At 36.1% G+C, this 72089-nt stretch overlaps 4 protein-coding genes across 7 annotated transcripts; 2 read left to right on the top strand and 2 right to left on the bottom strand.

Moving 5' to 3' along the window:
* The first annotated feature begins 13663 nt into the window (after positions 1-13663).
* On the top strand, positions 13664-24056 carry LOC131156465 (uncharacterized). Of its 4 annotated transcripts, XM_058110166.1 has the most exons (16): positions 13664-13683; positions 13769-13935; positions 14337-14462; positions 14546-15190; positions 15285-15449; positions 15544-15936; positions 16029-16286; positions 16400-16483; positions 16633-16800; positions 16910-17077; positions 17190-17357; positions 17469-18323; positions 20664-21158; positions 22183-22329; positions 23172-23279; positions 23585-24056. In XM_058110166.1, exons 2-16 carry the CDS (start codon positions 13933-13935, stop codon positions 23663-23665), a joined length of 3864 nt encoding a protein of 1287 aa, XP_057966149.1. In that variant the 5' UTR covers positions 13664-13683; positions 13769-13932; the 3' UTR covers positions 23666-24056. The 4 variants fall into 4 exon arrangements, 3 of the variants coding, with proteins under 3 accessions (XP_057966149.1, XP_057966148.1, XP_057966151.1); XM_058110165.1 differs by lacking the exon at positions 13664-13683 and having other exon boundaries at positions 13693-13935; XR_009137007.1 differs by lacking the exon at positions 13664-13683 and having other exon boundaries at positions 13724-13935; positions 22183-22249.
* Positions 24057-26536: 2480 nt separating this feature from the next.
* On the top strand, positions 26537-30278 carry LOC131156464 (cysteine protease RD19A). Its single transcript, XM_058110164.1, has 4 exons — positions 26537-27186; positions 27276-27395; positions 28961-29207; positions 29675-30278. The coding sequence occupies exons 1-4, from the start codon at positions 26737-26739 to the stop codon at positions 29947-29949; spliced, it is 1092 nt and encodes a 363-aa protein (XP_057966147.1). The 5' UTR covers positions 26537-26736; the 3' UTR covers positions 29950-30278.
* A 184-nt stretch (positions 30279-30462) lies between these two features.
* On the bottom strand, positions 30463-54642 carry LOC131156462 (V-type proton ATPase subunit a3). Its single transcript, XM_058110163.1, has 18 exons — positions 54309-54642; positions 53101-53145; positions 52811-52933; positions 52596-52703; positions 51689-51799; positions 51425-51598; positions 45356-45493; positions 34623-34730; positions 34374-34481; positions 34087-34235; positions 33744-33897; positions 32770-32930; positions 32475-32681; positions 32133-32316; positions 31943-32026; positions 31665-31858; positions 31239-31298; positions 30463-30943 (listed from the first exon to the last, which is right to left on the bottom strand). Exons 1-18 carry the CDS (start codon positions 54456-54458, stop codon positions 30739-30741), a joined length of 2463 nt encoding a protein of 820 aa, XP_057966146.1. The 5' UTR covers positions 54459-54642; the 3' UTR covers positions 30463-30738.
* Positions 54643-57159: 2517 nt separating this feature from the next.
* On the bottom strand, positions 57160-66586 carry LOC131156461 (DNA replication licensing factor MCM4). Its single transcript, XM_058110162.1, has 18 exons — positions 66448-66586; positions 65742-66380; positions 65362-65490; positions 65174-65255; positions 63749-63881; positions 63598-63669; positions 63391-63516; positions 63184-63297; positions 62846-63058; positions 62646-62744; positions 62097-62257; positions 61577-61673; positions 61327-61488; positions 58377-58457; positions 58216-58294; positions 57783-57919; positions 57641-57694; positions 57160-57511 (listed from the first exon to the last, which is right to left on the bottom strand). Exons 1-18 carry the CDS (start codon positions 66482-66484, stop codon positions 57437-57439), a joined length of 2490 nt encoding a protein of 829 aa, XP_057966145.1. The 5' UTR covers positions 66485-66586; the 3' UTR covers positions 57160-57436.
* Between the last annotated feature and the right edge of the window lie 5503 nt (positions 66587-72089).

The following is a 72089-nucleotide window of genomic DNA, read 5'->3' as shown; positions in this document are numbered from 1 at the left end:
GTAATACGCTAGAGACGAAAGGGGGAAAAGGGAGCCTAAGACCCAAATCTAGATAATATGTATAGAGGCAGAGCTCCTCGTAGCCTGGATCAAGAGCTGATTCGGAAGTAGATGGCAACCTAACAGTAATACTCGATGGTATGGAAAAAAAATAACGAACATTCTACAAGTTGGAGGAGGTGAGGTCACAACGAGCGCTCCGAACTGTAGTAGGAACCCTCAAGGCTGTGAGGAAGACTCCATAGGAAAAACAAGGCGTGAACAAAACAATACCTATACCTAAGGATCAAATAGGCAAACAACAGCAAAAACAAAGAGGAAGAGATGCCAAGATAGAAGACAATAAAATTCCACACACAAACAGCAAGGCTATCTTACAAGAAAAGATCAAACATACAAAGTTAACTCAAGAACAACGAAGAACGTGAAGAACAACAAAACAAAAATGCAGTAGAGAGGGAGAGCGTACCTAACACCACAAGGGGGACCCATGGAATGAAGAAGAGAAGAGAAGGAAGGAGTCCACTCAGACTGAAGATCAGTGCAGAATGAAGGAGTCCCTTGGCCTTTATAAAGAGAGGAGGGCACGAATCCCTGTGGCGGGAATCTCAAGAATTTCCATCTACAAAAAGGATTGCATCTCAAGGGAGAAAAATGACACAGAAAATCTCTGACGAATGCACAGCCGCGGCTTCCCAAGGACAAACGGTGCCTCGGAAAGACCACATTGCCTCGGACACAACATTAGACGGATGACCATAAATGAGAACGTTTCCTCCAACCCACTTCCCGAGGTAGAATGCATTTAAAACCTGCTTTTATTAATCTTTTGTAGGACAGAAGCGTGCGACGACACCTCGGAAAGGTGAAACAACCAAGAGACGAGTACGACTTGTGAGGCTAGAACAGCCCAGCAGATGAGCACGACTCATCAGGCGGATAGGCCAAACTAACAAGCACGACTTGTGAGGCCAGAACAGCTCAACAGATGAGCACGACTCATCAAGCAGATAGGCCAAACTGACGAGCACGACTCGTGAGGCTAGAACATCCCAACAGATGAGCACGACTTATGAGGCGGATAGGCCAAACTGACGAGCACGACTCGTGAGGCCAGAACAGCCTAACAGATGAGCACGACTCATTAGGCGGATAGGCCAAACTGACGAGCACGACTCGTGAGGCCAGAACATCCCAACAGATAAGCACGACTCATCAGGCGGATAGGCCAAATTGACGAGCACGACTCGTGTGGCCAGAACATCCCAACAGATGAGCACGACTCATCAGGCGGATAGGCCAAACTGACGAGCATGACTCGTGAGACCAGAACATCCTAACAGATGAGCACGACTCATGAGGCGGATAGGCCAAACTGACGAGCACAACTCGTAAGGCCAGAATAGCCCAATAGATGAGCACGACTCATTAGGCGGATAGGCCAAACTGACGAGCATGACTCGTGAGGCCAGAACATCCCAACAGATGAGCACGACTCATGAGGCGGATAGGCCAAACTGACGAGCACGACTCGTGAGGCCAGAACAGCCTAGCAGATGAGCACGACTCATCAGGCAGAGAGGCCAAACTGACGAGCACGACTCGTGAGGCCCGAACAGCCCAGAAGATGAGCATGCCTCAATAGACACAAAGGCTCAAATAAAGAGCATGACTGATAAGGCCAAAACAGCTGAGCAGATAAGCTTGGTGGCAAAATTTCCCTCCATTGGACAGGTCGACCAAATCCCCTCCAAGGAAAAGGTCGGACAGCTCGGTCAATTTCCCTCCATGCGATAGCTCAGCACGAGCAGCCCGGCGAAAAAGCTTGGCACGAGCAGCTCGGCTAAACAGCTCGGCACTATCAGCCCAGTGAAAAAGCTTGGCACGAGAAGCTCGGCAAAACAGCTTGGCACGAGTAGACCGGCGAAAAAGCTTGGCACGAGCAGCTCAGCATGAGGAGCTCGACTAAACAGCTCGGCACTAGGAGCTCAGCAAAACAGCTCGCCACGAGCAGCCTGGCGAAAAAGCTTGGCATGAGAAGCTCGGAAAAACAGCTCGGCACGAGGAGCTTGGCAAAACAGCTTGGCACGAGCAGCTCGGCGAAAAAGCTTGGCACAAGCAGCTCGGCAGATCGGCTTGGCAAAATAGCTCGGCACGAGCAGCTCGGCAAAACGGCTTGGCTAAACAGCTCGGCACGAGGAGCTCGGCTAAATAGCTGGGCACGAGGAACTCGGTAAAGCAGCTCGGCATGAGTAGCCCAGCGAAAAAGCTCGGCACGAGTAGCGCAGCAAAACAAACTTGGCACGAACAGCTTGACCCGAGTAGCTTGGCAAAACAGCTCGATACGAGCTGCTCAACTATTCTGTCAAAAAAAAAAAGAAAAATTAAAAAGAAAAAAAGAAAGAGAGGGAGGAACACGATGGAGCGTTAAACCCTCTAAGGGGAAAGATGCAAACAAAACCATTATTCAAAATTCTATCCAGAAATTTGAAACTGAGGGGAGGACAACTGATATGCCCATAATAATTTAGCTAATGAGGGCGGGTCAACGCCTATCTCGCACTTTCTCCAGGTCTAACATTTGGACGAGTGATTAGCTCCGACCCAATAAAGAGGAGGAGAGATCCACACCAACGCCCTTAATAACCAAGTAATAGACGCACACACTTATTGCGGGAGAGCGATTCATGCTCCTGTGCAATAAATCCGAGCCAACCGGTGGTCAACTCAAGTCCCTATAAGAAGGGATTTGGATAGAAGGCAAAGGTAAGTCATTCAACACAATTAAACTGTTGCATTCTGCCTCTCTAAAAGCATCCCTCTTACTTAGGCATCGGAGCGATCACCCGGAGTACACCCCGGGTCCTCCAAGCCTTTCTCCTCTTCCTCTTTCAGGTCAACGGGAGTCGAAGGAGCATCCCTGCCACTTTTACTCCGCAACAAAAACTTTTTTACTGTTTTTCAATTTTATTTTAAAATGTCATTAAATAAAAAATAAGTTAGATATTTTAATAATTTTTTTAGGAAACTGAAAAAAGAAATGAAAACAACCTCCTACAACTTAATAATTCCTCGGAATAAAAAATTCTCACAAAATATCGATGTCTCTTTCCTTGCTCTCTTATAGATAAGTTTTATAACCCTATATTTGGATAGCATTTGAATTTGTCCTAAACTTAAATACAATATAATATAAAATTATATTGAAATTTATCTAAATCAACTCAAATCCAAATCCAAATTCAATTTCTGAAATTTATACATTCAAACACAACATAAGACTCATTTTCATGAAAATCATAATTTTGAGACCAAATTCCCCTCACGGTTTTGGTCTATCAGACATCAAATATCTCATAACATATATACTATTATTATAATTAAAATAATAAATTAATAGTAAAACAACAATATAAATAATAGTTAAACAAATTTTGGAGATAATATTGCCCCCAACCATTACGGTTAATTAGATTATTAACTGTTAAGAATTTTAATTGCGAATTTGTCTCACACTGAAAAAAATAGAGTGGAAGATAACTGTTTAAATATATGGTTAGACCCAAAATCCGGTAAATTTAAGCTTTTGGTCAAAGTACTTGGTGTTCACCCATGTATATAAAACTAACTCATGAACTTCTTGGCACTAACACATACATTCTTATTAAAAATATTAATTTTCTTAATATATGTTATTTATACACATGGGAGAGTATATTGGTTATTTTCTTGATAACATTTTTATAGTAAACCAAACATTGATATCAATATTTTGCGTACACTTCTAAGAATCTTACGGTGCAAAAATAAAAATACTCCCATGAAGTGGGAAATGAAATTTTTGGGAATGTTTTTATTTGAAATTATTTTTGATGCTACAAATCGAACACACTTGAAACGGTGTAAAATTTCTAAGCAAGGCATACTAAATATTTTGCTTCCTTTAAAAGAATGTATTTATGTTTTTTTTTAATTGACCTGAGAACCCGAGACCTAAGTCAACTTTGACCTGGGTCAACTAGCCTAGTCTAGATTGCCCAATTAACCCAAACCCACTATTTAATTAATATTTAAGACAACTTGAAGGAAAGGTAGGCTGATTTTTTGAGTTGTTTAGTGTGACTAGTCAATGGTACAAACGATGTGGCATTTAAAGCGCAACCACCTTAGGGCACCAATATCCTTCGAAAAAAAAAAAAAAGTATTACACTATTTTCAATTTAATTTTTATTTATTTTGACTAATTTTGTAATACCCTGACTCGCCATGTGGGCTCGGGGTGCTACTTTAGTGACGTCTGTGTACCTGATACCATAATCAATAGTATAAATGCAGCAGAAATAAATAAAATAGTCTCCATAATTTATTACCAGAGTTCTATGTTACTAATATACATCAGAGTCTCTCGATGCTCATAATACAGACAATAATACAATACCAAAACTAAGTCAGTTTATACACCCATAATACACACTCAAGGCTTCAAATCAACTTAGATACATAAGAATTCTTACTAACACTCACAAAAACTAACTAACTATCAACCTGCCCTGGAGTTCTCTAAACTTGACCTCGAGATGGTCCTGAAAAGATAATTTGTATATTGGGGTGAGACACTTCTCAGTAAGGAAGATTAAGTTAACATCAATGTGTGGTCAGCATGCATTTAGTATTTACAGAAAACATTCATCCTCTATTTAACCGAAAATAGATATTTTACATTGTACTCACTTTATACAGTTGAAAATATTCGTCTCGTTTCCATGGTATAAACAATTCAGTAAATAAGTAACATCATTTACATAAATCTAAAGATGTGCATAAAAGACATTCCCTGGGACTAAACGCCATTTATTTCCCCCATGGTACGGGTTGTGCGGCCCGAAAGTTGGACTTAGCCCTGGGGGATCAACCCAGACTAAGTTAAAACATACATCTGCATCTTACCTCGACTACGCAGGCATCCGCAACTTGCTTGCGGGTCTGATTACCTTACCACTTCCTGGTCCGAACTTCTAGGGAAGGTACACCCTCTACTGAGGCTAATCGGCTGAGACCACCCTACACTTCTATCCAGAACAGTGTGGGTACACATGGCCAAATACTGAATCTCTAGCAACGGTACCGTTCTCATAACATAACTAGTCCTCAAGGTTCCTAAAGCATATCATGCAATATAAGTAACAAAAATTGTATTTCAATCTCACTTCATATAAAGACTGCCATTTAATTACTCTCGGTGTAACAACCCCAAATTTCTGCTATATATTTTTTTTTCCATTTACTAATAATACTCTGATACCATAAAACGTAGTCAAAGTCAAAATCAACCCATACCCACAGGTACCGTGGATTTACCTGTTTATACATACATGTCATCTAAGCAGCGGAACTATAACATACTTAATTTATATACAATACCAGAGTTTCACTATTTCTACATATACACATATATCAAAAAAATTCATCCTGTCTTCGACACGATTACTTACCCTGCAATTGGGGTAATACTAACAAACTCCTCTATCATGGAACTCGCTCCACTCGTCTGTCGAGATTTCCTGAAATATTTGTAATGCTGGGGCGATACACTTCTCAGTAAGGGAAATAGACTAATATCAATGTATGACAACGTGAATTTTATCATATTATAAACATATACTGCAAATAATATAACTGTAATATATATATATATATATATATATATATATATATCTATCTTAAGTTGTAACAGATAACACATGGAAAACTATACCTTTAAACATAATCTTACTATATCATAATGAATTTTCATATAATTTAAATCATCCGTTAAATCTGTATATTACTGAAATATTATACCCTGGATGTATAACTGCATATCATGAGTTCACCCCCCATGATTCGGGTTGTGCGGCCCGTAGACTAGACTTAACACTAGCTGGCCTACCAGGTTAAGTCAAACACGACACATCTGCGCACGATTGCCCACCCAACTTGGTCTACCCATCCTACTCACCGTCAAAACCTCTAACTAGTTAGTACACAGAGGGTATCCTACACACCGCCTACACTTCGGGGCTAATCGGCTTTTGACCCACACTTCCTGAATAGTGTGGTTGCATTGTCGGTTATACACTAATCTGGTCCGCTCATTCTACTCACCGTCAAACCTCTAACGAGTCAGCACACAGTGGGTATCCTCTCTCCGATCTGGCTAGCTAGCATCGGTACCGCACTCATAACATATGTAACTATCCAAATTCTGTTACTATATAATACATTTCACATAATATATTTCTGTTTATAAATAACATTTTCATATTTTAGAAATAAAATCTGGCTTTTACATATTTCTGAATAAAAGTTGTCATTTCATAATTTCTGAATAAACTATCATATTAAAACTATCACGACATCTGCATCGGCTATCATTACACGGCATCTGCGCCGGTTGAATTCTCACGACATCTACGCCGGTTGTATTATCATAATATACTGAAAAATATCTTAATTTATGTACTAATCATCATCTTTCTAAATCTATTGCCAAATCATGCCTTTTATGTGAGAACAAAATCTAACATGTTATAAGTCTGCAGTATAATCATTTATACTCACGCCACACAAGTGAGTACTACTATATCATATTATTTGACCTGGAAAACATATTTTACTAACAAAATAATATTAAATATGAAATCAAGGTTTCTTCAGTTCAACATCAGTATTCCCAAAACTAATTATTTCAAACATATAATTTCTGAACAAATACTGTATAATAAATATTAAATTTTCTAAAAATACCTTACTTAATCTATTCCCTTACTTGTTTCCTATGAAGCCTATTAAAAATCTCAAATCATGCCTGCAGCGTTCCAAATTTCAAATCCTGAAATTACATTCACCCCAGTTCAATCAACTCAAACCCCTGTATATTAACATCTAACACATTTTTTGGGTTCAGAAATTTCAAATAACGGCATAAATCCTAAAATAACTTACTCACCCTGATTTTTGGATGGTGCTCAAGAATCCCAAATTAGCAATATGTTCCAGTTTAAGTTGTAGAGAATCTCCCCAAGATCAATGTGATAACTTCCAATCGTCGAAACGGGGAAGAATGAAGCTGGATCGGAGGAGAGAAGGAGTAGAAACCGAAAGTAAAGAGAGAAAATAAAAGAGAGGGTGATCTTCACGCTGAATTTTTTATAGATTACTGGCCACGTGGCCTCGTTGACAAGACACGTATACTCATCGACAAGTCGTAGAAAGGTGTTCGTTGACGAAGATAATGAGTTCGTCGACAAACCCTTAATGACCTGAATTCTTTACTCTCGGTATCTTCTCATCGACAAGATACGTGTCCTTCGTCGACGAGATCTAGAACAACCAATGAATCTGCTAAAACTACTAATTAAATTAACACTTAAAATCTCAATTTTTTGTAAAATAATTATGTTAAATATGATTTAAAAAAAATGTTTAACCATGAATTAACTGTGAATCTCATTGTAATTTGTTTTGGAAAGAAAAATCAACTATAGATTTTTTTTTGTACTTAATTTTTATTTGAAGGAAAATTAATTATGAATTTTTTTTTTAAAAGAAAGTCAAATATTTTTTACTTATGTGGTATTGTATGTGTTGTCATTACTTTATTAGATTAGTCTATGAGTAACATGATAAACTCGATCTACCTAATAATTTTTCCTCCACGTGTCTATGTGCTTGTATGTTAAATGTTATATATGTGGCAAATTTGTTCTATATTTATTAACATCAAATATGTAAAAAGGAAAATCAATTTTCAATAGATGTATAATTTAGGAAATAGACACACGTAGACGAGGAGGTCTCCTATATAATTTCTCAATGAGACCTCTCTCGTTGAATTTTTTTTTTTCAAATCGTAGGTTCCATATAAATTCCACTTAATAAGGGTCCACATATAATAAGTAGGGTCCACTATTTGGAGCGATTTTATTAACCGTTGAAAGCATAAAAACTATCCCATGTGTTTAGAGTTTAGAATGATAGATAAAAAGATAGGTTAATCTATAGATCTAAGATATGCATAACATTAGTGGGAATAGTATAAGTTATTTTGTGGTTCAAAATATTTTGTTTTTTTTAATTGATATAAAGTATTATCAACTAGAGTAAATTCAAGTAAAATTGAATAAAATTGTATTTAAAAAATTTATTTTAAATAGGTTAGGATTTAAGTGGCACTCATGTTTGACCCCATTATTTATTGCCCTGAAGTTGAAACAAGCATGTTCATTTGTCTGCCCCACTAGCCTCTTTCTTTTTTTGTTTTTTTTTTTGTCTTTTGCATTTGGTAATATAAGCTGACTTATGGACCTTGGTATTGCAATCTAAATGAGAAATTTGTTTTTATCCTTAGTACCTTAGCATAAGAATTCTTTCAATTTAATTATTTTTTTAAATATAAAAAGAAGGGAGAAAGAGTTGAATTAAAAAAAAATTGGTATAAGCAGTACATAATATGATATTAGTATTGGTATCTATGAAATATATTGGTATACATGAGTATGATAATTGATACTTGAGCATGACAGCATATTTGTATCCATGAGAATATTTTGATATTGATATGATAATTGGTGTTATTCTTGATATTGATATCCATAAGCACTTATGTAGAATAAATTAATATTTGAAACATGGCATGATAAATTTAAAAGGTCAATTGGTATCACAATTAAAAAACACAATTGGTATCTTCCTGAATACATAAGTTTACAAATTCATGAATGGAAGTCTGAATTTATTGAATATAAAATACTTCATTAAGGGGGAATTAGACTTGATATCATGATTTATGTTCATAATTGAAAATCATTCAAAATTTCTATTTTAAACCTTCACAAGATCTATACTTTTGCTTATGGTTGCTCATTGCCTTTGTATTTATATGTTTTTCTTGATATCTTACTCTTTTTTGATTGATGTCAAAAGGGGGAGAAGTTTTAGGTAAAAATTGAACATGATATTGCATACCTAAACATGAATATTGGTTCAACTATGAAAGTATTTGATCTTGAATGATGCTTATTGATGGATGAGCATAATAGTAAATGAGTTTTTGAAATTGATTTTGATATTGTTAAGTTTGTTAAGATGATGCTTATTGTAAGAGAGAGTTTTTTTTAAAGCTCACTCAAATTTTTACTCCTTATTTGTCATCAACAAAAAGGGGGAGATTGTTGACCTTATAAGACTTAACATCTTATTTTGATAACAACAAATAAGAGGAACTTACCATATTTGGTTAAATAATAACATTTTAGGACTCAACTATAAAACAGTAAGGTCAAGTGTTCACAAGGATCCATTGAAAGCTTAAAATCCAAAAAAAAATATGATCAAAAGAAGCTTAAAGGGATAAATTCCAAGATGATATATTAAAGCTTGAAAATTATGAGAGTATGGATATTAAAGAGAAAGCTTAAAGTATATTAAAGTTTGAAGACAAACCAAGCATGAAGACTTAAGTGTTTAGAATGTCAAAGTCTTAAGAAGTCTTTATATAAGTACTGTGATAAAAGCCACAATAAATAACTAAATAAAACATATTTTTTAACACAGTTAATTTTCAAAATACTTGACACAATTTATTGCTCCTACCTTATCCCAGGAGTGGTATCTACGACGACCCAACGACGAATCCACCTCGATTAAAATGCTCAGGAGTGAAGATAGGACACGGATATGGTGTTCGTTTTTCAATTCGGTCGAGGAATGAAGAGAAATTGAAGAGAGAGAAAGAGAGACGGTGAGGAGAGACAAAGAGTGTGGCGTGAGAATTCACGAGGGGTCTTCTGTGAATGCTCTTGAAAGTTCATATATATATATTATTATATTATATTATATTATATTATCTTATCTTATTTAGTTAATAATAGTTATTATATAATTAATTAATTAATAGTATTATTATTATTTTATTATTTTTTAAGGATCATAATCCTAATCAAGTATAATATTTTTGGGATCGTTACAACTAAGGAAATTCGAGTTCTTATCTTGACAAAAAAATGACTCTTAGACTATAAGCCCGACAAAAATAACCATTCAACCCATGAGCCGAGATCGTAAATAAAATATTCTATAGGGTGAGAAGTCCTCAAGTGGGGCAAAAAATAAAATAAAAAAATATTTAAAAGGCAAGCCAAGAAAACAAAAGGGAGGGGCAGGGGGAGGGGAAAGGTAGCCATCCTTGATGTGAAGAAAGCACTTATGATCACACTTCCATGCATGGTTTGTCCTTTTAGGTCTCTCTCTCTTTCTCATTATGCAGTTCATACATCAAGTCTTGGATAAGGTTGTGCAAAGTCAAGAATCAAGATGCAAGGGGTAAGAAAAGTTTATGGTTAAAATTAATCTTGTTAGTTGAAAAGGGTAGAGGATTGGCCCACCCAAAGTATTTGGCTTGGGCTCTATTGTTTGCCCTTATTCTTATCTTATATTCTAACATGTCTTAATATTTGATTGGAGATAAAATTAATTTTTTATATACTTTGGGGCGCATTAAATTAATTGAGGATCACCAAAGGCCTATACAAAGTATATCGCTACAGAGGTAAGTCACACTACCTTGAAAAATTTATAAGATTTCATTTGAAATTTAGAATAAAAATAATTATGGTGAATTTCAGAATGATAATAATAATAATAATAAAATAACACTCTTCTTGGTCGGGAAATAATATGGTATTTTGCATATTCTTGGTTCGCAATTCTTTTAAGTGTCGATTTATTATTTATTTTTCTCAAATTGGTGCACCCATCTTTATTTTTCTCAATATTATATGGTTAATTAACAGAAATACTCCTATTTTCCATAAACATGACTTCTCGATTCTCAAAACAAAATTAATTATTAATTCATTTTTCTTACTTTTTGCACCGAAAATATATAATTAATTGGTTTTTTTTTTTTCCTACAAGCATAACTTCTCAATTCTCAGATTAACAATTTATTACTTATTTTTCTTAATAGATTCAAAAGACGCACTATTCGTGTAGATAATGGGAATCGAAAAGATATGGACAATTACAATTTTTTTAAATTATTAATTTAAAATTATGTTATATAATAATAGTAAATATTGAAACAAAAATAGAACACTAAGTGGGGTTTATAGTGTTGCTTTCAACATTTTAGGATACAGTTGTAATACACTTTAACCCATTGGCCTTACAAGATTTATTATATAAAAGGTGTCTTATGTAGTTGGGGTACAAACCATCATTAAAAGTTCAAGATTTTCCTAATACACATTTGAGATGGGGTTGTGACATTTACTCCCGTCCAATCTCTAAAGTCCTCATCAGAGTATCTATGTGCAAAGACCTATGTGACAATACCCCCAGATAATTTTAGTATCAAATGTCATGGTTTTGGGCCCAACTTCACTAAAGTATTATTTATCTTTGGCCAAGTGACTTTACGTGTTTGTCATATTAAAGGCGTCTCATATTGTTGGAGTTAAAAGCTTCTTTCTAAGCCTAAAACATTTCTATAAGACCATAACATTTTTAGTACACAATTGATATGAGATTGTAACAGATAGATAGTATTGGGGGTTACTTGGTCGAAGAGAAAGAGAGTGAATGGTAGTGTGCATAACACGTTTGATAGATGACTTTTTTTCTTCATATTTTAATTAAAAAGTTAAGTTTTTTAACTTATATATTCAGAAATTTTAAAAGATAAATACAAGTGTTTCTATTGAAAAAATTATTTTATTTCATGAGTGTCCTCCATTTAAAAAAAAAAAAAACATTACAAGATTGTCTGCGCATTAATTGTATTTCTTATATTATGTACTAAATTTTATTATTTTGAACATTTTTAGGCACCTCAAAATTTTTTTACCGACCAAATTTTTTCTTTCTAATTGCTCTTTTGTCTACTGAGCAAACAATTTTTGTAACAATTTTAATTAACCTTTTTTATAAGCTTTCTTTTTAAATTTTAGTCCTCAATGTAAAGTCTTGTTTTAATAAAACATAGTAACCGCGACACTCTTTCTTACAATCCATTCACCCTTTCATTCACTAACCACGAAACCCTAAAATTCGGTGTGAGGACACTTGCCTTGGAGGGAGAAAAGGTGCGCTTCCAAAAATAAGAAAAAATTATATAAAATGCATACTTTTTGAATAAGGCCACCCTTGATTAACTTTTTCTTTTAAAAAGTGAAAAAAAAAATTGTCTACAAAACGATTGATAACATGACTTTTTCCTATTTAAAAAAAAAAAAAAACTTTTAAAAGTTACATATTTGAAAATTTTATAAGCTAAACACAAGTATTTTTTTTAAACAAATTATTTTATTTCACGATAGTCTTTAGGTTTTTCAAATATTAAAAATTATCTACACATCAATTATAATATTTTTAGGCACCTTATAATTTTTTTTTTATCAAATGTTAAAGATCTACTTTTTTCTTTCTAATTGCTCATTTTTTTTTATGGGCAAGCCTTTTTTTTTTTTTTTTTACAAAAATTAGAGTTAACTTTTTTCTTAAAGTTTCTCTTTAAAAGTTTAATTCATTAGTAAAACGAAAACAAAGTATTATTTTAATAAAATATCTGAATAAGGGAAGGTAACCACGATACTTCCCATCAATTCATTTCTCTAAAATACTTTCGCTCACTAACCTTCAAACTCTCAAACATTTTCTGACGACACTTATTACTTTTCAAGGAAGAAAAAGATTTAACAATTTTTTCTTCAAAAAAAGTATGAAAAGAATATAATATAAAATCTACATTTTTTGAGCAATGGAGCCCTTAAATTAATGATGTAGCTTGACCATAAAAAACTGGAAAACTTCATAAGTAATTAAAAGTGGCACTCTTTATCATCAACAAAGAACAAGTTTTTCATAAAAGAGGTGAGAGAAAGAAAAATTAGATGCACGAGTTAAGAGATAAATATTGAAAACAAATTATTTAGAGAGAGAGAGATTAGGGTTCGTTTGTATGAAAATGTGAAGGAGAAAAATATAAGACTATAAATTTTGTGTATGAAGTTTTCTTTGTGTCATTAGTTGTAACATTTAATAAATATTTATATAAAAAATATTATAGAAAATAAATAGTAGAGTCGAAATGAGGGAACTCTCTTTATATTTATTAGCTATTAGACATATGCCTTTGTTATTTTTACACGATTAACTAATTCTTTAAAATTTTAATTTTATCTATTTTTTATATAATTTAATGACATTTTTGTGCCTCTTACATTTATTATCTATTCTTAATGATGAATTAGTTCATTATAAAGTTATGGTTTACTTATAGACAATTATAAATTAGTTACGAAATACTTAATTCATAAATAAGTGTCAATTAATTATGAAATACTAAACATTTTTCAAAATATTGCATCAACTTTGGTATTTAATCAATATTTATTCATGAGTCATTTTTTAAAAAAAAAATTGTGAATGCCAAAGTTAAAAAATAAATAAAAATCCCTTTCATAGAAAACGAGTTTACCAATAAATGACTTCATTTTTCAAAAAAACTCTTCCAATTTCTATATAAACGACGTCGAGGGAGATATGAGATCCAAAACGTCGCCATTTTGTATTTGTCAAGGGTATTAAGACGACATCGTTCTGTCCACCGCAACAGTTAGGTTAAAAAGACGTCGTTTAAAGGTAAGCCTCAGTTTTGGCTGAAAGACGTCGTTTTTGTGCTAGTTGATCTTTTCCTAAGAAACGCTGTCGTCTTCGTCTCTTCTAGAACGACGTCAATTTGATCTGACGGATCTTGCCTCCTCCTGCTCCTCCGGCTCTCGGAGGCGGTTCATTCGATTCCCGACGACGGCTGCAAACTTTCCCCTCTGCTTCGTTCAAAGATCAAATCCCTCCTTATTCCCAATCTTCACTCTATGAAACAACAACACAATGGTTAGTCTCTCTCTCTCTCTCTCTCTCTCTCTCTCTCTCTCTCTCTCTCTCATGATTGCGTCGCACAAATCGACAATCACATATCACAAGCATTTGGAACCCTGACCTTTTCAAACCCTAAAAGCTTCATCTTTGTTACAGTGATGAAGTTTTTAGGGCTTCAGGAGGGTTATATTGTTTCATCAGGGTGAAAATTTTTTTTCTCTCATGAGGAAATAGGGGAAAGGAATGGCACAGTTACACTTTACTACTGGAAGGGAACCATTAAAGCACTTGTTTGTTTCAACCTAATATGCATTTTTGGCAAAAGAAGAAGATTATTTATGAGTTTAGCATAATTTTGCTTTGTTGTTTCATTCTTTTCTTATTTTATTTTTTTCTTTTTTATTCTTTTTTTGAAGGATTGTGGCCAGTTTGTTCCCTTCTCCACAAAGATGGACTCTGTTTCAGAGCATCCTGGACCTGTTGATGATTCTGTACTTTATGAGCAGGGTAGGCATGTATCATCAGCTGTTTGGGATGGGCAGGTAATAAGTTCTTAGCTCATATCAGTTCTCTGTGGATTGTGTAGAACCTATTGTGATAAAACATTTCTTCAAATTTCTTCTAGGAACGCGGTGTACTTCGGTGTCATGAACATACTGCAAAGATTGACAAATGGTTTCTTACCAAAAAACAAGTTGAGTTAGTGCAAAAGGCAGGATTTGGATACTTGAGATCAGTTCCATCAATGGTTATAGACAATTCACTCATATCTGCACTTGTAGAGAGGTGGAGAAGAGAAACAAATACTTTTCATTTGACTGTTGGAGAAATGACAGTGACACTCGAAGATGTTGCATTTATACTTGGATTAACAATCAATGGGAAACCTGTTACGGGTATAACTTACACTACTTGTGACTCAATGTGCATGAAGTTTCTTGGAAAAGCACCTGGTCCTGAGCACTCGAAAGGTGGAATGGTGAAGTTGACTTGGTTAGTAGAGGCTTTCTCAAATTGTCAAGAAGATGCTCCAATGGAACATATTGAACAATGCACCCGTGCTTTTCTTCTATATCTGGTTGGTAGCACAATATTTTGTACAACCAGTGGCAATACTGTCCCTGTGATGTATCTTCAACTATTTGAGAAAATTGACGAAATCAAGAGCTATGCATGGGGTGCAGCAGCATTGTCATTCTTGTATAGGGCTCTGGGAAATGCTTCCCTCAAAGGACAATCTACTATTAGTGGGAGTCTAACATTATTGCAGGTAGAATATTTTTATTTTTTTTCCACTTAATGTTTAGCTAATATTCAAAAGATTAATCGTTTTTCTTACTGATGTTCTTTAAGTTTTGTCGTAGTGTTGGAGTTATGAACATTTGAAAATTGGTAGGCCAAATCTTGTTTTGGACGCACCTTATTGTTTTCCATTGGCACTTAAGTGGAAAGGCAGGCGTATCTTTACTTCACATAACCATGATTTGGCATTTTATCGCAAGGCTCTTGACTACTTAGACCCTAGTGATGTGAGTATCAACTAGTTCTATATCTAGGCTATTTAGCATATTTAACTTGCAAAGCATAATTGGTCATAAAAAAAAAAATTCTCTACTTTTGTAGGTTTCATGGCTTCCATATGCAACCACTGATGATATGATTGTCCCAGAAGATTTGAAGCAAAACATAAGTATAGGGAGGTCAAATACAATATTGATATGTTTTGATAAGGCTGAGAGACACCTTCCACAACGTTGTTTGAGGCAATATGGCATGCAACAAGCTATTCCAGAAAATGTGAAGCCATGGGAAAGAAAATCTCGTGGCATTGATGATAATATAGATTTGTCCAAAAAGATGCAAAAAGAGATTAATGAGTGGTTGGATCGTGGACAACATGTTATTCATGGAAATTTGCAAAATCATAGTGATGAAGCATACATGCAATGGTACTTAACTATTACTCGGAAGTTCATAGGAAGGCCAAAACCTCTGTCACTAGAGTTTGATAAAATGGTAATTTTATGTTGAATATGTATTTTTTTTATAAAAAAATTCTAGTTCTTATATATTATAAGGTCTATTTATTGAATGGTTCAATTTTTTAGAGGTGTGGCTTAAAAGAAATTGCATGCATTGTGAATGACTTCTCAACGGAGGGAATGAATTCTCAGCAAATGCAATTAATTTTGAAAATTAAAGAAGTATTACATGGATGTTTAGAGGATTCAAATGAATTTACTACACAAACCACTGCACAAAATACAACTGGAAATAGGAGCAAAAGGAAAAAGCAAGAAAAGGGAAGTGGAAGAGGTCAAGTTGGAGGTGGAGGTAGTGACAATGTTAATATGGAACAACTAACTGTAAGTCGCTTATATTCCTTGTATAGTTTATTTAGTGTTAGTATTTTTGTTTTAGAATGGTCAAACATTTTTAACTTTTCATTAATTGATTGTGTTATGTCTTATTGGGCCAGGGAATGCAAAGAGAAGTTGGAATGCAAGTTAGAATGGTGTCAAATTCAATCAATACAGTGGACCATGTACAAGGGTTAATTGAGGCAAGGAGTTACAATTTTTTTTTTTGGGATAGAAAAATAAGAGGTTTCATTAAAGAAGGAAGAATACAATTTGGAGTAACAAATTTTCTTCACAGTAAGCAAATATTTATCTTTTCTTGAATTGATTATGTTATGTATCATTGAGGCAGGGAATGCAAGATGAAGTTGGAATGCAAGCTGGGGTATTTTCAAATTCACTTGATTCAATGGACTGTGCACAAGGGTTAATTGAGGGAATAACTGATATGGGACAAGCTGAAGGGAATAATGAGGGATGGAATGTGAAGGACCAAGAAGACATGACATCAGAAGCAACAGTAAGTTGTCCGTATTCCTTATATAATTTATCGTAACTTTCGTTTGCTTAGAAGGATCAAATATGTGTTTATTTTTTGTACTGTTTATTTTATGTATCATTTGAGTTAGGGAATGCAAGGTGACGTTGAAATGCATGCTAAAGGGGTATCAGTATCAATCGATACAACTGAGCATTTACAAGAGTTAATTGAGGCAACAGCAGATAATGGTCTAGGCGAAGGGAGGATTGAGGGCGGAAGTGTGACGGCACAAGAAGGCATAACGTCAAAGGCAACTGTGGGTTGCCCATATTCTTTCTATAATCGATTAGGATGGCAATTTTTTTTTGGATTTATAATGATCAAGTATTTGTTTTTTATTAAATTGATTGTGTGTGTAATTGTGGTAGGGAATGCTAGGTGAAGTGGAGACACAAGTTAGAGGGCAATCTAAGTCAATCAGTACAATGGAGCATGTAAAATGGTTAATTGAGGCTAGGGGTGATAACGGACAACCTGAAGGGAAGAATAAAGGAGAAAATGCGATGGGGCTGGAAGGCATGACATCAGAGGCAACTGTAGGTTGCCTATCCTATACTTATATGATTTATTTAGTGGAATATATTTTTGGTTCATAATGATCGACTATTTATTTTTTCTTAATTACTTATGTGATGTAATTGAGGTAGGGAATGGAAGCTGAAGCTGAAATGCCAGTTAGACAGCTGTCAAAGTCAATCGGTACAATGGAGCATGTACAAAGGTTAATTGAGGCAAGGGATGATGAGGGACGAGCCAAAGGGAAGACTGTGGGAGGGAATATAAAGGTGCAAGAAGGCAAGACATCAGAGGCATCTGGATTAGAAATTCAAGCTGAAGGTTCATTGACTTCAATAAATGATGAAAAATGTTCAGGAAAAGCAACAGAGGCGATGGACTTGGTGGTGCTTATTGATTGTCCATTGGATACAATGAAAGAAAAGGACACAGTGACTAGGTTAAATGAAATTGAAAATGAGGTGGCAAAAGTGGGCAAGGTGGAAGAGGCGTCACATTTGGATGTGCTTGTTAAAGATGCATCAGAGGCAATGGACATAAGCATTGCAACCTTAACTGAAAATGAATTGCCATCCCTAATACCATCTGCACTACCACCACTAATTGTAATTCCTATATCATGGCCTATTAATGACAATGTAACCATAGATTGGATCCAAGGTTTGATGTCTACTTTTGATTGGTCATCACAGAATTTGGATCCCTCCAAATTCTCATGTGTATTGCCTGTTAGTGTGTTAGATAGGCTTGTTGCTCATGCTTCCAGTATGCTGCATAAGGAACCCAATTGTGTCAATATTGAAAACTGTGGACGAGATTCGAGAGTCGTGGTGGTGGGGGATGTGCATGGGCAGTTGCATGATCTTTTGTTTCTCCTACACGATGCTGGTTGCCCTTCTGAGAATCAGTTCTACGTGTTCATTGGCAATTATGTTGATTTAGGGGCTTGGGGTCTCGAGTCCTTCCTTGTGTTGCTGGCTTGGAAGGTTTGTTGCCTTTCTTTCTTTTCTTTTTTGTTTATTTTTTTGAATTGATATCAATGACTAAGGTGAGTTCTGTGACACATTTTCTTCTTTTAATACAATAATTATGATCTTGCAGCTATTCATTATTATTTGTTGCAAATAATTTATTTTTTGGGTTAAATACACCTTACTCGCCTGTGGTTTGGAACCCTGCAATTTCATATTGCCCACCCAGGGTCAAAAAATTTGCACACGACTTGCCTAAGGTCACATCATTAAACATGTTACTAGCCTATAATTTTCAAAATTGTACTTAACTCTCATGAGATTAGGTCCATTAAACTTGTTATCAACGTGTAATTTTCAGAAGTCATATGGCAATGACATAGCCCCAAAAAAACAGTACAATATCAAACTGAATTGAAGGCTATGACACATCGTTCCATGATGAAAATTGGTAGAAAAAAAGATACATGATATTAATTTGATGGTTTTTGATATATTTAATGAACCAAACGCTGGGTGGTTGTGTGAAATCACGCGTGAGTAGTGAATTTAACAGGCTCAGCCTGAGGTGTAAAGTGTAAATTTTTAAATCACGGGTTGGATATTAAAAACTACACAAACTACAGGCAGGTAAAGTATATTTTTACCATTTTTTTTTATTTGGAGTATTTTGTCTTGCAAGAAATTGATTCAATTCTGGATCTATGTTTATGCAATTTCTTAGATTTTTATTTTTTTCATTGATACACTGATTGGAGGATACATATTTTCTCTACCATAGATTATCACACTTTCTTTGTCTATGCTTCATTGTTGTTTACTTGTTTGTTATTTAGTCAACCTTTTTTGTCATTCTATATTGTTTTTCCACTTAAAATGAGTGGGAAAGTGGCAAAATGACAAAGAATCATACAAGAGAAGACTGTGGAGTTCAGATAACTCACCTCTACTAGAGGAAATTACCTAGTACAGATAGCCAGCTACTGTGGCATGTTTACCAAAAAAAAAAGTGTAATAAGGAACTTCTATCTTGTATAGAAGCATTAATTCATAGGTAAGATAGTAAGTGTTATTACTTTAGAATTTCCATTAGGGAATTTTAACAAGTACAAAAGTATTGCATTGCTTTAATTTGGCTACTTACAAAACCTTAACAGAATAAAATATGCATGACTTTCTATAGTCACTGCCTTTTCTGGAGGTCTCAATTATTTTTGAAAGATATGTTGGCTTAGAACTAACATTTTGGATTAATGTGCTTTGTGTTTCGAAGTTATATGGTTTGAATTATTCTTAAAGTATTTTTCATGGTGAATTTGGTTTAAAGCAAAATAAACTGTTTGTATTTATTTCCATTAATATCAAGTATTTTTCACAGACTTGCTCAAGTTTTGAAAGTTCTTTGCTTAGTTTTTGTGCTTAATTGAATATTTTAATATTAATTTCCTATGAAATAATGTTGTCACCACTTGGGTCTAATCAAGGTTTTAAATTTCAGTTTTGGCCAAAATTTTGAGGCTTCAAAAATATGAAAATTTCAATGAAAATTCTGATGTTGATTTTAATTTCGATTTTGAAAAATGATGGAAATTAATAGTAAAACAGGGAATTATTTATGGAATTCGAGAAACTATTGATAGATGTATAATGGCTGATTTAGAAATAAAATATTGTAAAATAATATATCAATGATGTCTATATGGTGTAAAAGGTAAAATAACTCAAAATGATAACCATATTAAACATCCTCAATTAATATATATGAAGTTCATGGATTAGTGAAATATTTGTTCTTATGTAAATATAGCTAACTTAGACATAAAAAGTTGCATAAAAATGTTGAATAAAAATGTCATAGTTAATATCTAAGCTTAATTTGCATAAAATTTCAAAAATCTAAAAGCTATTAAACCTATACTTCTTGTAATGGTATTTGTTTTCAATTGAAAAAAGAAATTTTATTAAGATGGAAATTTCAATTTGGAGGGTTTTGAATCTCAATTTTCAATTTCGATAAAATTTTGTTCCATAGTCGAAATTTTGACAAATTTCATAGAAATTTCAAGATTTTGATAAATTAGGATGATCGGTGGAAATTTCAATGGAAATTTTGTAGATGGAATTGACCACCATTTCAATTCCGAGAGTGGTGAAAATTTTGCTCATTTTCTTGCAGGTTTAAGACCATGAGTGTAATGCTCCCTCTGAACCTTCGAAATGGTGTGGGGGCTTTATACGTTGGATGTTGCTTTTTTGTAGATATCTCTAAGTTATAATTTTTCTTTTTTTTTGTTGAATGTATCTCCCTTTTTAATTTTAATCGATAACATTATTCTCGAATGATGCATTTTACAGGTTTTTTTGCCACATAGAGTATTCCTTCTTCGAGGAAATCATGAATCTAAACTTTGCACATCTGTCTATGGTTTTGAGAAGGAAGTGATGGTTAAGTATGGAAATCAAGGGAGGCATGTATATCGCAAATTTTTAGACTGCTTTAAAGAGCTTCCTTTGGCATCAATTATAGCTGGGCGCGTTTATGCTGCACATGGTGGACTTTTTCGTGAAGTTTCTGTCAAGCCATCAAGGAAATACAGAGGGAAGAAGAAGCGTAAAATAGATGTAAACCTTGAATCAAACACTTTATCCATTGGTTCTTTAGAGGAATTGTCCAAAGCTAGAAGATTGGTTCTTAACCCTCCATCTGAAGGTTTGAACTTAATTCCTGGTGATGTGCTATGGTCTGATCCATCGAGGAGCCCAGGTATCTTGCCTAATAAAGAGAGAGGCATTGGTTTATTATGGGGTCCAGATTGTACAGAGGATTTCTTGAAGAAGTTTCAGCTGAAGGTGGTGTCATAAATCTAATTTTCTATTTTTGAGATTTCATCTTTGTAGTGTTGTGTAGTGTTGTATCTCTAAGTTCTATTCTTGGTATAGCATAAGAAAATCATTTGACAAGTTGCTCTATATGAATAATTTTTAGTTTGACAAATCTGAAAAGGCTTGAATTGTTTCTCACAGTATTCCATTTTGGAAATATCAGATTTTCTGAGCCATGTTGTTACTCAATGCTATAATTATTGAGAATATAGGTTGCTTCCAATTATGAAATTTTAAAATTTGAAGGGCAGTGGGAGGTTTTTAGCCTCTTTCTCCTTAATCATAATCTTTGTAATCCTAATATCTGCATTTACAAGTTGAATTTATTGATTTACATGTCCTATTATTACTCTAGATTTTTATTTATATATATATATATATATATATATATATATTTCGTAATGAAGTTCAAGATCTTCAACATTTGGACTTTATCCATCTCATTGTTCTTCTCAGTCATTATCATTTGACTGAATACCATTCATTTTTGGCTTAGTAGTAATTTGTAGGGAACAATTTATATTGCAAATTTAAAATGAATGTGATCGAAATTGGTAACAAGGTGGATAATAATTACCTATTTAGGAAGAGATATTAAAATTTTGTGGTATTTCTATTCTTATTGCATTTTTGCATCTTTAAATCTTGCTGTTGACCTTTAGACATGCATTTGTTTGTGTTGGAGTATTGTTCAGGTGCTACTTTGATGATTTATCAATGAAGCAGTTAAAATTGTCTTGGCATTTGTCCAAATTTCTTCCTATATGAACTTGAATTTTTAAAAGTAAAAATACATTTGTGTTCTTCAACAGGAAATTTGTCAATTACTCCACGTGTCATAAACTATTATATTGTTCCTTTTCTTTACTAGATTTGCAGTTGTTTGTTAATTTATTATTTGTCTATTTTCCCTTGATAATACATTCAGGTAGCCGATGTTAAGGCTGCAATGTTAATATTTGGTTTTGTTGCCCATTTTTGTTAATTACAGTTGATTATTAGATCTCATGAAGGCCCTGATACAAGGAAAAAGCGACCTGATCTTGCAAATATAAATGGTGGGTATGCTATAGATCATGTTGTAGAGTCAGGGCAGCTGATTACTCTGTTCAGCGCTCCAGACTATCCTCAATTTCAGGTTTCATCTTGCTCCTAGGATTCCCAAGTTGTGGAAGTACTTCTAACAGGTTTTTGTATTCTTAAAGACTTCAATCATGTACACTTGCATGGAAATGCATCTAATACTAATTAAAAATCTTAAAGTCAGGCAAACGAGTTTTGAAAATAAACTGCAAACGTGTTTACATAATCTGGAAATGCGTGTACTTGCATGGAAATGCATTTATCTTATGGGTATACGTGGTGAATTAAGACGTGCTTTTCCATGCATTCCTTGCCGATTCTGAGACTCAACTTTTATGTGAGAATCTATTGTGATTACTTCATACCGTTCGGCATAAAACCTTTTTCATGTATACCAATGAGCAATATATATTATTTTTGAAAAAAAAAAATTTATAGAGCATTGGATATGAGTCAATGGTCTCTATCAAATCACATGTCATTAAAATTTCCCGAAATGACATCATTTGCATTATTAGCTTTTGCTTTTGGTGATGGGTCCGCCATTCCATGATGAACTTTGCTATTCCAAATAGAACATTCTTCTCCTTCTGTGCACATCTTTACTTATTTTTTGACCTTTTCATTAGATATCTTTTTTGACTGACCGATGGCAATACTTGAAACCTTTCCACTCAGATACACTAGTTGTGCTGGAGCTGGACGTTAGAGCCACTCCAGCCAATTGTGTCCGGGCTTGAATTCTTTAAGAAACATTCAGATGGAAACGAATGGGAAATAATATACATGGCTTTAGACAAACTTTTATTCATGTAAAGGCTGGAAGAAAGTGGACAAGTTAACAACTTCTTCATTATCTTGTACATTTTTTAACAAATTGCTTTGTCTACCACATAGGCAACAGAGGAGAGGTACAACAACAAAGGCGCATACATTCTTCTGGAACCTCCTGAGTTTGATACTCCAGTTTTCCATAGTTTTGAAGCAATATCTCCAAGACCAAAGGTGGGGTCCTACTCATTTTGAAATATATTTTCTTTTTTTCATTTTTTCTTTGTGGGGAGTGGGGGAACCATTCTTTACATATTCTGCATGTAATTTTAGAAATTGGGTTTTTGGAGGAAGCCGAATGGCAAACTGCTCATTTAGTAATTTGAGAATGGTTCAACTATTTTGTGGGGATGCTAATCTTTTTTGGGGAAATTTGCATGCATGTATTGTATCCATGGGGTTCAAGGGTTTTTCAGTTTCGTATGAAAATTTTTTGCCCCTAATATCTTTTTTAACGCACGTACCTACTTGCGTGGCAGGTAAATCCCTACTACGACTATAAAAATCTGATTGATTCTTATGAGGAATTGGCGCTGGCATCAAAGATGTCATCCCCTTGAAGGTTCTTAAAATGTATATATTCTTTTGATCTAGGATATAGTTGTCCAGTTAGGGATGTAGATCAAAATGCTAGTCTTGGTTTGGCAATATTTGCCAATCCCCTAGACCTGCTAGTTTTGATTTGGCAATAGAAGTTTCTCCAGGTCAATTCTTATCATAATTCCCTGCATATTGCAGTGAGTTTCTGGGGGGAAAAAATACTGATCCTTTCACATTTCATTCTCACCACTTGTAAATTATTTTACCTCACATTCTCTCCATTTGACCGACTAGGTTTTAACATGTTTAAGCCTGCGTGCGTGCGCGCACCTATGTGTCTCTCCCCTTTGATACATTGAAATGATCTCTGCAAGTGTTCATAATAAATTTTAGGTGCCTACCATTGTTGTTGTTGTTGTTGTTGTTGTTTGGGTTGTCGTTTTATTTTTATTTTATTTTATTTTTTGAAGATGAAAAGCCCACATGAAGATACATTTTGAAGTTGAAATTCTGTGTATGCAACAGAACAACCTTAAGAGGTATACTACCAAAACAAGGTGGTTATAAATTTGCTGCGTCTTTATAAAGATCTGTTTTCACATGAACAATTGACGGGCAGGATTAAGGGTTAACCTATGGCATTGGCTTTTTATCCAGCCCACTAACCCAGAAAACAAAACATTGTAGCATGTGATTTCATTAAATCCTTCTAGTTCATATTTTTAATGCTGTTGTGAGAAAAGAGTCTTACTTGTTCTTGTATGGTGTTCTGTCGATAAAAATGGTTGAATGATTTCATTTCTAGGGGCTTTTTGAAACCATTTCTCTTGATTATCATATTGTACAATCACAGCAGTCCATTGCTGTGGGCTCCACAAGGGCTTACTGTGGGACCCATATCAGTGGACAACTGTGTGATTACACAGAAAAGACGAGTGCAAGTGGCATTTATCGAAATGAGAATGATGTGGTGTAACTCTAGGAGATAAATTAAGCAATGAATACATTTATGATTAGTTGGGCATAGCATCCAGGTAAGATAAGAAAATAGTTTGGATGCATACAACATAGGACAACTCACCACAATGAGCTAGCAATTAATTTTCCTGAGAGGATATTTTCTTGGACAATCAATTGTGGAAGGGGTTCCAAGTAGCCAATCTTTATCTAATGGGACTTGAGGCTTATTCTTCTTGTTGTATATTAAGATTAAAAAATATATATATTAGAATGCTTTTCTTAAATTTGGCCTTAAAAAACACTACTAATAAAAAAGCAAGTTTTGGGGTCAATTTTTGTTTTGACATGAGAAGTGAGGGGGCAAAAAAAAAAGGCTTATGGAAAAAATCCATTCATCTAAGTAATTATTTAAGGCAAACCCAAAATCCCATCCCCATGATTAGCTTGTGGGAGAATTGTAGGAGAAGAAACTCTTGATAGCTTTCTAACCTTTTTCCCCCTCACCCCCTCTTTTATTTGAACCCTAGCATGACAAGGTCATCTTCACCATTCAAACCACCAAGAGTGTTTGGCACTGATGTTTATCTCATGTTTGGAGAGGTCTTGATTTTAAATTTATATTGAACTTTGATAAGATGTAATATAAAATTATTTTGAAATTTTATCCAAATTTAAGTAAATCCAAATCTAATTATTGAAATTCATGCTTTCTAAACATAGCATAAGGGTTTGGACTAAAAAAATATGTCCAGCATTGAAAAGTCTTTGTTTGCAGCAAATTATGTTTAATTATATTAAACATGATATATTATGGTACTTGCAATGAGATAGCTCTGTAATAGTTTTAAAACACAGAGAGCCATCTAGGAAAACTAGAAATTCATGTCATTCAATCATTGCATCCCTTTATTTTTTTTTTTGAAGTAGAGGTTTGTGCAATATATTCAATTTTTAAGATTTTTAGTATGTATTTTTTTATTATTATTTTATGTTGAAAATATATTTTATTCGATCAGTGAGTACAAGTAATAATCATAATGAAGACAAAATTACAAATGAAATTAAAAAAAATCTTAATTTGTAATAATAAAAAAATTTGTTGGTCGAAATATGGTATAGTAATTTGTTGTCTTGAAATCAAATTGACTATCATTTTAGTGTAACTGACGCTAATGTTCTATCTTTAAAACTCGACAATCTATAACTGTTGGGGGGGTTAAACTATACATTAAATCAGTTGAATATGAACCGAATACGATCTCAACTAATGCAAAAATATTAGACAAGAGAAAAAGGAAACTTAGAAATAGGAGAGAAGTTGTAAGAATAACACTTGTGTTGTGTTATTTCAAAGTTTTAGAAAAGGACAACAAGAAAATTGAAAATAATAATAAGTTAATAGTTATAACGGTATATAAAATAATTTTTGTGATTAAGATAAAATCGATATAGTTATTATAAACACAATCAATTTTCAGTTTTAAAATAATAAAATCAATTTTGTAATTTAAATCAAATTAGCTCATTCTCAAAATCAATGTGGGACAAATTTTAAATTGCATTTTTATATAAATACCAACACTTTATAGTTTATACCTTCATACGTTTTTTTTTTTTTTAATTCCAAAATTTGCATCTCTATTATTAGGTAAAATTTATTTTAATTAGTACAATTAAAATTTTCTAAATATAATATTAATATTAATATTTGTTTTTAATGCTGAATTAATAACAATTAACAAATAATACAATGAAATGTAGTGTTAAATTGAAATTGCTAATTAACCTTAATTTAAATTATAAACATAATCCAAGTCACGAGGGTATTACGGTAAATTCACTCGCCACAACCAACCAATCCAGTGAGTCTGACTTCCACTCATAGAAAACCGGACATCAGAAAAAGGAAAGAAATGCGTTTTGAAAAAGCCAATAAACGAGAAGCAAAAGCAACTACCATTCCTCACGCAAATCAAATCTCGCCACGTTTTCAATCCCCATTGGCTCATTCCTTTCCTACCCAACCAAGCAAAAGACTATTAGATAAAATAAATAAATATTTCCCATTCCCTTCTTTAAAATATCGCCCCCCTTCTCTCTCCCTCCCTCGGTCACTCTCCCTCCCTAGAGCATGGATCGACGTCTCTCGCTCCTCGCTCTCTCTCTCCTCTCACTCTCTCTCTTTGTCTGTGCCGCAATCTCGACCGTCGATTCCGACGACCTGCTGATCCGCCAGGTCGTCGACGGCGACCAGCTCCTCGGCGCCGAGCACCACTTCTCCGTCTTCAAGCGCCGCTTCGGGAAGTCGTATGCCACACCGGAGGAGCACGATCGCAGGTTCCGCATCTTCAAGGCTAACCTGCGCCGCGCCCGGCGCCATCAGAAACTCGACCCCTCCGCCGCCCACGGTGTTACTCAGTTCTCCGATCTGACTCCGGCCGAGTTCCGGCGCGCCTACCTCGGCCTCAAGCCGCTTCGGCTCCCGTCCGATGCCAACAAGGCCCCGATTCTCCCCACCGATGATCTTCCCTCCGATTTCGATTGGAGAGATCACGGCGCTGTGACGGGTGTAAAGAATCAGGTACTGTTTCGGTTCCTTTTGACAATATTTTAGGTATTTGTGGTTATTTTTGTGTTTAATTGTTGTGTTGTTGATTCACTGTGAATTAGGGTTCGTGTGGGTCGTGCTGGTCGTTTAGCACTACTGGGGCCTTGGAAGGAGCTAACTTTCTGGCTACTGGGAAGCTCGTGAGCCTTAGTGAGCAGCAACTCGTTGACTGTGACCACGAGGTTTGGTTGTTCACGCACTTTTGTGTTTTTGTAGTTTGCTTTACTCGTCAATATACCTATTTCTTTATTATTATTTTTTTTATGAATAGTTTTGGTTTATTATTTTAATTCTTTTTCTTTTAATAATGTTTTTTTTTGGGTATAAAAAACAATGGGTTGGCCCTGAGTTGAGGTTTATATATTATGAAATTAGTTTGAAATTGGTGGGGTGAATGCTGATTTGTTTTTATTCTTCTTGGGGTCTACTGGTGCTACATTTAGATTGAGTTGGTGTTTCACGGAACATGATTATTTCTGAATTTATGCGTTCGTTTTGACATCATCAGTAGTATTTGTGCTCACCTCTCATTAAGATAACAAGGAGTTTAAAGTGGGAAATTTTTTTTGCTAGATTTGATGAGATTTTCGCTTTGCAATAATATAGTGAAGTGTGTCCTGAGTTACTCGGCAAGGTGCTTTTTTGTATATGGCTAGTATCTGAGCTGGGATTGGTAGAAATGAGGAACTAGCAGGTAACACACACACACACACACACACAGTAGGTAGTCTTGGTCACTGCTTAATGGAATCCACCAAAGAGATACAGGAGCAAGAAAAAACACTTCTAAAGATACAGAAGATTCAGCACTTTAGAGATACAAAGTTTAAAAAATAAAGTTCACCACCCAAAGGAGATAAGAACTGAAGAAATATTAGGCAAAGCTGAAGTCTCTAATTTTCATTCAAATAACACTCTAATATGCTAAAACATACCTCAAATGCTTTTATAAACTTAGTACACCCCTTCAAGAATTGGAAAATGATACTTCACGTTTTCTGATAAAAATAATTGACTTGAACAAAAAAAAAAAATCAAAAGAAGAGCTAAAACACGATTTTTGACGGGAATACAAACACACTTAAAAAACTTATACTGGTAGACTGCACACTAAAATTCAAACAATTATAACTTCTAGTGGAAAGCTCCGATTAATGTCTTTTTTAACCCTTTGAAAAGAACACTTCTTCAACTTTAATTCCATGTATAACATGTACATTTTCAGCTTATAGAATCTGCTAGAAAATGCTCTCAAAACTGGGCCAAAATTTGCTGGTCTACATTTTCCATTACTGAATTTGTATGCATTGTTAAGCCACCTTTCCAACAGCCTAAATTCACGTGCACTCAGTGAGTGCATTCCTGTGTCTGCATTTCTGCTAACATTCTACTGTTTTTTTTACATTTAGGAAGAACCTTGCTTGCTTTCTAGAAAGCAATACAATTTTTGCTTCTAAGTGCCAATATATTGCCCAAGCAGGGATGAAATTTTCTATAGGACTCTAGATTCATAGAAGCTTAGCATGGTGCTTTGTTTTTTGTAAGGAGTCGTACTGGGTACATTATCTTTTACAAATCAGGAAGTCTGTGGACATGCATATGCTAAAATTTGGAAGTTTCTAACTTGAAATGTTGTAAGATCTATAATTTTTGGTGATGTAAGAGTGCCTCTGCATTGGTTTCACTGCCTAGAATTACTTGGTTTTCGTTTCCATTTGTACTCTATATTTATCTCTATTCTCTGCAGTGTGACCCAGATGAACCAGGTTCATGCGATTCTGGATGCAATGGTGGGCTGATGACAAGTGCTTTTGAGTATACACTCAAAGCTGGTGGACTTATGCGCGAGGAAGACTATCCATATACTGGTACTGACCGTGCAACTTGCAAATTTGATAAGTCCAAGGTTGCTGCATCAGTAGCCAACTTCAGTGTTGTTTCCCTTGATGAAGATCAAATCGCTGCAAATCTCGTGAAAAATGGTCCTCTTGCAGGTTCGTGTCCCCAATTTCATGCTTTTCAGGGTTACCTCCTTTATTGTTTTCTTTGGCAAATTTATTTTGTGGTTGGATTTGTATTCTCGCAAAAGAAATCTTGGAAATAGACATGGCAGGATTCCCATATTGGCCTTCTGCTGTTGCTGGAAGTCCAATTTTTTCATGACTATTAGCTGTCAACTGAAATTTGTCTACAAGCCTCTCTAACCTTTCTCACTGAGAAAAAATCCCTCTTCCTCCATTCCCACGTGTTAAAAAACCTTCATGTGCAGACAAAGGAAGTAGAATATAAAACAGCAAGTTGTTTTTTCTGTAAACAGCCAAAGGGAAGATGCATTGGGAAATCACCCAAAGCCACCTTATAGCAGCAACATCCCAAAGATAAAACACCACTAATATACTGGATGCATGGTAAAGACTTCAAAGATTGTAACTTTTTCTTGTTTTCTGTTTGAATGATGCAGTGGGTATCAACGCAGTTTTCATGCAGACATACATTGGTGGGGTTTCATGCCCATACATATGCTCAAGGAGGTTGGATCATGGAGTGTTATTGGTTGGGTATGGTTCTGCTGGCTATGCTCCCGTCCGAATGAAGGATAAGCCATATTGGATCATAAAGAATTCATGGGGTGAGAACTGGGGAGAGAATGGATTCTACAATATATGCAAGGGTCACAATATATGCGGAGTGGATTCAATGGTCTCCACCGTTGCTGCCATTCATACCTCACACTAGGGGTGTGAACTGTATTATTTTCCATCAGTACCAGACTGGGCCACTTCCATGTACACAGGGGTTGTAACATTTTTTAGGGCAACTGCAGTATCTTCTACTTAGTACTTTAAGGTTCATAAATGCTTAAAAAACATAGGTGATGAATTTCTTATGCACTTGTGTTGGGCAAATACAAATGTAGAAAAGACATTTACCTGTTTTTAAGCCCAGTTCTTTTACATTTGGAAAACTATAGCCCAATTTACATATGGCACTGAAAGGTGCAATACTATGTGGACCTTCAGGGTTGAAATAAATAAAAAGCCACATCATGTGCTTGGGTTTGGCAATTTCATGCTATGCTGCTGCTGCTGTCTATGTTGGTGATGGTTGCTTTTTATGCGATGATATGTGGATACTTTTACAGGAGCTTGTATATACTGAAAGAAAGTATGCAGACCAAGCCCGAAAAAATTGATATTGGCACAAGTTCTTGACCTAAATTGTGTTGGGATATACAGCTCTAGTTAAGGGTTTCTTTTTCAAAATATAAATCAATCATACATTCTTATTATTACACTCCGCCATAACTGTTATGACATAAATAGCCAGTGGCATAAGACTGATTATTCCCTTCAAAAACAATAACAATTGGAAGGTTGGGGGCAGTTCATGCATTGTTAAGTACATTCATTTGGCTCTGCCCATGAGGTACATCCCAATTTCAGAACAAAAGAATCAACATAACATATGCACACTCTCAGCTTTAACTCTGCTCTTTTTGGCAGCTACAAACCCTGGTCCAACAAATCACTCGTCCTCATCAACGAGCAACGCAAATGAGAATGGATAGAACTTGTACCCATCCCCCTCATAGAACTTGTTCTGGAACTCCACCCAGTGAAGCCGCAATGCGTGTAGAAAAGCACTGAGAGTTTCCATCACCAGCAAGACCCCCACCGTCGCACAAATGAATACAATGATACCAATGATAAGAATAATGACGTTGTTGAACCTGCAACACACAAGATAATGTCATTATCCATTCCTTATTTTTGGATTGATCGTCCAACTCATTAAAGTGTGTTTTTGATCCAATGAGCTGTATGTAGAGAATGAAAAATAGCAAGTGCTCACATGCATTAATGAAATAACAATTATATGACAATATATATTAGCAACAGGTCAAAATACTAATGGAACTTGTTGGTCAATAATCCAGAGTCCATCCAAGGAGTTGAAAAGTCAATAATACGCATGAAGTACTAGAATTTAACCATGTAAAAGCAACAAAATATAAATAAACTTACCCCCAAGCAAGGAGGAGGACCTTTTCATAGAATACACTTGACAACTCCGAGTGGGCAAGACTGGAAACAAAAAAGAAGGCACGATTGATTGTTATTAATAAACTTTGATTCACTATGCAAAATATAATAAAAAAAATTTGGTGTCCAGTAAAGAATGAAAAAAGTGAGCACATTTGGACTCTCTCTCTCTCTCTCTCTCTCACTCACACACACACAGATGGGCAAGAGCTATTTAGTACAGTAAATATATCCAACAACAATTCAACAGGCTTGAATTTAAAACTGAATTCTGAATTTAACATTATTTGTTCACATTTATGAACACTAAGAGATATTGATACATTCTATGAACCATATACGTTCATTTTTATTTTAATCATGACAGGTGAGACTGAAATCAAGATACCCAACTCTCAAGCAACATACCTGAGGGCCCACAGACGAAGATATGAAGCTGTATTTGAAACTGCTCCTAGTACAAACTCTATGGTATGTATGAGCTGATGTACAAATACTTCACTGAACTCAAATTCTTCATGACCATGGGAATCATGATTTGCCTCCGATTGAATGGTCTCCTCAGTGCTCTGAAGTAATGCATAGGAGTGGCCTTGGTGCCTCTGAGAAAACATGTCATCAGAACTAGTAGAGAAAGAAAAATACTGCTACAGATAAATTAAAGGGTTCAGCAGAAGTAAGCATACCTCTTGGTGTTGTTTCTTCAAAAGAAAGGGCCTTGGAAACAGCATCCATGGTACAGCAACAAGGGCCAATATTAGTAGTACAAGCTGATGATGAAAGCAAGTGAAATGAATGAGTGGAGCATTCACAACTCATCTGAAGTGAAAAACAAATCAATTTATAAAAATAATGGATAGAATGATAGAAAGCAACCTGTAGTGTCTTCTGGCCAACAAACAGCTGATTTTCACCTAAATCATCAGTAGGACTGAGGAACATGTATATCAGAGTGTGATATAAATCAGCTTGGGAACCAGTCCACCACTTCACAATGATGAGGAGGGAAAGGTAGCCAAATAAACTGTTCAAAAATATCATCTGCGGAACAAATTGGTACCTGGAACAATAGAAGGCATTTCAATAGAAAATATTCTCAAATTTAAGTCATGAAAGTACAAAATACGTGAATCACAGCCAACACATTAGTTGCAGTAATAATTTTGGCAAAGGGAGTTATGCATGCAACCAAGAATCAGAATAGCATATAGAACTCACCAGATATTCAGGCCATTTGCAAAGAATTTAGCATTGAAATAACTCAATATGATTCCAAGGTTCATTTGTGCAACCCCAAGAAGGATTGACATTTTCATCTTCAAGGAGTTGAGGAATGGCAATTCACTGCGAGTTCCATGCCATGCAGGATCCACGCCAAATGGGTAAGTTTCACCAACTTTAATTAAGCCTACCGTTGAAGCATCTCTGCAAGAAAGAGAACAATAAATTTAAAGAAAGAATATAAGAGGGAAAATGACAAAATATAATTTATCAGAGGCAGCAGTTCAATTACCTGCAAGAAAGATCACGGCAAGCATAGGCTGAGCGTCCAAATAACTCAAATGGAACCGAGAAGAACTCATTATAGATCAAACCTGTGTAGATTGAGAAGATTGCCATCATCATAATAACATAACGTCCACCAAACGTCATTTCTGTTATGTCTCCAAGCTTCTGAAATTACCAAGATTAAAAGGTAATCAGGCTCTAGCCATGATGTCAACATAAATTTAAGGTCTAGAAAAAAAAATGGAAATGACGATTACAAGGACATAACAAAAGCAAAAAAAAAAAAATCTGTGCTAAGGGAATTCAAATCATCTTCCCTCACTAAGCATATTATGATTATTTATCTGTGGAAACCAAGAGAGAGAGATTCATAGTATTCTCAATCACTCAAGATCTTACAACTAGAATGCAGTGTTCTCAATAAATCATTTCGGATGCAGGGAAAAAGTAACCAAACTCCGTTATAAATGGAAGTGTATTCAAGAAGGTATGCACAAGGCAAATCATGCAACCAAAATTTAAAATGCCTGGAAATACTTGCTTTAACATATGTGAAAAACACCTTTCACCACCTATAAGACAATACCATCCTTTGACATCATCTCTCTCAAAATGTTCCACACTTCAGGCTCTAAAGCAAAAACTGAAAGGGAAATAGTAGTGCCACATGGTAACAACAAAACCCTAGAAAAATATCCCTCATGCTGCAGTTCATTTCAGGAAGAGACATCATATCAATTTCACACTGTTTTGCACTCATATTCATATGATATTGGTTTATAAAGAGAATCTAAAATTGAACCAAACCATTAACATCAAGAAAACAGTACAAATTGCAGCTAAATCCAAACACAAGACAAACTACCAAGTAATGAATTAATTGGGGAGAGAAATGAATGCAACAATTACATATTATCATTCTTTTGGGTGTATCAAACACAAATGTGAAGTCAATTTAAATAATGTAATGTGGAATACCTGATTAGAGAGTTTCCTTTCTCTGATTAAGAAATACAACGTTGCAAGTAACAAGCATATTCCGTGTCCCCAGTCACCAAACATGACGGCAAAAAGAAATGGAAACGTGATAATAGTATATACAGAAGGATTCGCTTCTTGATACTTGGCCACCCTGCAATTGCATCCACAATGTCATTAGTCATCAATCTCTCTCTCTCTCTCTCCCCCACCCCAAAGAAAAGGTGATTTCTGTCCAAAAGAGAGTTCATTGAGTAACAAGCACAAGTGTTACTTTCAATAATGACATAATTCTTCGCATAAGCAACCACGTATGAACATGCTCTGCCCAAAGTGAACTCACCCATATGCATCAACAATTTCTTGAAAAGCAGATGTAAATTTGTTTGTGCGAAAATATGTAGGCGGTGACTCCTTTGTGCGCAGAACCTGGAAAATGGCTCCAACTTGTGAGTTGGAGTCCACCATTGCCCGCTGCAATGCATCCTGTATCTGTACAACTCAAGTTCAGGCAAATTTTGTAAGCGAACCATTGCAATTTTTTTTTTATTGCACAGAATAGACAAAAAATTTTGGCCTATGCCAGTCCACAGCAATCAAAACACCTGAGTAACATAAAGAAGAAGGTACCTGCTTTGTTGCATAAACAGGGCTCCACCCTTCAGCCACAAGACACTTTTTTGTCACATCAATGCTAAGCATGTTTAAGGTGTGATAAATGGATTTCTCCTTCCTTGCCTTCATGAGTTCAAAGAGATAGAGGTAAATTATTAAACATAAATAGTACATCTACAAACCAATATGATGAATAGATAATTTACATCTGTGTAATATTGTTAACAAAATGAAAACTAGTCAATAAAAAAAATTCGGACCAACCAAAAGATTCCATTGATCAAACTGATCAGCAATGGTTTGTAACAAGTTGACCCTGTGCTGCAGTCCTACATCAATTGTAGTCTTTAGCTCAGAGAGTCTTCCCGAAACCTGAAGTTTGAAAATGATTAAAATATTAGAATAGATTATAAAAGTCAAATTTTTAGGTGGCAAGTAAAGAAAAGAGAGGACAGGCAAAAGATTTATGTGGCTTGACCATTTAGTCTACATCCACATGAGAAGGGTCAATAGCATTATTACTCAACTCAAAGAAATCAAAGATACAATCATGTATAATCCTCATCTATCAACCTCGAATTATGATAAAGATGTTTCAAATATTTTGACATTCGAATTGATAATCTTATTTCTTTTCTCTAATAGTAGCCCTCAAGATGAGCATGGTATTGAGAGAAATGCTATATGTGTGCGTGTTTAAAAACATAAATAACAAAAGAAACCAATTTAATTTTAAGCATATAATATTGTGCAAAACCAATAATGATGCTACAGCACGTTGCACATCCTGTGCATCCACACAGATTTACTCTTTGAGTGTGCTCAGACTATGGTGAACATTTATGATGCTAATTTTGGCCAATAAAGGAAATGAATATCCCAATGAAAGAATATAACATGCAAGTCTGTCCGTAAAATATTTTTCAACTGCAAATATTAAGAAGAAAAGATAGAAGTGACATTGATTTTTTTACCATCAAAAGACTACCATTTTGATTTTTTTTGGGGGGGGGGTTGTTGAGGGGGTAAAATGACCACAAGCACATTGCTTAGATAAATTGTGGATGATGCAGAGAAAACAAAGATGTAATAAAGAATAGAGGAATTGAGTTATAGCACTAGTGATCAAATATGACAAGTGATAGATAAGGAACCAAGTAAATGTTGGTATGACAATCTGGAGACTAGTAGCTCTTAAACTTGAAAAATAAGATAGATTAAAATAAAATGAATGGTGAACAATAGCGAAGAGAAAGGAGGGTAAGAGATTTATGTAATTCAACCATATGGTCTACATATATGGGAGAAGGATCAACAGAACTATTATTCAACTCAAAGTATACAGAGTACAATCATTTATATATAGGGCTCGAAAAATAATTGTATCCTAATCATGTATACAATCATGTATATATTGGATACCAACCCTATCCTAATCTCTCAAACTAGATATAAACTATTTTCAAATATTTTGAATCACCATCTCTTATATCTAGTGAAAATTTAAGTGATGTAGGACAATGGAAATTCAAGGAAAGAGAGAGAAATAAGGAAGAGGGGAAGGGAACAAGAAGAAGTAGAAGAATAAGAAGAAGAGAGAAGCTTTACATTGAGGAAAAGGGAAGAGAAAAACTTTCTGAATTCAAATTTGATAATTGTCAAAACACCTTATTACACACAAACTACTTATAAACCCAACATTAAAATAAAATGAAAAATTACACAACTCCCAACATATCTAAAATATTCAAAATAGCCCTAAATCAACTAAAAACTCCAAAAATATCTGGACTTACTAAAATCCATAATTTTTAAATCTTAAAATGAATTATGATTACCAACAATTATCCACAAGCAATCCTCCACGCTTGTTAGAGAAAACTCAAAATTGAGTTATACAATGGCGAAACATGAACAAGGAGTATATAATCCATAAACCATTCAAAAACAAATTACTAAAATTTTCTTCAAAATACCCAGTCCCAATAAAGTTGAAAAGTGAAGAATTGTCACGCTTTAGAAGAAGAATAAAGGCCTAGGGCTTATGTGTCACAGACTCATGACAAGGTTCAACAATTTCATCCACCAAAACTATTAATTTGAACTGAATTCCCAATTACATTGAACTCCAACTGCCTGCTTCTTGGACTCTTTTAGCAGTTCAACACTTAGTTCCATTACATCTTCTTGCTCTTCAACAATCGCATCGTGCTATCTCTATCCATGCAGTCAATGGGTTCCACACTGGAAATCCATGACAACAATATTTTCCACCGAGGCTGAGGTTATGAAGGATAGTGGCGGTTAAAATTTCAGCTGGCATGCAAGGGCTCACCAGTGGTCGGACAGCAATGGAATCATGCAAGAGGCCATTTGGAGGATTTCTGTATCTGATTGTGGTGGAAGTGTTGCAAGACATTCAGAAAAGTAGTGTTCCAAGATAAGGGCAGCAGTTGTAATTTTTGGAGAAAGTTGCAGATCATAGGAAGAGTCTTTGGTTTCAGTGAATTGTGTCACCTGGTGCTCTTATAGAAGGATGAAAGTGGAGTGTGGTAGATCAAGTCTACAGCTTTGATGGAAGCAGTTATATACTGTGGTTGCAGTTTGATGGAGATGGTGTGGTACTTGAAGAAAAAAGAAGATAAGAAGGAGATGGCAATGGTGTGGAGATTGAAGGAGGAAGAAGATAAGAGGGAGAGGGCTGCACGAGGGGGAGAGAGAGAGAATCAGTATGACATTCAAATGGTAACTGTCTAAACATCGTACAGTACACAAACTACTTATAAACCCAACCATAATTGTTAAGTATTACAATTCGCGATTTGATCCATACGATTCATATAAACTCCACACCAAGTTGAAGCCAACTATTAGTTCCTTTTTTAAAGAACAAGATGATTCTGCTCATGGTGATGAACTCTTTGGTACTGTCTCCAAATTTACGGAATTGAGTTCTTTTCCGAAGGGGGGAATTGATTTAAGACGAGAAGCAAGTATCTAGATGGATCATTCGGCCCAAAAATTTGGAGGCCAATGTCAAAGAATAGGGCCAATGGTTTATTGGGTCTGAAACCCAAATGTGCTTAGTTGTTTAACTATGTGCATATATTTGCTTGTATTAGGATTATGAATGTTGAGGACTTGTTTGTAGTACTTGTGCATTATAGGGGTATGTTTGCAATGTAATGTGGTTTTGGGTATTTGTGTAATTTCATGTGGTTAGAGGCTTTCTTATGAATAGTGTATGAAAGCCATGCTATAAGCAGTTGTTGAATTTGAATTGAAGTGAACCCGAGTTTCCCCCTTGTGTCTCCTCTCTCCTCTCTTCCCCATCCTTCCTCTCTTCAATTTCTTCCAATCTCTCCCATGGTTACAGATCCTTGATGGCTGATGCAGCCCCTACAAATATACCTAACTTACTGCAAATATGTTCAATCCCTTTTTTTTTTTTTTTTGATAAACAAAGAATTGTATTAAAAAAGAGAAGAATGTACATCAGAAAATTAGATTCAATCCTTAATATATCTTTCAACAATATACCACTCACCCACCTTATCATTCTTATTTCGGAAACTTTCTACTTTTTGGATATGTTGTTTCATAGTTGCCCAATATTTTGATCCATATAGCATAGTTGGTCTTATAACCATCCTAGAAAACTTCCCTCTAAATTTTAAGGCTATTCTACAATCACGCAATATGCCCGAAGCACTTCTCCATTTAACCCATCTTGCTTCAACTCCATTTTATAATCTTCTTTTGTTTCTCCTTTAGTTTGCATAATAATCCAAGGTATCAAAATCTAGTAGTGCTATTAATTTTTTGACCATCAAGTTTAATATTTTCTCCAAGCTCTTCAAGCCCAAATATTTTCTTGAAATGACATTTCATATATTTTGTCTTATTTCTACTTATCTTAAGAACTCTAGATTCTGAAGCTTCTCTCCACGATTCTAACTTAGATTCTACTCTACCCCTGGTTTTATTGACAAAGACAATATCATCTGCAAACAACATACACCATAGAACCTCAATTTGGATACTCTTAGTAAGCTCACCCATCACCAGTGCAAAAAAGATATGAGCTCAAAGCAGATCCTTGATGTACACCTATTGTGATTGGAAATTCCTTACTCTCCAAAAACATTATTTCTTTTTAGTTATTAACTTCATTGTATGGAAAAAAATATAGTATGACTTGCTTTCCAAACCTTCATCATTGTTTTTCAATCATATTATTTCTTTTTAGTTATTAACTTCATTGTTTGACAAAAAATATAGTATGACTTGCTTCCCAAACCTTCATCATTGTTTTTCAATCATTTGATTTGTGCCTCCAAGTCTTTTCTTTCCTTTATTAGTCATATTTGGGCTTGAAGAGCTCATGTTCCTTCCCAGGTTTGGGAATTTATTTGTTGGCAGTCCTTAATAGAGTTCTAACAATCTATTGCATCGTACAAGGTCCTACCAGGCATTATCTAGATGTTTGTGTCATGAGCTACAATAATGCTGAGGCTCACTCACTCATTTTTCTTGAATTGATCAGATGCTCAAGTTTGGAACAGATTGCTTGATTTCCCTATTGAGAATTGGATAAGCCAGGATTCATTAGTCTTCATGCTTAATTCTTTTTAGAAGGTTTGGGAGGGGTAAGAATGCAAATAAGTTGTCGAATTGTGTTGTTTTCACTATGCTTTGAAGCATAAGGTCAGAAAAGAAACCCACATTTTGGATGGACACTCGTTATATTTATTGTTGCTTTGGAATACACTTGGATTTGCATAACTTCTAATCTCCAAATTTTCAGAGAGATAGACTAGCGCTATTGACTTGATGTTTTCTTCTTTTTCTTCTTCTCCCAGCTCTTCTTTTTGAATTTTTTCTGCTTGATAATTGAGGGGGATATTTTATCATCCACATTGTATCTACTTTCTCCCATAATAAAATTCCTTAACTATCCCAAAAAAATCCACACAAACATATATAAATCAGCTCCAAAGTAACCAAAAGTGTAACTCATTCAAAAAACTAACTTCACATTCACAGTTCACACAGGGAATATTTGCTCAATCAAGCAGTTCAAGGTAAAGATTTGAATTCTCATTCAATACAACTCATCTAATAACATCAATACCAATATAATTTTCAATCTATGGATGATGTGCATTACAGCATTACATAACCAAAAAAACCAGCCATATTAAAAAACATTCAATCTCATTTGGGTATAGTATTGGTGCTAAGGATTTGTCATCTCATCTTTATTATTTGCTGACAATTGCCTTGTTTTAGTAAGGCTTCTATTTAAGGCATTAACAATTGCTAATGTTTTTCGTTCTTTTAGAAAGCTTGTTAATCTTCAAAAGTCAGCTTTCTCTAAGAAAACAGAGTGCAAATTTATCTAGTAGTAAGTTAGAGGTAATTGTCTGTAATTCTACTGGTAAGTATTTGGGTATTACACTGGTCACTTCTAGAATATATATATATATATATATCTCCTTTTTTTGGCTGCTTTCTAAAATTTATGATTTTTTGACCAAAATTTCTGCATTGCTGCTCTGGGACTTCTTCTTTCCTCTTCTTCATCTGGTTTGGTTGGCTTTTCTCCAACAGAACTACTCTAAGCACTCTTTTCATGTTTTTGTCCAGCTGTTTTTTGGGGAATTTATTGTTTTTTTCTGAAATTTTCTGCAGAATTTCTCTCTCTTCTTTTTTTTTTGGTTCCATGCTGCATAAATGTGGTTTCACCTTCGTGAGGTGTGCACCTTTGCCTCATCCCTCATGCCTAGGCTCCAGGTAACCTTCGCACCTCAATGCACTGTGTGCCATTGACTAATGGTTAGTTTGGTGGCCAACAATACCAAGCCTTAACACTCCCCCACACATGCACCCTGGTTCCACGCAGAGAAAAAAAAATGATCAATAACACCCGTTACATAGAATTAAAATAATTTTCAACAACCATAATCAACCTGAGCAATAAGACAAGAAGCAGCACCTCCTGGCAGCCATGGCTCTGATACCATGTTGGACTACCACTTTACCTAGAAGCAACTATTAGGTTGTCAACCAATAATTCATATCAAGCCTCAAAAAAATCTAGAATTTGAATGTAATATCTACGTCGCACGTATTTTGTGGCTGGTGGTCCATCAAATGCCACAAACAAAGGATATTATCTCCAGGTTTAAAAATGATGCAGATAAGGAAACTCAATTTTTTTTTTTTTTTTGGGATGATATGCGACTTGAGCCTATCCAACATCTTCTTACTTAATGCCCTTTCACCCATAACATCTAGATATGAGTTCAAGGAATAGGTCCTACTCCAGATGAGTCTTGTTCTGATTTGAATGGTTGGCTTGAGACTCTTAGGAAGCAAAGTAGAGCTTATGATATTTCTATTTGCTAAACCTTAGGAAAAGATAGCAGTTTCTTATGGCAGATCTGAAAGCATTGGAATCTTGTTATTGTTTAGGGTGTCAAACCCAATCCTTTTTTGATTCTCAATAATTCTACATGTCTTCTTCTGGACTTATTATAGAGATTCAAATTATGGAGAGGGCAGCACTTTGAATGGTAGTAGTAATAATAATCAGTCAGGTAATACTAGTAAAGTATGAACATTATTAGTTGATCTTCTTCTGACCCTCCTTTTGTCAAAGTTAATTTTGATTCTTCTGAAAATCTGGTTCAGAAGCAGCTGCCGTCGGTCTTATTATTTGCTGAAAGTTTAAGGTCAATTGACAAAGCTTCAGTCCAAGTTGCTGTGTCAATCTTTATGGCAGGCTCTTGTTGAGGTTGAGAACATAGGGATTTTGAAGCTGCAGGCTGAAGGTGAGTTTAAGATTACCATTAACACGGTTTTGGGGCAAGTTTGTTTCTTAATTAAAAAATAGAAAAAGAAGAAATTCATTAAGAAAGAAGGAAATACAAAGACGATGAGAAATCCTCAAATAGCAAAAGGGAAAAAGAAAAAAAAACTAGCTATTACGCCCAAACAAAAAAAAAAACGCTAATAGGGCCAACCAATCACACACTGGATATAAGAGAAGGCTATACTACCATAACACCCTGTGGGGAACACCTTCAAGGGGAAAAAAAAAAAATCCTGTTCCAAATCGAATCTCTATAGATGAAGCATGATACAAAAAAAAAAAATCAAGGATTCCTCTCCCGCCAGATCCATATAGCTGCGAAAACTGCAAACCCCCACAAAATCTTCACCTTCCTTTTGGCTCCTGCAGCTAACAAACAAATAATGGTGACAACTCTTAACACTCTCCAAATGAACGAAGAATCTTGTTCCGTAAGCACTGAGCCACAGAGATAGGAAAAAATAAATGACTGATCTCACTACTAGCTAAGGGTGTACAAGTATTACTGAAAAACCAAAAATCAATCAGAAACTGAACCATTTCACTCTTTGGTTCGGTTTTTAGGTCACGGTTTTTCGGTTTAGGTTCTTAAATTTTTTTTTTAAAAAAAATCAGTTTTTGATTTTGGTTTCAGTTTAACACGTACACTGAACCGAAAACCAAATTAGAGCTCTGTGTGTAATTTAACTTTAAAATAAATGTATTTATTTTATTATTAGTAAAATCATTTTTTTATTTCACCTTAATTCTGCTAATTCAATAATTGATTGTTTGATTCTGGAGACATCTGCTGCGGTAAAACTGAAGAGGCGAAGTGGAACCAATTTTAAAAGAGATCAAGAATTTCTTTTCCCTTTACCTGGCTGATGTGGGAAAAATGCTTCACTGAGTTAGCCAGCAGCCGCACACCCACTCACGCCCTTTACATTCATGATTCAGCTGCTCTATCACAGCTGTCCTACATTGTCTAGTTTATGAGTGGAAGCCTTCCTCTCCCTTATAAAAAACCAATCTCCTCTTCCCAACACATCAAAGAAAGAATAAAAAGGCCTGTGCTGACTGTTTGGGTTGGCTTCTGGGCTTAATATTAGCTTAGATCTGCCTCTTTGAGCTCAAAATTATTTCTTCGTGACCCACATCACGTCGGTTAGATGATGTCCCAACTCCCAAGAACCTTCAGCATACAGTCCAAAACATTCAAAAAACCGAAATGTAACTGAACCATTCAGTTAAACTGCTGGTTTGGTTTTTTATTGAGCCGCCAGCTTCTGGTTTGGTTTCGGTTTGGAACTTTGAGAACTGATTATTTTGGTTCGGTTATTGGTTTTGGCTAAAACCGTACAGAAATTAACCGATTACATCCCTGCTACTAGGATAACACATAACATGAGCATTCGAAGAGAGAGTTATATATGGTCTATGAAATTGCAACAGATTGTTGATGTTTACTCTATTAAGAATGGCAATCCACACAAAAGCCTTCACCTTTGAAGTAAGTTTAGCTCTTCATAGTTGATTAGCAAGAGAAATATAATGAAAAGATCGGTTTAGATAAGACTTTTAATTCTTATGAGAAAAAGCACCAGAATCATCCAAACACAAAACTCTAATATCCCCATAATGAGAATACTTAAAAGAACCCGACAAACCTAAGAGAGAGGGAAGCTCCTCAGCCTACCTTTCAGTAAGATTCCTATGGAATAAAAAATCCCAAGAAAACCCAATATCATAAATAATGAGAAAAGAAGAAATAAGTGCATCAGGGCACAAAGTGAAAGACGGAAAGGCAACTGAAGAACATAATTCTCCAAACTAGAGGTCCTTCCAAATCAGAACCCTACAGTCCTCTCCCACTTTATATTAGATACAAGAAAAAAAGAAGGAAGATTTCTGTGAATTTCTATGGGCTTTCATGAGTAACTCTAGCTACAATATTACCATCTGCACATTTTCCTCCAGAGCAAATTTATTTTTAACAAACCCATACCAAAGAGAATCTGCTATCAAAGGGAAGCACCATGACCACTTACCGCCACAACTCTTAGGCACCAACTTAGCATCGACCCAAGCCAGCAAAGCCTTCCTCCTCGTTAGACCTCCAAACCCTCCCAACACACAAGATCCCTTCCCTCACCTATCCCTGACCAAAAGAAATCTCAAATAATCCTCTACAGCCTATTAGCAACCCCAACTGCAGTGTAAAACAAGGATAAAAAATTTAGGGGAATCGAAGAGAGACACACCTAGATTAAAGTAATACAACCTCCCATGGAGAATAATGAACCTTTCCACCCATCAAGGTATTTAGAGGCAATCACCAAATCTAAAAACCTCTCAAGAGGAGGATTCCCACCTAAAGGAACTCCTGAAGTAAGCCAAAAGCTACTACAGAATCCCACAACCTACACGAGTAGCAAACCTTGAAGTCACCTCTCAACTCAAATTAATAGCAACAAGACTAAGCAAAATTACCATTAAGACTTAAAACCAACTCAAAACCTGTAACATGGTGAGAATGTAACCAAAAGAAATTCTACTATCTGATAAAAATAGAATGGTGTCATCAGCAAATTGCAGATGAAAGACAAACACTACATCCCTACCTCCAGCAAATACACTGAACAAAACCCCTATCGTAGCCCTCTCAATTATCATACTCAACCCATCAGTGACCAAAATAAAGAGAGAGAATCAAGGGGTCCCTTTGCTTCAAACCCTAGATGGGAAAAACCAAATTTTTTAGGTTGATAATTAATGATTACAAAGAAAAAGGGAAAAGAAATCAAAAGCCCCATCCAAAAAAAATAAAAACTCCAACCCATCACAAGCCTTCTTAAAACCCAGCTTAAAAAACAGTAGTCCTCTTACTATTCCTAACATCCTCCACAATCTCATTAGTAAAAAGTATAGCATCAAACCATTTTTTGATAAACAGCATCAAAATACATATAACCCACACCCCAACCCCCCCCCCCCCCCCTCTTCAAAAAAAGAAAGAAAAGGCCACCTCAGAACTAGAAATGACACTCCCTATTATCTCCTAATCCTATCAGCTAGAACTTTCGCAATGATCTAATTGACATTTGTAGTCAACCTAATTGGTCAGAAATCAGTAAACCTAACCAAGTGATCCTTCTTGGGAACTGAAGTGATAAAAAGTCAAGTTCATACTCCTTGGGATCACCCTGTTTGTATGAGACTCATGAAGCACCTCAATAATCAACCTTAAATACATCTAAACAACACCAAAAAGACTAAGCTAAAACCATCTAGCCAAGGATCTCTCCCTACTCATGCTAAATAGCACTTGCTTAACAGTGTCCTCCTCAAAGGTCTCCGGGCAAACTAACCTATCATTAGAAACAGACACCAATCCAACCCCACAATAGGACAAAGTGTGATCTTCCCTATAACGATTCCAAAGAAAACCTAGTAATCTCCTCAGCAATAACAGTTTGATCCCTAACAACAACAGCCCTGTTAGATTTCAGTTCTTAGATTACACTCTCTTGCACCTGCCATTGGCTATTCTATGAAGAAATCTAGTATGATAATCCCCTCCCTTAGCCCATTTGAACCTAACCTTTTGTCTCCAACTCAACTACTCCTTTTTAAAAAATCCTCAAAATCATTCTTTAGAAATGGTCTTATACAAGTTAAATCTTCTGAGATATTTCCCAATTCTTAGTCCTCCTTGGTGACTGTGGTCTCTATTATCTAATATTAAAGGCTGGTTATCCTCCTTTCAACATGTCAAGGTTTAACGTATTTATAGAGAAGTGAATAGTGTAGCAGAAACTTTAGCCAATTGGGGACAAAGGATTGCTTGCTTTCAGTTTTGGAAAGTCTTCCATCCGGTTATGAGCCATTGGGACCTTATTGTGTTAAATGTGAATTCTTATCTTATGCAAAGAACAATTATCAAAAACCAAGACCACATAACAAACTAAAGCAGCATCAACAAACAGTCAAGCAGCAGCATTGCCATGGGGACCCACCCCCTGCACCCCAATCCTCCCCCAACAAAACACTCAAAAACAAACGAGAAGAAAAAAAAAATAAACCTTCTAAAATTCATATGATAACAAATAACCCCAAAAAAATAAAGTACGATGAGTACCTCTGAAATCATCTGAGCTTGTTTGCTCAGCTCCTCATTGAAAGGATAGCGATTTGCTCCAAAAGCTTCACATATTTTAAGAATTTTGTTCTTTGCTCTTTCTCCAGAATAAAAAACCACAAATACATTTTTCTCAGCCTGCACATTGATATCACAAGATATGAAGCACTTACCAAATAAAAAAACATCAAGAAGTCTTAAATATTCTGTACAAAAGACTATTTTTAATTGACATGCAATAATTTATGAATATATTTGTATGATCCTCACGCATCATATGTGAAATATACAAAAGCTCACTTTGGTAAGTGTCACAGGGTCTAAGTTCACAACACACAAATTGACACTATGATGGCACTAAGTGGCATACATGTTTAAGCCAACGTCACACACTCAAATTTGTTAGTTAAGTCCAGCAAGTGTAGAGCAATTGAAACAACATTCACAAGGCAACAGTATTTATAGAAGCAACACTTCCCAACCTCTTCTCTTATTCAAAGACAAGGGATGCACACTCTAAGATTTGCAGGACCACTATGCACAAATCCCTCCCCCCCCCCCCCCCCCGGCGGGGGCAGTGTCCCCCACTACCCACATTTAAATTAATACACAGCTGATACCCCCAATTGCCTAAGGTATGCAATTGACAACCCCAACTGCCTAGTTTGTGTTGAACACAACCAACATTTGCCAACAAGGCTAAAACAAGTTATGCTTACAATAAGTGGCTAAAAACATGCCCAAATGTCAACCCACGAAATTATCCTCTAGCCAAGCCTGTCTTCCAGCCTTACAAGGAGAAACTTCCAAGTAATTGCCTTGCTTGGTTAACATGCCAACAATGCAAGCATTTGACATTGACACTGACCCATGGATCAACACTTTGTGTCAAGCATGGTTTCCCCTTACTTATTCCATGTCCCAACAACATTATATGTCAATGAAGCACTGGACATAACCAAACTAACCATCCAACCAATGTCAATTGAAACCAAGCCACCATAAGCAGCCCGGTCAAGGACCATGGCCCAACCATGTCCATCCCTGACCATGTCGAATAGGCAACTTAACATTTATGTGTTCTCCCTTCAACAACATAGATTAATCAACCACCAAGTATCAAGATAACCCATGAGAAGTCATCTTAAGCTACTGCCTTGGCACATGAGTTGCCACGCCGTGTGCCTTGGCAATGTCAAGCTACTCAAGGATCTAACAAACAACCCTGCCAGAAGGCACCAACGTCCTCATTGGTTGGCTGTCAAAATAGTCCCTTATCTGTTTCTCAAATTGCCATAAGAGTCACATCCCGTTCGCATGTAGCTTTTGCTTCTAACAAACTCATCACAAAAATACCTTAGGTCCTTTACCTTTGGTAAACCCACAATGAAATCAATAGACCAGCCCATTGTGCATCATGCACCTTTCATTTTTGAGTCCACTAATAGAAGAAATGTATACTTTGCTACACTTTCCATTGTGCATCATGCACCTCTCGCAATAATTCATTTTTGAATCCACAAGTAGAAGGAATGTATAATCTGCTACTCTTTGTGTATAACATCCTCCAACCAGTACCAGAGTACAATTCCATCATTCACCATCTATTGGAGTCCACTGAACTCAGAATCTATCTTTGCAGCATCCCGAACACAATCTAAGAATCTACATTCTAATTGAGTAAGGGTTGTGGCATATGCCTCCACTTCTTTTCTACTCAAAGCATCAACCACTTGGTTTTGCCAACTTGCTTTGTGTAACTATTCAAATTCAAGCTCAGCAAGAAACTCGAGCCACCAGGCCTGCTTTGGTGAGAGTTTCTTCTGAGTTTTGAAGTCTTGGCCACATTATTGGTCACCATAGTGAACCAAATTCTTAGGAGGTAATGGTTCCAAGTCTCCCAAAAATGCACTAACATGATCATTTCTTTTTCATGAGTGGAGTACTGGGTCTCAGCTTCTTTCAAATTTCTACTCTCAAAGGCCACAGGATGTCCTTGCACAAGGATTCCTCTAATCATTATGTAAAAAGCATATGTATGTACCTCAAAAGGTAGATAAAATACAAGCAACCATGACACCGGTTCTAATGACACTGCCAGCTTCAAGCCATCAAAGGCATTTTGATACTCATTAGTCCATGCCTATTTGTTGTCTTTCTTTAACAAGTCTATCAATGGTGCAACTCTTTTTGAGTACCCTTGGATAAACTTCTGGTAGTAATTAACCAAACCTAGAAACAAACCAACTCAGCCACCTTTGATGGTGTAGGCCGATCAAGGATGACCTTTATCTTATGTTCATCCATGTGCACCTACCCTTTGCTAACTCAATGCCCCAAGAACATAATTTCTTAACGACAAAATTCACACTTCTCCTTCTTGACATACAACTGGTTTTCCCTCAACTTAGTGAACACTTTCCTTAAGTGCTGCACATGGTCCTCCAAAGAATTGTTGTAAACAACAATGTCATCCAAATAGATAACAACAAACCAATTTATAAATTCATACAAAACATCATTCATCAAATTAAAAAAAGTTGTGACGGCATTAGTCAAACCGAATGGCATTAGTAGGAACCATATCGAGTCAGACAGGCCATCTTAGACTCATCATCTTCTGCAATCCTAACTTGCCAATAGCCTTACACAAGTCTAGCTTTGTGAAGAATGATGCTTTTGCCAATCAACTAAACAGCAACTCAACGTTGGGGATTGGATATTTGTTCTTTATTGTGACTTTGTTCAAGGCCTAATAATTATACACACATTCACAATGCACTGTCCTGCTTCTTTTGGAACAACACTAGAGCACCATAAGGAGCCTTGGAGCGTTACAAGTCCTGCACTCAACAACTCGGCCAATTGCTTCCTCAATTTTGCCAACTCCAAAAGGTCCCATTTTGTAAGGGGCTTGTGTAGGAAGTCTAGCACCAAGCATCAACTCTATTTGATGATCATTTGCATATCCAAGTGGGAGAGATTTTGGGAGTTCTACGGGCATGACATCAAAGAACTCTCCCAAAAGTTCTGCAACCACATCAGGAACTTCCACCATCTAGTCTAAGCGCAACCATGAATGCGAAGTTCCTTTTTCTCAACCCGTCATTCAATTGCATGGCCGAGACTGAGATGACACCCGCCTTTAACAACACACACTACTTGCTTGGATCCTTACACACTGCAAGAACAAAGCAAGATATCTTCTCACCAAAAATTAGAATTCTAGAAATGTGAGGCATCAACATCACTTTAGCATTCACAAAGAACTCCATGCCAAGTATGAAATCAAAATCATCTAAGGGCACCATCATTAGACTGCATTTTCCTTCCCTCGATCCCATTGTTAGAACAACAGTGGCCATTCCCTGAATAGGCCTTGTTTCTGAATTTACAGCATTGCTCCCACTTAACTTCTAAGTGAGTTTGACGCCAAACTTTGTCACCTTCTTCTCCGCAACAAAATTGTGTGTGGCCTCGGAATCCACCATAGCATCAACTTCAACACAATTGATCTTCACAAAAACATACATTAAGCCTTTCAGAAAGAAGGGCTTCGTAGCAATGACAACATTCAACAATTGTAGTGGCTTAACATACTACGACCTATTTTCGTCTGAATCGCCATCTTTTGAATTTGAAGCTACCAATGCATTCAACTTCTCCCCCTTAGGACAACCACGAGAATGGTCCTACTGCAGATGAAATGACCAACCTTCTGGGAACTTTGGGAAGCATCATTCCCTTGTTCTGGTTGTGGCCTTCACCTTCAAACTTCTCCCATTTATCCTTCTTCTTCCCCTTCTCTTCCTTGGCCTTATCCTTATCCTTATCTTTCTTTGACTTGGCCTTGAAATCCTCAGTCTTAGCGTTGATTCTAAAACTAACCAAGTCATCTCCTGCTACAATGGCTATAGGGAGACCTTTCACTCCTTGTCTACGTAATTCAATGATTCCATCTATGCCCATGGTTGTAAACCGGAAGGGAGGTTGAACAACTTGTCTTCCTATGACAAGTTATGTCCAACATCAAGGAACTTGATTCCTTGATATAATCCTACACAGTTCTGATCTGCTTTAATCGTTTAAGGGCATATCTTGCAACCCAATCCATGTTGGAAGGAAAGAACTGATCTTTTAAATCCTTCAAGGTTTCCCACATCTTAATTCAAGGTCTGCTTGCATTTGCATCATCCTTTGTCCACGTATGCCACCATAACCAAGTACATCAATTTCGTGGCAACCTTCTCATTCTTTGGAACGTGGGTAGCCTTGAAATACTAATCCATGTCCCAAAGGAAATTATCGAGGTTTTTGCATTGCAATTTCCTTCAAAGGATTTCGGTTCAGGAACTTGAATTGCAAGAGGCCTCATCGCCACCAAAGCTTAAGGAGATGACCCTCTTCACAAGGGTAATTTCACCATCCACCCAGCCAAGTATGTCATTTAAGGTTTCTGTAAGGGTTGTTATGTCACTCAACAGTGTTGACATTTTGGCTTCAGTGACAACCACAAAATGATTCAACCAATTCCACGTTAAATGCTCACACTACACTGCCGATGGAACTGTGTCATCAATTTGTGGAAAACCAAGGAAGTTCTCCGACTGATCCAATCGATCCTGTCAGTCTAAGTTCACCATCACCGAACCAAGATTTGATACCAATTGTCATAGAGTCTAAGTTTTCAGCACATAACTTGACAATGCAATGGCACCAAGTGGCACACTTGGTTAAGCCAATGTCACACTCACACTCAAATTTGTTGGTCAAGTCTTGCAAGTGTGTATCAATTGAAACAACATTCGTAAGGCAACAGTATTTATAGAAGCAACACCTCCCAACCCTTTCTCTTATTCAAAGACAAGGAATACACACTCTAACATGTGTAGGAACACTACACACAAATTTCCACTTGTGTCCCAAGCCACCCACCAATTAAATTGATACATAGTTAACAACCTCAACTGCCTAGATTGTGCTAGACGTAGCCAGCATTTGCTAACAAGGCTAAAACAAGTTATGCTTACAAATAAGTGGCTAAAAACATGCCCATATGTCAACCCATGAAATTTTCCTCTAGCCAAGCTTGACTACCAACCTTACAAGGAGAAACTACCAAGTAACTACCATGCCTGGTCAACATATCAACTTTGCAAGCATTCAACATTGGCACTGCTAGCTACCCATGGGTCAACACTTTGTGTCCAGCATGGTTCCCCTTAACCATGACTTTCCCACATCCCAATAGTATCATATGTCAATGAAGCACTTGACATAACCGAGTTAACCATCCAATCAAGTCAACCGAATCTAACCACCCATAAGCGACAAAGTCAAGGACCATGGACCCAACCATGCCCATCCCTAACCATGTCGAATTGGCAACTTAACATCTATGTGCAGCATAGATTAACCAACCACCGAGTGTTAAGAAAACCCATGACGAGCCATCTTAATCTACTGCCTTGATACAAGAGTTGCACAAGTCGTGTGCCTTGGCAATGTCAAGCTACTCAACGGTCTAACAATAAGCCTTAAGCTATACATATAAACTAAAATAAGATTATTGACCTGCTGAATTGTTCAGCTTCACAGTATTTCAGCCCTCTCTTTCTCTCACATATGTACGCACACACATAGACGCATGGGCCCAATAACATAAATGAAAAAATTTCTATTTCAATATAATTAGAAATTTTCCCAGTTACAAGCACAACAAGACCTTGTGTTTTGAGGTATATGGTACTGAAAAACAATAAAAGCCCTGAACCCTTAAAACCACCTTATTATATTTCAACCTGTCCATCTTAGACTAGGAAAATAAGCTGCTAGGTACTCACCATCCTTTATAATATTGAGATTGTGAGAACTGTAAGTGCAATGCAATACAATAGCAATCCCAGTTATGTCTCAATGAGGAAATCAAATATGCTAGCAATTAATAACATACGTATGATAGCAAAACGAAAAGCCAATAAAGCAATGATGCATGAGAACCATTTGTATCTACATCATTTCAAGAACTTCATCAACTTTAATAGAAAAGGAAAAAACAAGAGTCCTAACCTTCTCCCCTGAGACAGGATCAATGACAGGTGCCTCGACGACAGCCTGTTTCAGAAACACGTTGCCCCTGGTGGCACGAAACAAGATCCTTTCAAATGCCATTGATTTTTCCCTAGGAACAAGGCCACTAATGAACCCCAACTTAACTTGCTTCGACATATCAGTTGACATTTCCTAGGCAACAGCCAATCAACAAGAATAATTTGAGAGAAAACACAAAGCACTAGATTAAACCAAGCACACAGTGCAGTAGTTGAAGTTTACTTGCTCCAATAATAAGGGTGTGTCTATGGATTCTTCACCAGTAACACGTGACTCAATTTCTCGCTGCTGAGCTGTCGCACTGCGTTGCGCTGAGTAGAAAAACTCACCAGCCTGAATGAAAAAAAATAATTCTTTATTTGAAGCATGTCTTATTTCTAGAGCTTGAGAGTGAGAAAAAATCACATGCATAACATGCTAAGTTGGAAAACAAAATGAAACATAAAACATATTAAAGAATGTCAATTTAAGTGACAAATATGAATCCAGTTTAAGGAAGAGTTAATACGCTAATATAGAATTGTAAAGTCGTTCAAGTAAATCAGAATCTGCTTCTTGACCAATTACAATGCTCCATATAGACTTCATATTTATCATAAACATAGCTTAATCTAGCGACTAATAATCAGAACTACAATAATTCAAAAATTTTGTAAGTTTGATCTTCTCCTTCTTACTTCTTTTCTAATAGAAAAAGAAACTTAATTAAAAAGCAGGAGAAAAATATACAAGCAAAGTAGAAAAAGAAGTCCTAGAACAAAAGATAATGAAAAATAAAACTACAAATAGTGCTGTAAAAGCCTTTGACAAAACTCATCTAGATATAAGAATTTACACTGCTAAAAGGGACCTGAAAAACACCAGAATATCATGTGTCTGCATTAGTACTCCGGTAGAACTCACCAAGCCACTTGAATAAGCTGCCAGATGACTTAATTGTCAAGTAATTTATCAAACTGCAATATCCCAAAATCTGATAACTATATTACGTTATTTATTCAAAAACTGCCTTAAACTTGTCCATCTCTGTTAAGGACTTGGGGGAGCAGGGAGTCTCAGAAATCAATAGCACATTTACATGCAATAAAGGTATTAAAACTATATTAGATCACACCTGGTAGAGCCATACCTTCTCAAGAACAAGCTTATATTCCAAAAGTTCGTTGTAAGAACGCCGCAACTTCTCATCATTTGCATTCATTTCAACCAACTCTGCTTCAAGTTCCCCAAGTTTGACCTATCCACACACAGAGAAAGGGATTAAAACATGGAATAACCAAAACTTCTTTCTTTGATAATAGAAAACCAATACATTCTGAGATAGCAATAGTCTTATTAGTTTACCTCCAGGTCATCCACATCAATATCTGCTCGCGTCAGAGGCCCAGTTGAAGGTGAGAGACCTGCCTTAGACATTTGTTCCCTGAAAAAACGTAGCTTCCGTGCCATCTCTCCACATTTTTTAATCTTGAAAGAAAAATTAAGCAGAAAGAATATCAATAGAGAGTCAAGAAAGTATTGACATATATATTGACAAACAGACACATGCACACACACAAGCACGTGTATAAACAGTAATCTAAGCCTTTGATGATATATATAGAAATCAGTCGCTGGATTAAAGATAAACAGACCTGAGTTGCATAAGTTCGCTGGAAAGGGCTCTTTTCTGCATTAAGCTGAAATACATTACATCAGGAGCATTAGGGTTGATATGAACCATTAAAGAAAAATGTCAAAACAATAAAACCATAAAGCTATAAATACACATAATAGTTGAACAACAGAGTCCACATACTACAGAAGGTTCTCAGAAGCCAAGTCCAGCACTCCAGCCGCAAATAAAAAAAATCTAAATATGAAAATTTTCTTCATTCCTATGACAGGATAAATCAAAAACAGGGACAACAGCAATTTCTTTATACAGCTTGGTAGAACATTATTAAAAGAAATGGTCCATGATCGCATAAATTGGCGGAAAATGATTCATATAGCTGACCCCACTTAGTGGGACTAAGGCTTGGTTTTGTTGTTGTTGTTGTTGTTGTTGTAGCTTGGTAGAACATTATTTCTATCATTTTACTTTCTGTTTTTGTTGCTGTAATCAAAGTCATTGTATACAAAATGGTGACATCTTAAAATCCTTTATGTTTAAAGCTCATGCTTCAGATGCACAATTATCAGAAAAAATAAAAAAAATGAAAAGATAAATAGATATGTAAATAGACGTCAGAAGAGCAAGATAAACTATCCTTTGTTCCTAAAGCCAAGAGTATTCCCAACAACTGAAACCCAGGACATGGAACTAAGACACTAGTAGCAGGCTAGCAGCCAAGTATTTAATACCGGTGAATGCTCCCGAGGTTGATTTTTAATAATAACAATTTTATAGATTACTTGCATCCAATTCAAATCAGCACAGGAAATAGCAACACTCTAAGCCTTTAAATAATCCACCAAATAGAGAACCAAACAATTCCAAATCAGTTCATTTAGTCCATTAGAAAATTTGAACAGCTTAATTTCTCTCCAAACGTTTCCCATTACAGTGAATTCACCACCTGATCGCCAATCAACGGCGCAAAAAATATAACAAAATAAAAGAGAGACGGAAAGAGAGGGAGAAAACCCTAGAAAACCCTAAATAAGATCCCAGCAACAGTTGCCACTCCAAGAAATTAAGTTTTAATAACCAAAATAATTGACAGTTAGCCAGTAACAAAATCAGGGCGCGGGAGTCAGATGCGCACTGTCATGTACAAATGATAGCTACAGAGAGAAGACACTTCAACGATGAAAGAGAGGAAAATTATCTAGAGAGAGATAGATAGGAATTACGTACATCCTTGAACTGGAGGAGGCCGAGGTCGCCGAGATAGGAGACGGAGAGATGAGCGGACTCAATGGGGATGATGAGCTGAACCAGCTGCATAGCCTCCGACCGGAACAGATCCATCGGCGGACAACACCCTCCACCGCCGCCGCCCGCCATCTTATCGCCTTCCGATCCCCACCTGCCTGCCGATTCCCTCTCTGCCTCTCTTTTTTTCTATTCCTCTGGCTCTCCCCGGTGTTCACAGATCGATCAGTCCTAAAAAACAACAGCTGGAGATTGTCTCTTTTTAGCGGCAGGAGCTCCGGCGTCCACAATTCACAATCCTCGTGATGTTGGGCCTGTTTTGCACCAATGCCCTCTCGTTTTAGTTTTATTCTTATTTTGCCCCTCATCTTTCGGATTTTCGATTTCGTCCCTCTTTAATCTTTCTTTAGTTTAGGCACCATTTTATTTTATTTTTTTTTGGATTACGCACCGGGTATCCACGTGTCCGTTTTACGGTCCATGTGACTAATCCTGCGCCCCTTAAAGTTGATCCCACAACTCCAAAGGGAGGGTAAATTCAGGAGTTCAGGGGCGAAAATGAGCTCAGGAGGGTTTGAACACCTGACCTCATGAGAGGCACTCCCACAGCCCACACTATCACACCCTGGGGGTAAATATTTGAGTGGAAGTAGAAGCTGCTCTCAGCTCCATTTTATTAATGATATGTCTGGATAGGGTTTTGTTTACAGAATAAAAAAATAAAAAAAATATTATTATTTTTTATATTTTCTCTCAATATCAAATATTATTAAAAAAAAAAAAGCTTATTTTTATATGATTAAATATTAAGAAAAATCAAATGTTAATGATGTATAAAATTAAATTTTTGATTTTTGATTTTTTATTTTTTATTTTCTTCCTCACTTTCTCTAACAACCAAATAGGAAAATGAAGAATTTTTTTAAATGAGCTAAACAAAATTTATTTCTTATTTATATATTTAAAAATAATCACAAAAAGTTAACCCATTTTTCCAGTTGTCCAAGTAATACTTAGAATTTATGGATTTAGGGATTTGAATTTGAATTTGTTTGGATTTAGAAGAAATTTTATAAATAATCAGCACAAATTAAAGTTTAACATCCGAGTTTCAGAATCTCATATAAAAAGTAAGAGTTAAAAATCTAGAAATATAATAAAAAAATGTTCACTTAATTCATACAAAATGCTATAAAAAAATAGAAAATATTTTTGAAAACTAGAATGAAAAATAAAAATTATTTTCCAAAACTAAATGGACTCTAAGTATCTTTATGCATATATTTTAAATTTAATTTTTTTATCATCACAATTTATTATATCCTTAAATTCATTATTCATCTTTCTTGTATATCTTTTTTTTTTTTTTTTAATTAGTATTCTACAACTAAAGATTAGTATACACATATAGCGCGCATAATCAAACCAACTCAATGGCAGGCTCCGCTTGTGCATGTGAGCAAACTAGTTTGGCTGCAGCCGCACTTCATGCACAATAGTCGTGCCTCGTGCATATCATGAGCAAATCAAGTTAATTAAAAAGCATCATTCAATTTCTATAGAAGAGCCAAGGGCATGCATGCTGCCAGGGCAACGAGCTCACTCGATGAAGGATGTGAATCATACACCATGGAGATTGCATAAGGAGTTCAGGTCAAGGCCATGCCCATGACCCTCTCAATGCTCCTGCACAAAGTCGAGTCCAACCTTTGTAAAAGGTTACGACCAAGGTACAAGAGCTTTTGGAAACCATGTAGCATCGTAGAGAATATGTAGATAGCAAATTCCTCCACAGCCTCAAGCCCTAAGGCTAAACTTATTCAACCCAAATATAAATCTAAAAGCTGATGAAAATGAAGAAAGAAGTGTAAAAATAGTAGCCCATTATTTTTTTCCCTAATGGCACTTGCTTTGAACAATTTTGTTCGACGTTGAATGACTTCCAGTTGCAACTCTCATCCATTTTACATCTATTGTAATGTTGCAACTATGATGAGGTGAGTTAATCATGAAAAATACTACTTTTTTCCTTTATCACATTTTCTAGGTTAGCTTCTCAAGATATCAAAACATTAAGGGACCATTTGGTATTACCGTCAAAAATTAGAAAAAAGAAAACTAAAAACCATAAACAAATATTAAAAACTAAAAACTAGTAACATGTTTTGTTAATATTTATAAAATTACTATAAATTAAAAACTTAATTTAAAAAATGCTATTTTTCATTTTTAAGTTAAATAATATTATAAAAATATAATTAAAATAATAACATTACAAATAATACACACTAAAGAAAGTACTACATTACAAATAAAATTTATTATAATTACTTTAATTATTCTACTTTCAAATTTTACCTTACAATAAAAATTTTATAAGACATGACATTTGAAAAATAGTAAAAGTATTTTCTAATTAATTTTATCTCCATTTTTTGAAATTTATGGATATATTTTTTAATTATATTTAATTTTATATGATCACTTAATTTTGATTTTAATTTAAGTGTATAAAATAAATAATTTAGTCCAAAAAATTATTTCCAAATATTAAAATTTCTGACAAAAAAATTTAAAAACCATAAAATCTGATTTATAATTTTTTGGCAAATAGATAAAACCGACAACAAAAACAAATCCGTTTGAATGAAAAAATAGAAACAAAAAAAAAAATCAATACCAAACACTAATAAAAAAGTACTTAAAAGCAACAAAATGCCATATTACTCATTAAAATCATTTATCACAAACAGACACATTGCCAGAGCATGATTGTATCGAATCAAGAAAAGGAAAATGAACTTTTTAAATATGAAGGAATAACAGCTGTTAATAGCACTAAAAAAGCTTTGTTAAATATCACATAAAAAATGATGTAGAACACATCAAAATAAAGTCACTTCAAACAGGAATTTACAGGTTGCATGATATCTTAAGGATGGACTAAAATAGTATACACAACTAGCCCAAGCCAAACAAGACTTGAACATTACATTCTGGTTTGATTTAGTGCAAAAAAAATTTCCAGTAGCAGCATCTTCTCCACAGCTGTCTCAGGAATCTGGTTAAGTTATAATGATAACTGAAGCATTATGTTCATCAACCTCTCATCATATTCTCTTTACACTATCACCACGAACATGTACAAAACCCTCGCTTGCAAGAGTAGCCAGTGCATTCCGTAGCTGATTAAACATAAAATATGAGCCCATCATTGTAATTATTTTCGTGTTTGTGTATGTGTTTGTGTGTGTGTGTGTGTGTGTGTGAGAGAGAGAGAGAGAGAGAGAGAGAGAGAGAGAGAGTACACTAACATCATTAAGGAGGACTTCACCACCAGAGATTTGCTTCTTTACGTCTTCCAGTAACTGCATGGAAATTTAAACACTTCAGGTGTTGGCTAGTGCATCAGACATACAGTGAAACTCATGTATTTGGATTTAGACAAAAAAAGACCTCCATCATGCGAGTTGAAGGACCCCCAAGTTGCATCTTTTCCATAATTATGTTGCGAGTTGCAGACAACAAATTTTCCCGTCGCATCCTCTCACTCGCAGAAATTCCAGTCGTAATGAGATCCATATCAATGGTTCCTGATCGTAAGAACATCAACACTATGATTTTGATTCTTTTAGAATAAAAAAACAAGGGGAAAAATACAAGTGCATTATTGGTGAAGGCATGAATGTTGATACCACCACAAAAGTTAACATAAAACATGAGATGAAGATGCATGCATTGACCAGCCACAAAAAATTACATTGCGAATATGCCTGTGCTCCTTTCATGCTCAAAAAACCTTCTCACCAAATTAACACAAAAACTCCCTTCGGATTTTTCAAAAACATGACATGTTAGAAAAATTCATGTTATCAGTTCGGACATTTACCAGTGGAGTGATCTGTTGCTGACTGCTGCATAGCAACTTCCAGAAGTCGGAATGCCTCCATTACATCTTGTTTTTCTACCTGCAGACATCAGGACAGAATCCAAATGAGTCCCATGACAGAACAAATATGCACTGCCGGTAATGGAGCAAGCTTCACTAACCCATTCTGAGAAGCGAATCCGAGCCAAGGCTTCACTAAGGCGTATCAAACTCTCAATTTGCCTGGGTGTTGCTGTTATCACCTGTTCAAGATGTCAAATCCAGGTATGCACTGACTGGTAAATATGGGAACAAGTTGGCAACCACAATACTATGTCATACAATGAATTATTAATAATTCAAGCAGTATATGATAAAAATAACATAAAAAATTCAGGAGGCAGTTATCCAAAATATATTAAAGGAAAAGTTGTGAACATACGTTTTTAGATGGGCGGATGGGGAAAAAGCATTGTGTTAGGGCTTGACAGTGTGATCTCAATTAAATGGGGAGGAGAGATGTCTTGTGTGGTTGTCTTGTTGATTGAATAAAACAAACAGTTCCACTTGTCATCGAGTATGAATGTCGCTTGCCTTCATGATTCAATATTGTTGGAACTAATATTTCATGATAACGAATGGCTTTCGAAACCTCTCTAGTGGTCATGAATGTAGGTTTGAAAGGTTAGTTGTTGGCTGACTCTGTTGAGGGAGAGCCTCGACGAGTGCCGCGCAGCCCCTTAATTGAGTTTAACTTGGGGGTCCGTGATAGTTGGTATCACAGGTGATTCTGAGCACCGTGAGTTGTAAAATGAGACTTTGAAAATTTTGTAAAGACGGACAATGTTGAAGCATGTGAGGCAAGGGATGACAAATGAGAAAGGCGTGCCAATAGAGTTTGTGGCTGCCGAAGAGAAATTTGATTTTGAAAATAGAATTGTGGGACTTGAATAATTCACTCCTTGTATAAAAATTCCTGGTATAGAGTAGTTGAAAGCCTCGAGAATAGGTTGGAACGCATTGATGGCCTGATGCCATCTCTTCCATCTCATGGAGAAAAAAGACAAACAGAGCTTGAGGTAATCGAGAGGAGGATTGAGCAGTTGGAAACTCGTCGAGGGCATGAAGCCATCTATTATCCCAAGGGGTGGTGCCAATAGAGCTTGAGGCCTACCTACGAGAAGCAAACCAATAGAGCTTGAAATCTGCCAGAGAGTATAGAGCTATTGGAAGCCTTGAGTAGGCTAAAACACATCGTGGGTGTGATGCCATCAATAATCCCAAGGGGTAGTGCCAATAGAGCTTGAGGCCTCCCTACGGGAAGCAAAACAATAGAGCTCAAGGTCAGCCCGAGAATATTGAGCTATTGGAAGCCTTGAGCAGGCTGAAACACATCGAGGGTGTGATGCCAACCAAAATCCCAAGGGGTAGAGCCAATAGAGCTTGAGGCCTCCCTACGAGAAACAAACCAATAGAGCCTTGAATAGGCTGAAACACATCGTGGGTGTAATGCCTTCCATAATCCCAAGGGTTAGAGCCAATAGAGCTTGAGGCCTCCCTACGGGAGTTATGGAGATCATTGATTATGTTTGTGCATGCAGAAATCGTAAAAGAATCCATGACAATTTGTTGGGTAAAAGTGGACAAAGGACTTTCAGTAAGACTACAGACAGATGGTAATGGTTCTCACCAAGAACCTAGGAAAGTAAATAGAGCATCATGCCAAGTGCTAAAGGGGTTGGCCGGGTGAACGCTGCACGCTCTGGTAAGTCAACATTGCAGAGAAAGGGTAATGGTTCACGCCAAGCGCCCATGAAAGTAGGTAGGGTGTCACAGCAAGCGCTAAAGGGTTGGCAGGGTGAACGATGCATGATTCGGTTAGTATGGCAGAGAAAGGGTAATGGTTCACGCCAAGTACCTAGGAAAGTAGGTTGGGTGACACGCCAAGTGCGAAAAGGGTAGGCAGGGTGAACGTTGCATGCTCTGACCAAGTTAATATAGAGAATTGGAAGCCTCTGATGACTTGAACAATGCTACGTTGAGAGATTCGATAGATTTCAATACCCAAAAGACAACCAACTAGAGTGGATGAGTCGTGTCCCTTTGCAGCTCTTTACCAGCCAGTAGTTGTAGTTACCTTACAAAGTGGATGAGTCGTTTCCTTTTCACCTCTTTGCAAGTCAATAGTTGTAGTTATCTTACACAGTGGATGAGGTGTCCCTTTTCAGCCCTTTATAAGTCGGTAGTCGTAGTTACCTTACACAAAGGATGAGTCGTATATCTTTTCAGCTTTTTGCAAGTCAGTAATTGTAGTGACCTCACACAATAGATGCGTCGTGTCCCTTTTCAGCTCTTTACAAGTCGGTAATCGTAGTTCCCTCCCACAATGGATGAGTCATACAAAGTAAAGATTAAATATGTTGCCTTGTAGACAAGTAGTCAATGACAAAGGTTGTCAACAACAAGAGTGGGAAGTCTTCTTACAAATACATCGACGAGGACGTCGATAGAGTGAGGGGAGGAGAATGTTAGGGCTTGACAATGTGATCTCGATTTAATGGGGAGGAGAGATGTCTTCACCTGTTTTAGCCAGGGATTTTTATACATGGTGTCGAATTACTCGAATGTTGTCTTGCGTGGTTGTCTTGTTGATTGAATAAAACAAACAGTTCCACTTGTCATCGAGTATGAATGTCGCTTGCCTTCATGATTCAATATTGTTGGAACTAATATTTCATGATAACGAATGCCTTTCGAAACCTCTTTGGTGCATAAATGCAAGTTTGAACGATTAGTTGTTGGCTGACTCTGTCGAGAGAGACCATCGATGAGTGCTGCGTGTCCCTTTAATTGAGTTTGACTTGGGGGTCCATGACACATTGCATATTGGGAAAAAGAGAAATTCAATTCATTTCTCCAAAAACTTAAGCTATTTGACATAATGCAAGATTAATTAGGAAATGTCTTATGCCAGGTACACATAATAAAACATTTAAACATTGCAATGAAACTTTTTGAAAGTTTAGAAATTTGTAATAAAATGATATAAAATGTGGCATCAGCTATTGTAAAGATCATATTGAGAAGATATATAGAGAGAACCCAGAGATAAGTCGGGTGTGATCTTTATACCTTTTTACTACTGCCTGGGAAGTTTCCTCTTTTCCTCATCTCAACATAACCTCTTGTCAACTCTTCAGCAGCTTCATCAGATAATTTTGGATGAATATTCTTTCGGGCATAGCTCACATATGCAGTTAAAGTAGGAAGGTCTACCACATTTTGCTCTATACTCTGCCATTAAAGAATCAAAGTTTAACCTCATTAAAAAAAAGTATAAATGCAAAAGAAAATTATTAAACAAGAAAAACTGCAAACAGACCTCAGGATTCTCAAAATGTAATGCGACGATATGCTTAGCAAGGCGCCTATCTGTATGTTCATCTGCCTTGTCAAGGATCAGGTAAATCAAATCAAACCTGAAAAGCCATAATTTAATTAAAAAGTGATTCTAGTCGAAGATAATTCTAATCTAATATCATACTCAATTCAAAACTGAGAAAATGTCAATTGATCAAAGAGCAATTCTAGTTGACTACATTCTCATAAACCATTTATTTAAATCACTGCAGTCAGAGCTTTGGCTGTTACTTTAAGACTATGATTGTATCAATATTGTCACTACATTCCTAATCTATTTGAGAATGAAAATTTGGTACTAAAAACATGAAATAAAGAGGAAAGAAACACCAACCACATAACAAAACTACAAATTCAACATTTTATCGACTAGTACATATGGATCACAATCATTTCACAGCACTTCGGTTTTATAAAGTCATGACATAAGACATATCTTTCCATGCTGCAGTCCATTTTACATATCAATGTTATCTTCTTACCTGGACAATAAAGTAGGAGGGAGATGTATGTTGTCAATCACGGACAATCGAGCATTATAGCGTGAACCAATTGGATTTGCACAAGCAAGCACTGAAGTCCTTGCACTAAGTGAAGCAATAATCCCTGCCTTCGCTATTGAAACAGTTTGTTGCTCCATTACCTAGAGTAGTTCAATTGGAGTTAAGCAAGCAATTTAAACATTCAAATGCAATGATGCCATAAATGAATAGCCAGGACATAAACTCAATTTCAATGAACTTTTTGATGTCAAAAGAAAGCGGGCACAATACATACTGCTTGAATCCCAAGATTTGCAGAGAATATTTCAGCAAGAATAAACCAAATCATATCTTGCATTTACAGCGACGAGAAAAAAATGCTAAAAAATATTCCTTAAAATATGTCTTTCCAAGGAAGGCAAAGTATACAGGGGCAAAAAAAAAACCTGGGGGACATCCTTCAAAGACATTCAAGCAGCATAGTATAAAAACAGTACCATCATCCTAAAAAAATTTTACAACTCAGAACAATAGGAAAACACAGCCAACCTCGTGTAACATGCTCCTTGCACTATCAGACATCTTGTCAAATTCATCAATACAGCAGATGCCTCTATCACTTAAAACCAGGGCTCCACTTTCCAGAACCTAAATAACAATTTATGAATATCAAAACCTACTGCATTCACAATGAGACTGATACAAGATCATGTGAAAACACAATGGAAACATCACAGGCAGCATAATACAGTTTCTCCTGTTTCAGGATCTTTAGCAACATAGGCAGTCAAGCCAACAGCTGAACTCCCTCTTCCACTAGTGTAAATACCACGAGGAGATAGCTTGTGTATGTATTGAAGTAGCTGGGATTTGCTGGTTCCAGGATCACCAACGAGAAGAATATTGATGTCACCTCGGAAGCTAGCTCCAGATGGCAACTTCAAAGCATTCCCGCCAAAAAGCTACATTAAATTTGTTTAACCATCAATCAACTCAAGGACACCAAATAATAGAGGTTCTAATTAGTTCATTACTGTATTTGTCAACCAAGCAATCAGTGCAGTGGTAAGTTAAACTACTATAGTACCTGGCAAAGAAGGCCTTTCTTTACATCATCCAATTCCCATATATTTGGGGCCAGAGACCTGGTGAGCCTCTCATATATGTCAGGCTGCTTCGCCAGCTCTTTCAATTGCTCCACCTGAAAGTGACGACAAAAATATGAACAAGTAGATGACAAGCAAAATATGTTTGCCAAATGACAGAGAAGGGAAAAATATGAAGATTGAACTACCTTGTCTGCATAGTCAATAGGGACATCTTCCTCATTTCTACTTGATCCATGATCAAGTTCAATGGGATCTTCCGCCTGCAGTCTTGATTTATCGGTTTTCTTTAAGTGAAGACAATCAATGTAAGTCTGCAGTCACAAGAACAATTTACTGAATTTGTACCAAAAAAATTCAAGTTTAATTTAATTGATAGAAGTTAGAAAACACGCCTTAAATAAAGATTTCACGGTTCTCTGTGCAGGTCCAACTCTGACACTCATGGCCCTGTAAATCCCAGTGACCTATTAAAGAAAGCAACACACTCATTAAAGGCACAAAAAAAGTTATTGCGATCACATCACAAAGAAATTATTGCCTCACCTCAACTCTGTCACCTGGTTTTCCAGCATCCACCAACTTGTCATGCATCAACAAGCTTGCTGTATGTGGTGTACCCCCCTCAGGGATCTCATCTGGAGTCTCTTGAAGCCTCACAATCTGCTTATCAACAAACCTGGTTTTGGGGCATAGGACAAACCAATTAAAAACTCACAGAAAATTTTCAGATTATTTATTCAGTATTTCCCAATATTAAATATTTGAGACGGTAGTACAAGTAATGACAATTTTAGGAGTGAAAATATTCCAGGAAATTAAAATTTCAAGACTATTGATGTTTTCATCAGTCACAATTCTATCATTTTGAAGAATTTATTTATGTTTTATTTTCCTCGGTCATCTATCTTCTCCAAATTTAGGCTGTGGCTTTATTGCACTACCACAATGTGGCTCCAGATGATTTCTTATCCACTGACCTGATTTTAACCTTCTAGCAATTGTACCCCAGTTAAAAGTTGAAATTTGGGGTATAATAAATTTAGAGGCAAAAAACATAAAATTAAGACAACAATACAAGTACATCCCAAGAATACATAATTCTGATAAGCTATTACCATTTCAAAAACTAAATGATAGGGAGGTCCATAAAAATTATGGAAGTCAGAAAACATGATTGGCATTGAATTGATTTTGATTTAAATTTGTTGGAAATACCCATTTGCAGTCGTTCCACATCAAAACAGAGGAAGGATGAGTGACTTGCAAACTTAGATGGCCACAATACCTAACAGCAGACACTTTTGGGTCAAGTTGATGTTCACTCATGTGTATTAAGCACACACTCGTGTGCATTAGGCACATGCAAGGACTCTAGTGCCAACAAAATTAATGGCTGAACAGTCAATATTAGTCTCAAAATCTTCATTAAATAGAAAAGCCGAAGGCCTATATGAAATTTCCCATGGGCCACAAATATGTTTCCATGGAAAAGGAGAACTGCAACAAGAGAGATTTAAAGAACAGAAAAATCAACCAATAGCAAACTGATTTGGAAGGAGAGATGCAGTGGAGAGAGGAGGTGAATAAGAGAGTTTAGACTAATCAAACAACTAGGAAAGTCAGAACAAATAAATATTTGTTTATTTGATGACTTGTTTATTTCAGATGCATGAGAGGTAGGTCAGCTAGATATTCAGAAAGCTGTTGAACGTGCAAAAAAATAAATTCAATGAAGATCCCTGAGTGTGGTTCCATTCCTAAATTTGGAACAAGAAGTTTTAATCCAGATTTATTGATGATAAATATCAAATAAATATTAGTTGATAGATGCACTGTTGAGGGCATGGAGTAACTGGAAAACAGAAATAAAATCATTTTATATTGTATAATGTTTTGGTTGCAGTAATAACAATACTACAGGTTGCTCGGTCATTCAGCTCATCAGTTTAATAAATCAAATTGATGTACCTGCACCGATTGTGAACCAGCGTCATGGAGTTCTTGGAAAGACACTCCAGCTTCCCACACACAGTAGGCTCATTAATTCGCCCTGGTGACACTCAAATTATTAACCAAACAAGAAAGAGATCTACCAAAAACAACATATATTATACCTGCAAGGGTGCAGAATAGTAGAATACAACCCAGATGATTACCTCGATCTACAACAATGGGATCAGTGTAATATCCACATACAAGGCATCTGAAGATAGCTTCCTTAATTTCAGGTATAATGGAACTACACCGGATAATCATTCCCTTCAAAGATACCATCTTCTCGATGTCTAATCAAAGCATAAGCCCAGTTACTCTCATGAAATTCAATAATTTATTAATTTTGTGTTTAAAACATGAATTTGGGATCAAATCTAATATTTTAAATTATGCAAACTTGGATAAAATTTCACATAATTTAATTTTTAATAGGTATGCAATTTCAAATTCGTGGACCTGAACTAACGCTGCCAAATGTAATCTGAAGCCAAAAATAAAGTAAAAAAATTTAGCAGAACAAGTAACAAGAAGGTTAACTAACCAGATGGGTTGAGATTTCTCATAGACGTAGACGTTTTGAGATTGAAAATCCGAGGTTGGATGTGCTTCTCAAACAATGGGTTGATTCGACTCACCATATCTATCAAAACAATATCAAAAATCACAAGAACCTCAAGCGGGTACCTAACCATCTTCGTGTACAGATCCGTATCGTAATCATACACGTCGTGGGCGTCGACATCGAGTGAATCTCCCTCGAGTTCAATAGCACGGTTTATAGCCCTCATGTACTTTCCCTCAATGTGCGAAGGGTGTTCCCGAAAATGCCTCAGAAACCGAAGAATCGCGGCATTGACGTCCTGAACGCTAATGTTAGTCCCCCATACGAACACCGGGGAGGCCTCGTCGGCGTCATCCCCTTCGCCGCCTTCCGACGATGGCGGGGCGTCGTCGGTTGAAGGAGTGGCAGCGACGGGAGTGGCGGAGGGGGCTCTTCTTCCGCGCCTTCTCTGGGTGCTGGGTGGTGTTGGAGTGACATCGGGAGCGAATCGAGGAGGCGGGGTTGCGTAAGCGGAGGATGCGGAGGGTCGTCGGCCTCTCTTGCGGCGGTGGGCGTCGCCGGGGGACGAGAATGTGTTGCCAATCGGACTCGAGTAGGAGTCGTCGGGAGAAGAAGGACCTGCCATGTCTCGATCAGGTATGGCATTCAATGAAACCAATTGAACCAGAGAGAGAGAGAGACTTACCGCCATTGAAATTGGCTGGGGAAGAGTCTGATGCCATGGAGACAGAGAGAGAGAGAGAGATGGGGAGTTGGGGTTTGCTGGGAGAGGGACGACCAGACAAGGGTTTGGTAGGATCGATTTGGCGGGAAATTGCCCAGCTTTCCCGCCCGAAGTGTTGAGTTATGGACCTTATGGTTCACCTCAAATCAGTTATCCGGCCCAAATGACGGGTCAGGATTTTAAATGGGCGGGTCTAATATCGGGTGCTCCGGCTTCACTTCACTTTGAGAAAAATAATTAAATATATAAAATATATTTTTCTAAGATATATATATATATATATGTGTGTGTGTGTGTGTGTGTGTGTGTGCATTTTATATTTTAAATATATTTATTTTATTAGACTTTTACTTTATATATATATTTTTTTTATACACCTGGTGTCTTGAGCTTACGCGTCAGACTAATCTCATGCCTATGCCAATCGTGCCCTCAGCCAACACGTAGGAGGTAAATTACAGATGTGCGCTGCAGGTGACAGGGTTTGAACCCCATACTTCACCTTTGACCAAGGGCATCTGGTGAATCTCCTTCACCTTTATATGCTTTTTACTCCTTGTTTGGAAGGTTAAATGCAAATCTTAGGTTTCAGTTTGTGGAAAGCAAATTTGAATTTTATAAAATTTGAATAAAATAAAATAGAAATTTATATTAAATTTTATATATAATTGATATATTCCAAATATATCACTTACAATAAGTCCAAAGGAAACTAGAGCCGAGCATTGACGAGAGCAGTTATCACCTAAGTCAACTGCAAAGCAATTGATGTCGACTCCATGATGACCATAGCAATCTACGCCAACGCTATAACAACCGAAGTGATTCACACTTGCGCCATAATTCGCCAATAAATGGCACATCACCCTTGAGTCAAACTTCATCACTATAAATGGGGATTTAGAGAATAGACTAAGGTATCTCATTCTAAATTTTACTTTACTGTTGCATAAAAAATCTCTCAAGTCAATCATTAACTTAGGCATCAGAGAGATCCCCCAAAGTACACCCCGAGTCCTCAGAGCCTTACTTATTTATCTATTTTCAGGTGGTCGTAATCAGGGATCGTGAAGGTCGTTCAATTTTTGGTTGCAACAGTTGGCGTCATCTGTGGGTACTTCTTTAGAGGTTTTCTCTTTTAATCCTTGATCATGACTACATAAAATAATTCAAAGTCAATGCATTGGCTCGATCAAGATCGTCCAAAATGCCGCCGTCTGACACCTAAACATACTCGACACCGTCTGATATGTCGTCGATTGGGACCCTACCCGACACGAGCTTTCCATTTACGGCCTCGAATGGAAAAAGTAAAGGGTACGGGTTTGTCACGTTCAAGCACGTCGATGGCGCCTTGCTCGCGTTGAAGAACCCAAGTAAAAAAATTAATGGACGAATAATCGAGACCCAGCTTGCGGTATTGGGAGATTCCGGGTCTAATACGAATCCATCTACAATTGATGTTTCAATGTGCAAGATTTTTGTAGTCAATGTGCCTGATTCTTAAGGATATTCTACAAGTCATTTAATTGATTGAACAAAGGTCGAGTTTAAGTAGCAATAAAAAAAACAACCACACCCAATCAAGGTTGCATCCAACCCAGCAACTGCACAAATCCAAAAAGGTGCGCATCTACACATATCCAATCTGATTTTGATTCTCAAGACCCATTATGGCCAACAACTTCAATCCAAAAAAAACACTGTTGATAGGAGGTACAATGAACCATACACTCCAGCAAAGCAATACTTGTGAGACCCGAAGACTACCCAAAAGATGAGCACATCTCATTAGGCAAAGAAGAACTGGCCCAACGGACGAGCAATGATCGTGAGGCCTGAAGACTATCCAAAAGATAAGCACAGCTCATTGAGCAAAGAAAAATTAGCCCAACCTACGAGCAATGCTTGCGACGCCCGAAAACTGCCCAAAAAATGAGCACAACTCATTAGACAAAGAAAAACTGGCCCAACGGACGAGCAACGCTCGTGAGGCCTGAAAACTACCCAAAAGATAAGCGAAACTCATTAGGCAAAGAAGAACTGACCCAATTGACAAGCAACGCTCGTGAGGCCCGAACACTGCCCAAAAAATGAGCACAACTCATTAGGCAAAGAAGAGTCGGCTCAACTGACGAGCAATGCTCGGGAGACCCATAGACGACCCAAAATACGAGCACAACTCATTAGGCCAAAAACAACAAAAAAGATGAGCACAACTCATTAAGCCATAGACAACCCAAAAAGCCTTCTGAAGAGCTGCTCGGCACAAAAGTCTTGCAAAAAGCTACTCAGCAAAAAATATTCTCAAAGAGCCACTTGGCACAAAAGATGAGTACAACTCATTAGGCAAAGAAAAACTAGCCCAAATGACGAGCAAAAATTCACGAAGGTAAGATAAAACTGGTTCAAAAGCTGCTCAGCACAAAAAGCCTTGCAAAGAGCTGCTTGGTACAAAAAGTATCGCAAAAAGCTAGCTGGCACAAAATGCCCTTAAAGAGCTGCTCGGTACAAAATACCCCTCAAAAAATGGTTCGACACAAAATACCTAGGAATAATCGGCTCAGGAAGCCACATACATAGAAAAGTCGGCTTGGATAAACCGACGTGGCCATGGTCTTAGCTCATAAGTAGCGTATTCATCAATAACTAGCTTGGATAAGCCGATATTGCAACGGTCTCGGCTCAGAAGCAGCATACTCGGCAATAACCTGCTCGGTAAAAGCCGACACTACTTCAATCTTGACTCAAATAAGTCGAATACCCACCAACATCGGCTCAGAAAGCCAAATATAGGGAGACAGCTCGCCAAAAATAAAAAAAAAAATAAAAAACAGACATGACAACTTTCGAACTTTAGAAACAAGTTTCAAAAATTCGAAACTGAAGTGGAGGCAACTGATATACCCCAAATATATCACTTACCATAAGTCCAGAGGAGACTAGAGTCTAACATTGATGAGAGCAGTTACCACCAAAGTCAACTGCTCAACCAGAGCAATTGACGCCAGCTCCATGATGATCAGAGCAATCTAAGTCAACGCTATAACAACCGGAGCGATTCACGCTTGTACCATAATTCGTCAATAAATGGCACATCACCCTTGGATCAAACTTCATCACTATAAATGGGGATACAGAGAAAAGGTTAAGGTATCTCATTCTAAACTCTACTTTACTATTACATAAAAAATCTCTCAAATCAATCTTTGATTTAGGCATCGGAGAGATCCCCCGGAGTGCACTCCGGGTCCCCCAAGCCCTACTTATTTATCTCTTTTCAAGTGGTCGCGATCAGAGATCGCGAAGGTCGTTCAATTTTTGGTTGCAACAATAATTTCAAGCAATTCTAAATCTAATACTTGAATTCAAGCCCCCAAACATGTTATAAAACTACTTGGGCAACTTGTATTTGAAAATTAATTTATTGAATTTTAGTTAAGTAATTGGAGTCATTTTGAACTTACATAGAAGGTCGTATGAAAAAAGAAAAAAAAAAAAAGAAATCCACTCTAATTACGAAATTTCATGACTTTGAAATTAAAGTAAAAAAAAAAAAAGAATAAATAATCAATTCTCACATTCAAAGAAAAAAAAGTATAACTATGTATATATTATTTGCAACAAAAGATAACATTCCTCTAATTCAGTCTTCTAGATAAGATCTAGAACAAGGAGGTGATGGATCTTCAAAAATTTTGTATTTGATGTTTGATCTCCTTAAAAAGAACTTATTAATTCAATGAATTATGTTCCTTAATATTTTGGCATTGAATCTTCCACGTGATAGATTTGTTGGTTGGTCATAGGCATATTTGTTTTTTATCTTAATTTTTTAAAAAAAGATTAGTCAATTAGAGGGCTCAAAGAACATATGGTTGAATGAAGCGATGGTGAATATTTTGGATTATAAATTTAGCGATCTATGAAAAATGTATTTGTATTGATCTTTAGTTAGACTTAAGGAAGGAGATTTAGCGATTCGAGGGCTCGAGGAGGTATTCTCGAACAAGGAGGTGGTGAATCTTTTGAATGATAAAATTAATGATTTGTGGAAAATGAAATTGTATTGACTTTTGATCTCCTTAAGAGATATGTTGAATCGATGGCTTTAAGAGCATATTCTCAAATGTGAGGACGACAGAACTTTTGGACGTGATGAAATTGATGGTTTTTTGAAAGGTAAATTCATTTCCAATGCTTGTGGATGGAAGCTTGATTATGCAATGTAAAGACTTGGAAATTTAAAAGAATTAAAATAATTTTAAAAAAATAATAAATAAAATAACAAACAAATAAATAAAATGAATAACATGGAAAAGAAAAAAAGTAAAATTAAATAAAATTAAGATAAATTAAATAATTAAATAAGTAGTTAAATAATAATTATTAATTAAACATTATTAAATTGGATTTATTAAATAAACAAATAAAATATTGTTATATTAAATTTATTAAATAAAAAATATGATATATATATATATTAAAGTAATTTGGTAAGATTGCATTTAATGCAATCTGAAGATCAGATTTCCAATTTGGAAATCTTGATCTCTCTGTACGAGTGCTCAGGGCCTCTCAGCTCCCTCTCGAAGTCTTTGTTATCTCCTCCGTCTCTCTCCTTTCTCTTTTCAATTTCTCGACGAATTTGTCGCGAATCGCTCTCAGCTCCCTCTCGAAGTCTTTGTTATCTCCTCCGTCTCTCTCCTTTCTCTTTTCAATTTCTCGACGAATTTGTCGCGAATCGGGAAATAGAATGTGTCGTTGGATTCCTAACTCCACCACCGACATTTCTACTGGGTCAGATTTGTTGTGAGAGCAACTTAAGCACTATTTATGGGGTAAGGTAATTTTTTCTTAATGTCTCAATTTCTCTTTAAATCTGTCAAAATGAGACGAAATTTCTTAAGGAGGGAAGAATGTAAAGATCCGGAAATTTAAAAAGATTAAAATAATTTAGAAAAAATAATAAATAAAATAAAAAATAAATAAATAAAAGAAATAGCGTGGAAAATAAAAAAAAATTATAATTAAATTAAATAATTAGTTAAATAATAATTATTAATTAAACATTATTAAATAAATAAATAGAATATTGTTAAATTAACTTTATTAAATAAAAAATATGATATATATATATAACATTAATATAATAATATTAAAGTAATTTGGTATGATTGCATTTAATGCAATCTAAAGATCAGATTTCCAATTTGGAAATCTTGATCTCTCTGGACGAGTGCCCAGCGCCTCTCAGCTCCCTCTCCAAGTCTCTGTTATCTCCTCCGTCTCTCTCCTTTTTCTTCTCAATTTCTCAACGAGTTTGTAGTGGATTGGGAAATAGAAGGTGTCGTTGGATTCCTAACTCCACTATCGACATTTCTACTGGAGCAGATTTATTGTGAGAATGGTTTAGGCACTATTCTTGGGGTAAAGTAATTTTTTCCTAATGTCTCAATTTCTCTTTAAATCTACCATTAAATCGATGATCGGACACCACCACGTGGTCCTAGTCGCGATTGTCGTTATTTTGGTATAGGTAAACTTCCAATTTATGTTTTTTAGGCCTCACTCCAAAGCGAGAGTGAGATTTGAGAAATTTG

Source organism: Malania oleifera, chromosome 5, assembly GCF_029873635.1.
Source record: "Malania oleifera isolate guangnan ecotype guangnan chromosome 5, ASM2987363v1, whole genome shotgun sequence".
Classification (NCBI taxonomy): Eukaryota; Viridiplantae; Streptophyta; class Magnoliopsida; order Santalales; family Ximeniaceae; genus Malania; species Malania oleifera.
This window is presented reverse-complemented; position numbering and strand designations above follow the sequence as displayed.

Bases quoted from the DNA above. Each gene is read 5' to 3' on its own strand.
- LOC131156461 (XM_058110162.1), bottom strand. From the start codon at position 66,484: ATGGCATCAGACTCTTCCCCAGCCAATTTCAATGGCG. The intron at 65,256-65,361 runs GTAATCATCTGG...GAGTGTCACCAG, and splicing joins TCCCATTGTTGTAGATCGAG to GGCGAATTAATGAGCCTACT. The intron at 63,298-63,390 runs GTAGTTCAATCT...CGTCACTTTCAG, and splicing joins CTATTGACTATGCAGACAAG to GTGGAGCAATTGAAAGAGCT.
- LOC131156465 (XM_058110166.1), top strand. The intron at 15,191-15,284 runs GTAGAATATTTT...GTTTTGTCGTAG, and splicing joins GGAGTCTAACATTATTGCAG to TGTTGGAGTTATGAACATTT. The intron at 22,330-23,171 runs GTTTCATCTTGC...TCTACCACATAG, and splicing joins CAGACTATCCTCAATTTCAG to GCAACAGAGGAGAGGTACAA.
- LOC131156462 (XM_058110163.1), bottom strand. From the start codon at position 54,458: ATGGCGGGCGGCGGCGGTGGAGGGTGTTGTCCGCCGATGGATCTGTTC. The intron at 52,704-52,810 runs GTAAACTAATAA...GTGTGTGGATAG, and splicing joins TTGATGTGGATGACCTGGAG to GTCAAACTTGGGGAACTTGA. The intron at 30,944-31,238 runs GTAAGTTTATTT...TGTGTGTTGCAG, and splicing joins GTCCTCCTCCTTGCTTGGGG to GTTCAACAACGTCATTATTC.
- LOC131156464 (XM_058110164.1), top strand. From the start codon at position 26,737: ATGGATCGACGTCTCTCGCTCCTCGCTCTCTCTCTCCTCTCACTCTCT. The intron at 27,187-27,275 runs GTACTGTTTCGG...ACTGTGAATTAG, and splicing joins TGACGGGTGTAAAGAATCAG to GGTTCGTGTGGGTCGTGCTG. The intron at 27,396-28,960 runs GTTTGGTTGTTC...TATTCTCTGCAG, and splicing joins TCGTTGACTGTGACCACGAG to TGTGACCCAGATGAACCAGG.